Consider the following 61,482-nt stretch of genomic DNA (forward strand, 5'->3'; position numbering starts at 1 on the left):
TGGAAGTTATAGTACTGTAATTTGTTACTGCACACTATTTAAAGCTATTTCTGTTAGCATTCATTAATACTCATTGCTGTATGTTGGTATTGTCTGCGTTTGATACACAGTTGAGGTAGTAGATGTTGTTAACTGTGCTTCAGGCCCCTGTGAAAATAATGGAACATGCTATGATTTGACCACCGAATCTGAGAGGGATATGTTCTCAGGCCGGTCGTATATTTGTGTGTGTGAACCTCAGTTTTCTGGTCAACATTGTGAAAATATCTCATCCACAGGTAGGCACCTGCAATAGGATAATCTAAAAAAATATTTAGTCTTTTGAATTTTTTTGTTGTTGCATGAGATTTATTTTGTTTTGAAAAGATAAGGTAGACTTTTTCAACTCATTAAAAACCTATTGGCGTTTGTAATATCTTGTAGAAACAATTTGAAGTCCTTTCTCTTCTATCAGGCCCATCAGCAAAAAGAAAAAAATAAACAGTTATAAATATTAAGAAAATGTGAAAGTCTTAGTTGGATGATTAAAATAATTGATTTATTGTTGTGTGTGTAACTCTCAGGTGGGGAACATGTAGATGTTGTAAACTGTGCATCTAACCCCTGTCAAAATAATGCAACCTGCTTCGACTTAACAGAGGCTGAGACAGAACTCTTCTCAGGCAGGTTGTATGTCTGTGGTTGCAAACCACCATTTAGTGGCCAACACTGTGAGAATACAGGTAGATGTGAGATTTTAGTATCTTTTATACAGTAGTAACACTCATAACATAGTATTATTTTTGAACCTTTTTTGCATGGAAATTTCTGTTTTAACAACATAGGTCTGTGTTCATTTTGTCTGTATTAAAAATATGTAATGGAAGTTATAGTACTGTAATTTGTTACTGCACACTATTTAAAGCTATTTCTGTTAGCATTCATTTAATACTCATTGCTGTATGTTGGTATTGTCTGCGTTTGATACACAGTTGAGGTAGTAGATGTTGTTAACTGTGCTTCGGGCCCCTGTGAAAATAATGGAACATGCTATGATTTGACCACCGAATCTGAGAGGGATATGTTCTCAGGCCGGTCGTATATTTGTGTGTGTGAACCTCAGTTTTCTGGTCAACATTGTGAAAATATCTCATCCACAGGTAGGCACCTACAATAGGATATAAAAAAATATTTAGTCTTTTGAATTTTTTTGTTGTTGCATGAGATTTATTTTGTTTTGAAAAGATAAGGTAGACTTTTTCAACTCATTAAAAACCTATTGGCGTTTGTAATATCTTGTAGAAACAATTTTAAGTCCTTTCTCTTCTATCAGGCCCATTAGCAAAAAGAAAAAAAATAAACAGTATCAATATTAAGACAATTTGAAAGTCTTAGTTGGATGATTAAAATAATTGATTTATTGTTGTGTGTGTAACATTCAGGTGGGGAACATGTAGATGTTGTAAACTGTGCATCTAACCCCTGTCAAAATAATGCAACCTGCTTCGACTTAACGGAGGCTGAGACAGAACTCTTCTCAGGCAGGTTGTATATCTGTGGTTGCAAACCATCATTTAGTGGCCAACACTGTGAGAATACAGGTAGATGTGAGATTTTAGTATCTTTTGTGGTATCACTCATTACAATAGTATTATTTTTCAAACTTTTCTGCATGGAAATTTTTGTTTTAACAACACAGGTCTACAGTATGTTAATTGTGCCTGTATTTAAAACCTGATGGATGTATATAATTTTTCTGTGCACTATTTTAAAGCTGTAGTCTGTATGGCATTCATTAATGCTTATGGTTGTAGTATGTTGATATTGTCTGCATTTGATACACAGTTGAGGTAGTAGATGTTGTTAACTGCACTTCTGGCCCCTGTGAAAATAATGGAACATGCTATGATTTGACCACGGAATCTGAGAGGGATATGTTCTCAGGCCGGTCATATATTTGTGTGTGTGAACCTCAGTTTTCTGGTCAACATTGTGAAAATATCTCATCCACAGGTAGGCACCTACAATAGGATAATCTAAAAAATATTTAGTCGTTTGAATTTTTTTGTTGTTGCATGAGATTTACTTTGTTTTGAAAAGATAAGGTAGAATTTTCAACTCATTAAAAACCTTTTGGCCTTTGTAATGTCTTGTAGAAACTAATTTAAGTCCTTTCTGTTCTTTATCAGGCCATTCAGCAAAAAGAAAACAATAAACAGTATCAATATTAAGACAATGTGAAAGTCTTAGTTGGATGATTAAAATAATTGATTTATTGTTGTGTGTGTAACATTCAGGTGGGGAACATGTAGATGTTGTAAACTGTGCATCTAACCCCTGTCAAAATAATGCAACCTGCTTCGACTTAACAGAGGCTGAGACAGAACTCTTCTCAGGCAGGTTGTATGTCTGTGGTTGCAAACCATCATTTAGTGGCCAACACTGTGAAAATACAGGTAGATGTGAGACTTTAGTATCTTTTGTGGTGTCACTCATTACATAGTATTATTTTTCTTTTCTGCATGGAAATTTCTGTTTTAACAACACAGGTCTGTGTTTACTGTGCCTGTATTTAAAATCTGATGGATATATATCATTTTTCTGAGCACTATTTTAAAGCTATTTCTGTATGGCATTCATTAATGCTCATGGTTGTAGTACTGTATGTTGATATTGTCTGCATTTGATACACAGTTGAGATAGTAGATGTGGTTAACTGTGCTTCTGATCCCTGTGAAAATAATGGAACGTGCTATGATTTGACGGAATCTGAGAGGGATATGTTCTCAGGCCGGTCATATATTTGTGTGTGTGAACCTCAGTTTTCTGGTCAACATTGTGAAAATATCTCATCCACAGGTAGGCACCTACAATAGGATAGTCTGAAAAATATTTAGTCTTGAAATTGTTTTTTTTACACTGCCAATGAGGTTTGTGTTATTTTGAAAAGAAGGTAGACTGTTTCAACTCAAACCTATAGAATACCATAGTCGTGTCGTCACAACGCCAGGTGGCGCCCTCTGCTCCCAACCAGATGTTGGTTACCGTTTATTATGCCTGAATGACTAAGCTTTTTTGGAATAGGCATTTTAAAATCTAATATTTTACTATCAAAATATACTAAAAAAACACAAAAGCTCGCATTATATTAGTTATCAAACACGCATTTAATCATCAATTAAAATTTACAAAAAAAATCTAAGATACATACTACATCTTAATAATTACGTTAGAAATTGGGATCAGTGGTTTGTGAGTAGAGAAAATGGCATCCGGTTGAACTCATTTTGCAACGATAGCAACAGTGTAGTATCACATGGTATCGTGACGTAACACTGTAGTACTCTATTGGCCTTTGTAGTGTCTTGTACAAACTATTTCAAGTACTTTCTGTTTTTTTATCAAGTCATCTCAGCAAGAAAAAAAGCAATTATGTCAATACAGAATAATCTGCATGTTGAAATAATTGATTTATTGTTCTGGGTCTAACAATTGACAGGGAACATGTAGGTGGAACACAGGTCTGTGTTCATTATGTCTGTATTTCAAACCTGATGGGTGTACATTGTTAATGTGCACAATTTTAAAGGTATTTCAGTATGGCATTCATTAATGCACATGGTTGTAGTATGTTGATATTTTCTGTGTTTAAAACACAGTTGAGGTAGTAGATGTGGTTAACTGTGCTTCTGATCCCTGTGAAAATAATGGAACATGCTATGATTTGACCACGGAATCTGAGAGGGATATGTTCTCAGGCCGGACGTATATTTGTGTGTGTGAACCTCAGTTTTCTGGTCAACATTGTGAAAATATCTCATCCACAGGTAGGCACCTAAATAGGATAATCTAAAAAATATTTAGCCTTTTAAATTTTTTTTCTGTTGCATGCGATTTCTATTGTTTTTAAAGGAGATTTGAGAGGGATATGTTCTCAGGCCGGTCATATATATTTGTGCGTGTGTACTCCACTTTTAGCTAAAATGTGGATTGCACACCTTTTCTAAGGGTTTAAAATAATAATGTCCTAAAAGTATAAATCTGTATTTTACACTGAACACTGAATTGTAGATACCACCACCATTCGTTAGTGGAGCTGCAGATGGTGTTAGTCTTATAGACCTACAGTTCCGGGTTCAAATCCTGCATCAATCATAATGGGTTTTTTTTCTGCAACTATAAACAATTTCACTTCCAATGCTTTGCATCAGAGTTCAGTGCTCTGATTTTAATCCTTTTAAATTTTAAGGTTTGTTGATTTGACGAGAATATAATTTATTTTCACCTCATTTCACATTTCACCTCATACTGTACTTTAAGACTATCTAATGCTTTTATATTTACAATACTATTCATATTTGGATGCTGATTATCTGTGCATAATAGTTCCTACTGTATATATTCTGCATATTCAGAAATCAATTTATTGTTTGACACTTTGTATGTTTTCAGTATTTTGGCATTATGATAGGTTTTGTGAGTAATGCAGGTTGCATTTTTCCCATTGGAACCTTGATTGTTTTAATTACATTCACTTTGAGGTTGCACTTCTTGTTTTTTGTTTTTTTTAAATTCTGCATTTCATCTTCCCAATTTACCCATATGACGGTGTCCGCATGATTCATTTTGGAAAGCTTGGTTGGCAGTAACCTGTATCATATATATTTCTTACCATGTACAATAAAAAAAAATGATTTGATGACATTTGATTCCCAGATGTGGAAAACATTGAAGATACTAAAAATTGTTCATATAACCCCTGTCAAAATAATGGAACATGCCATGATTTAGTAACTGAGGAAGAGAGATACCCCTATCCAGGTCGTTCTTATGTTTGTGAATGCGTAGCAAGTTATATTGGGCAACATTGTGAGAATAAGACAGGTATTGTAGTAACTACTAAATCATTCATCCCAATCAATATATTGGCAAGTCATGATATTGTTAAGGAGAAGAGAAGATGAATGTCCATCTCAGTTTTTTTTTAATGTTTTTGTGTACATCAAGTTAAATTGAGCAGAATGTTGAGATTCATAGACAGTTAAGAACTGCACTGACACTATATAATCAATTTATACATTATTATTATTATTATTATTATTATCATTATTATTACTACTACTATAACTTTTTTTTTAAATTAATTATTTAATTTATAATGATCACCCAGTGTAACATAAATAAGTGTGATAAAGATGGATAACATTGAAACTCATTTTTATTTACCTTCGTTATTTTTTAAGTGTTATATCTTCATAATAATTCCTTGTTAGATGAAACCTTAGTGGTATATAGTATTGGTTTCTCGATCTTCAGGTTCTGAGTCTAGGATTTATAAATATCTTTCATATCTTTATATAATACCTTGCCCTTTAATATTAAATCTTATATATCTTCAAAATATTATTATGAGTTGTTTTAATTCATGTTGTGTGTTAATTAACAATACAATTAATGTGTATCAGAAATAATAAGTCAAGATGTGAATTTTGGAATCCAATCGAGTATTTCATTACAATTGTTTGCAGAATTTGATACTGATGTACAATTAATTTCAAGACATGATTTTCCCATTTGTGGAATTTCATACCATACTGTATATCTCTCATATTTTTAACTAATTTCTGTGTTTTCCTCCATAATTTCTTCCAGAATTTTCCACATGTGATGAGGGGCCATGCCAAAATGGTGGCGTTTGTGAGCCAACTAGCAGCGGTTATATTTGCTTTTGTACGGCAGGTTACACTGGCTCACATTGTGAGGTTGAGCCAGGTAAAAAGAACCATTTTCAATACGCTTGCATTCAGTGGATGTATAAAAGCTGATTCATTTAATCATAGAGTACTGATTTGGCTCTTTTTAATTTTTTGCTATTTAAAATTAATTAACTTTCTTGGATTTGTTATTCTTTTTTTAAAACTCACAAATACATATTCAAATCAGTAGCCAAAACCTGAAGTTAGTTTTATAAAAGATAAGGTATCAAATATAACAAAACAAAAACTATTGAGCAATATAAGTAAAACTACCATTGGTAATCAATAATGAATAGATTCACATTTACTTTCATAATATTTGGGAAGTATATTTTGAAAAACAATTGTACAGTCCATCACCTCAGTTTTAATATTTAAAAAAATGCTTCCCCTTCCTATGTTACAATTGTTAGATGCACCGTGGAGACCCAACGCATGTAATTTTAGAAGTGCTTCTGTTCCCTTCGTCAGACTCAATTTTTGGTTTTTGTTGCTGGTCCTAATTTATGGCATAGCATCAGTGTTTCATTTAAAAATTCAGTTTGTATACCTGTCTTTAAAAGTAAAATTTAAAAAGAATATTTATCATTGTACCATCAGTAATTAATTATGGTACCTCTTAAGATTTTTCATTTCACCTATTTCTTTCTCTTTTCGTGGGGTCGTGATGAGACACGTTCTACAGTACTTCTAATCATGATCCAAATGATGGTATAATTTTATTTTACTTACCTTTCCCTTTTTCTTTTCTGTATTGTATACCATTATTTTATTGTTTACCATCATTGAATAAATTAAATTTTGAATAAATTTGACCATCATAACTTCCTTCCCACAATGCAACAGATCATACACAAGATCCCTGCTTGTCAGACCCTTGTCAAAATGGTGGCCATTGTGATAGCCAGTACTACTACTTCCGGTGCGTATGTCCCGACGCGTACTACGGAAAAACTTGTGAAAAACCAGGTAGAGTAATGAGCGGTGCATGCCTTCATATGGAAAGGATTGGTTCATCTACTGCACTCGTTTACAAACATTAATGACAACAACTTTCAAACAGGGCAGAATCGTTTGAAATTTGGCAATGACATGAAACCACTGTTACTCTATTTACATTGTTGATGAAGGGCGTCTCAGAAATTTCAAATCATGTCATCAGTATTCTGTATTTGCTTGTTGTATGAGCTGTATAGGTCTTTTCTCCACCATGTTTACTGTAGGTACCATAGATAAATAACATGTTTTGCAAGGTCTACAAACCATTGGTTTTGTTTGAACACTAAACCACACTGACATAACTGTTATATACAGTATGTTTACAAAGCTGAATTCCATTATCCTTTTAGCATACTCTTGCATGTGGGTTTTATGAACAACATGTTTTATTACAAGGTGTTTAGAGAGGTGTTAAATCCGCAACCTTGGGATTTGTGAATGGGCACTCAACCACACCGCCACAATTGTTGTAAATCCTGAATTCCTAGTTTCTATACACTTGCATGTAGTTTCATAAGGCACACTGGACCTGCATTATCTTCCTAATAGTCTTCCCTTTTATTTTAAAATGCATGAATGAATATTGCAGTCAAGCATTATATACACTCATGCGGTCTTCAAACTCATCTTATGTACATTTTAATAATTCTACAAATAAGTGAAGCATTTTGATGCACTATCATAACATGGTTGTATTTGAATCAAAATGATCCAATACTACTGTATTATGTTTATCCGGGCTGACGATTTATGTCAACAGGTATGATTGGAGCATGAGTTTTCCCACTGTCGGTTTTAATACAGACGTTGCATATTCTTTTACTCTGTGTTGTTACTCTGGGTATACGGTACTATAATTATACATGCACCATTCACTATGAACGATTGTCAGTGCTGTGACTTGAATTGGTTATGTATATGATTTTAAAAAGTTGCAAAACAATTAACAATTAATTTTATAACCGGTTATTGTACTTTTAAATGCCTCTACTGTAGGCTTTCTTTATATTTGATTTGAGCTTCTATGATGGTAAAAGAAAAAAATTTCCCTATTTTATTAAAACAATTTTTGGTACACAATACGATAGGAAAATAATTAATTGTAAACAAATTCTCAACCGGATACTGTACTATTTAAAGTCCTGTACTGTAGGATTTCTTTGGATGTGATTTAAGCCTTTATTAGGCTAAAAAAGTCCCCATTTGTGGCTGATCTTCTTGTTTTATTTGAAAGATTTTATCATTATTCACGCTATGAGGTTTTTTACTTGTATGGTTCTTTCTATAGAATTCAATGGTGTAGTTATTGTATGGGTTGTTGAGTCAGCATCATTTGAGCATTTTTTTTTTATTTTGATCTAACAGATTTTTAATGGTATGCCATTATTGGTATGCCATTATTGGCACTTTATTGCACTATGCGTGTAGCAACATGGTAACAAGTATTTGTGCGACTTCCTGTTTTTTTTTGTTTTTTTTTGCTTCGATGAGGAGCTCTAGAAACACTCGGCCGATTGATAAATCTTTATTAGATCCCTGCCTCTATTATACTGCCCTCATGAGGCTGATTGATTAATAGTTTATTGATTAATAGATCTTTTTAGCTCTTACTGCCTCTGTTATACTGCCCTCATGATGAGCTCTAGAAACACTCGGCTAATTGATTAATAGATCTTTTTTTGTAGCTCTACTGCCTCTATTATAATGCCCTTATCAGAGCTTTCAAGATTACGAAAACTTGTGTTGTCAACCAAACCATGATGTTTCTTTCACTACAGATTTAAGGTTGCATGTTAAGATGTCAAGATGTCATATGCCTATATTGGGTGTACCTAACCTGACAGTGACATCATACTGTAATTCCCTTATATGGGCACATCACAATGTTGTAATTGTCTTTCCTTTTTTGAAATTCTATACTGTATATTTATTCCATAAACGTGATACTACTAATTTCTTCAGTTGCTACCTGCGAATCAATGCCATGCGAAAATGGTGGAACATGTTTTGACACTCCTAACAGTAATCACAGTTACGTGTGTGTCTGTGATCCATTGTATCTCGGCACCCATTGTGAAAATGAAGGTATCTATTTTCTGTGAGGTATTTATGGCACGAACCCGAGTATATAGGGCAATAGCACTGGCATGATCATAATAATAATTGTAATTATTTGATAATAATTTTTTGGTACATTTGCATTTGTTTTGGTTTTTTTTTTTTTTTTTTATTTTTTATATTTTTTTCTTCTCTTTTGTTGTTAAGTGCCTTGAGGTTGTGTCAACGTGAGGCGCTATATAAATCCAGAATTATTATTATTATACCACCTAGGCATTAGTGTCTATTTTTACTTGGCCTTTTTAGCCTGCTTGATTGGTTGGTTGGTTGGTTGGTTGGTCGATTGATTGATTGAAAATGACTGATTAGTCTGTATCCATACTGATTGACATTTATCAGTTTAATAAATTATTTGATCAGACATTAACTGATTATCAGTTGATTTATTGGAAGTTAATGTGTGATCAGTTTTGGTCATCAGCTGTGTAATAATTAATCAGTTTATTGATTATTAGCTGATTTATTATCAGTATATTTATGATCAGTTAATTGATAATTTGATAATATATTAGCAGTAGGTGCATCATCAGTTGATTGATTATCAATATCAATTGACTATTATTTGGTCAGTACTTAATTGATTATCAGCTGATCAGTAATAAATTGATTATCTGTTTATTGATTCAGTTCAATTTCAATTGATTGATTATCAGTTAATTCATATATATCAATTATCAGTTGATACAATTATGAGATGATTACTAATTGATTGATTATTAGTGGATTTATTTTCAGTTTATTGATCAATAGATCTAATCAATCAGTAGATTAATGCTCATCTGATTGAATATTATCAGTTGATTTTCTGTGTGGCAAAGACAAGTCAAACCAGTCACTCGATGCAAATCGTGTTTCAAGACATTGGCCAAAACATGCTGAAATGTCTGAATTTTCGAAATCTATTTTATCGCGTGCACTAACTTAACCTTTATATATCTCTACATCATGATATGCTGTTATTTTTGCCATTTTCAACGTTAAAACTACAATTTTGAACAATTTGTTGATGGTTTCTGCCTGAGAAATGCCTGAAATCATAAACTTTGAAAGCTGATTTCTCAAATATTCTGCAACAGCTGTATGTTTAAATGCTTGTAACTTCATAAGGAAATGTCGGATTTAAATGATTCTTTACCATTTTATAGCTCTCATTTTCATTTTTAAAACTGTATTAATAATTAAAAATTGACTTTCGCGACAAGTGACTCGTTTGGCTTGTCTTTGCCACATATATTATCAATTGATTAATAATTTATATCAATGAATAATACTATTGGTTGAGCTGAACAGAATGCAGACAGACTGAATGTCACTGTATTTGTAGCAATCACTTAATTTATTTGAATCGATTATTAGGACACAGCTATTTCTTGACTGACTTATATTTGTATGGTGTATTTTTCACCAAAATGTACCTGTACTTTGCCTGCATGACACTTGCAAACAATTGTATACAAATGAAAGAATGCAGGTTCACTCGTACACAATGAAAGTTGGTTAGGATTGTTACACAATAAATGTAAGCTTTAAAGTTGGAATGTTATCCTTCTGCTGTATTTCTTACGATCAAAAGAAAAACGAAACAAAAATGTGATTGAATACTTTAAAACTTGGAATATCTTTACTGAAAAGATGTTTATAAACTCTGAGAATATGTTCCAAACATTTTTTTATCTGATTGGGTTTTTTTTTTTATATTTCCTTGAGTGGTACTTGTAAAATATGTGTTGGATAATGATTTAAAAATTATAGAAAGACTGTGGAATTGCCAAAGGTTCATGGTATGTGCAGGTATTATGAGTGGCTGTACTACAGTACAGGCCTTGAAAAAAATATTGCAAAAATAAATATATTCTTTACAATGGTTTAATAAAAACAAAAGTTATGATAAAAGCAATGATTATGACATGTGAAGTGTATATATGGATCATGTCTGTGTTCTATTGTCTACCACTTTGTTGTCTTCATATTGTACCATATTTAACAATGTCCAGGGTAGAATATACAGGCCCCTTTTTAAAATTATTACGCCGTGCCCGGGGTTTAGTCAGAAAAACAAAATAGGCCGTCCAAAGTGGAAGGCAGTGGGCGTGGCACTCCCATTTTGTGAATCTCCACCGAATATTGGTACAAAAACAAACGTACATTCAATCAATAAATGTTGTTTTTATCAAACGTAAATTAATATTCTTTCTTTCACACAACACATGTGCCAAGGATTGCCAATAGCGAATATATATCGCTGTCCTACTTGTAGGTGACAATCCCTTTCACAAGACAAACATACGATGCTTTACACAAACTAAATCTCCATATGAGATTTAGGGAGTGGAGTTGTTTATGTCGTGAGAAAAAATTCCTGCAACTGGCAGGAATTGAACCCAGGACCTGGGATTGGAAGGCAAGCATCTTAACCACCAAGCTATTTAACTCCACTCCAAAAAGTAAATATTATTTAGCTTTAGTTTATTGTAACATTTGATAGATTTGAAGATTATAAAGAATTTGCTAATGGTAGACTAGGCCCAATTAGGCTAGGCCAAGCTGATTAGGCCAAGCCGTCACGGTTAAAGTGGCCGTCATAAATAATTGTAGGCCGTCCAAAAGACGGCCGGATGTCTCGCTGGCTAAGCCTATACGCCCTGCTCACTATCAAGCCGCATGTTTATTTCTTTCATTCGTGATTTGTGACACTGGAGTTTTTATGTATTTTTAGCTTTGTGATGGAAGGTGTTTTGATCTACAGAAGTTTTTTAATAATGGTTTAATTGATTAATTATTTCATTTGTTATTAACTATTATTTTCTTTTCTCCACTCAATTGCAATTTAAAAGTACATATTTAGAGGTGTTACTATCCTGCACAGCAATACTATATAGTCATGTCGTTTATATAACAGCACTGGAATAACAGTTTGCTTTTTTAAGAGTTCCTTATGCTCAGTATTTTGCAGAACACCCAAGGACACTGTTACTAGTATATAAGAAATGATAATGATTTAAGAAATATGTGGCAAAGACCAGCCAAACCTGTCACCCGTCGCAAAAATTGATTATTAGTTAATAATACTGTGTTAAACAGTAAAATGAGAGCTATGAAATTGTAAAAGAATTATTTAAATGCGACATATCGTTGAAGTTACAGGAGAAACTTACAGCTGTTTAAAGAACAATATTTGAGAAATCAGCCTTCAAAGTTTCTGATTTTGGGCATTTCTTAGGCAGAAACCATCACCAAATTGTTAAAAATGTTTATTTCAACATTGAAAATGGGGAAAATAACATCATATCTTGATGTATAGTTATATAAAGGTTCGTTTAGGGCAATAAAATAGATTTCCAAATTTTTACATTCCAGCATGTTTTGGCCATTATCTCCGAAACAGGATTTGCGACGAGTGACTGGTTTGGCTTGTCTTTGCCACACATAATCAAAGCTGTTCATCATTGCTTAACATGGCTTTCCCATATGTTCTGTTACTGCATTTTGGAAATATAAGCATCCTGACCAACTCATCATGTGATTGGCTGTAAAGATTAGCCACAGTTTGTTGACCCTGTGGTCTCTCCAAAAAAAATTTTTTTCAGAGATATTTCTTTCTTTTTTTAAGTCACAGAAGAAAAAAATAAAACAAAGGGCTGTCATTTTAAGTATGATAATCACACCTGAAGTTTTATTCCCATAAGATTCGCTCATTTAAAGTCATTATTTTGATTTCGTTCTAGCTTCTAACCCATGTGACTCAAATCCTTGTCTTAATGATGGGTATTGTACTGTAGAAGCAACCAGGTTCAGGTGCTACTGTGCACCAGAATTTACTGGACTGCAGTGTGAAGGTACTTGGTCTACCATTTATTCCTGTTGCTACTGGGTTTTTTGTCCTCTTTGGTTTTACCTGTTTGTGATAACTTAGCAGCTACTCTTATTTTAAAGTTTTTTAGAATTTTATTTAATATGTTTCATTTATTACTCTTCATTAATCATACCATTTCATAGAGTTGGTGAAGTACTAACATAGTACTAATAGAAATTTAAAAAACTATATAGTAAGCATTTAAACTAACAGTTCTCTTGTATAATGTATAAATACTTCATTTTGATAATAATAATATGTTAGACTTTTTATATAGCGCCTAACGCCTACAAGGCCTGTTAAAGCGCTTCACATGTCCAGGACATTGTTTGTAAATGTTGTAAAAATCTTTAAAAATTAAATTATCGCATTGAATTGCTCATTTCAAGTATATTATCAATCAGCTTCTGACACAGAACATATTTTTCACTGATTAACACATTTTTGTTTGCCAAGATTATAAATGGTACCTATTATTCATCCATTATCTGGCAAGGCAAATGATTTTTCAATTAAATGCTAATAGCTTACTTAAGTATACAAAATAAGCAACTCAAAATATCAGATTTTTATTTTTCAAGTTTGTGTAGCTTTCAAATACAGACAGTTAATTGTTGAATATCTCCAGTTTCACAATTAGATCAAAATTGCATTGATATATATATCCTGCCTAATATTTTACCCTGCCTGTTATTGTACAGTAATCGCTATTTTCATTCTAATTCACACAATGATCTATAGCCTCACCTGTAATCCAAGCTTCAGCAATTAATATTAATGCTTTCATTTTATACAAGTGACTTTTTATTTACTCATTTCTCCTATTCATTCCAGTAATGAATACTCATGAGGTGAAGTTCCATTTGATCAGATAATATTACCAAATTAAATGAAAATTAATTAAAATATTCATTTATTGTATTGTGATACTGGAATTTGAGTTCAAGGTTTCACAATTTTTTGCAACTTAGCAACTATTTACTGAATTACATTACGTGCTGTAAAATTGGTGTGGAGGTGTGTGTCTATTTTTGGTGGCTTTTTTAAATGTGGTGGCTGCATCTACCAGTGCACTGAGGGCGCCAGTACACTTATTTTTAGTAGAAATCTTTTAGGCTCTTTGTGCAGCAAAGTAGCATGCTGGCAGCGAAGATTCTTTGGAGTAATTTTTTGTTTGATATGTTATATTCATTCATAATTTTTGACAAAGTAATAATAATAATAATAATAATAGTAATAATAATAATAATAATAATAATAATAGTAATAATAATAATAATAACAATAATAATAATAGTTCATTCTTATGCAGCGCATATAAGCAAGCTCTCATTGCACTGTAAAAATACTATACAAAGATATAGGAAAAGAATTACACACTGTGTTCAAGACAGTCAGTGACATGTTAAAATAACTTTAAAGGAATCTTGTAAAAAATATAATACTTTTTAAAACAAATATCGTGATTTAATTAATTTTTCACCTACTGGAAATTGAACAGTGTGGTACAGTAAAAGCCATTTAAGGTCACTGGTAATTAATTATAAAACATACTCCAAATAGAAGCAAAACATTATTCTGTTTTCTGTTTGTATTAACTGTACAGTAATTATTTGCAAACAATGGCAAATCCAGAAATTTGAAATAGAGGGGCTTAGGGAGGGACGTTCACAGGTGGAGGATCAAGACCACTTCAGCCCCACATAGCTGGGTGTAAGGTAAAAAAGAAATTATGATGATGGCACCTCTAGATGGCCAGCAATGATACACTCACACTTAATTTTGATATAAGTATAGGTAAAATATTGAATTTCAATTAGCACTGCTTTAATTGAGGTATATTTCATTATACCAAGTATTCTTTGGTTTTTTTTTTGTTTTTTTTTGGCATTATACATGTATCATTAATATTTTGCTTTGTTTTTATTTGTTGTCCCTTTTGTTTTTATATTACAGTGTATCATTCTAATATAATTTTAATAAATTTGATATATTTGTACAAAACATTTACTAACATAATTTTACTTCCTCGTCACAAAATCCTTTTCTTTTTCCTGGATGCTAATGATACAGTAGCTGAAATCTTGTAAAGCTCTGTTCAGATTATTAAATTTTGTTTGAATAAAAACTGTTGATTACCCATATATGGTAATGATGTGCCTATATATGGTCATAATGTGACATCACCATCATGACCATATTAATTTAGGCATGTCATAGGTTATGTCAAATAAAATATGGTAGTCTTGGATGCTTTATGTTGCAGGTGTCATCATTGTGATTTGTAGGCTTCTACAGCTACAATTATTTACAATAGTGTTATAATAATGATTGATTGATTGTAGACTTTAATTACAAATATGATCTAATTCTTGGTAATTGACTAAATTATTTGAATATTAAATTCAATTAATATGAATCATTGTAGGTTTACAGTTCATTAACATATTAATGTATTCTATTATGCATGTTATTTGCTTGTACTTACAAATGATTCCTCGTTGTGTTTTCCATTTTTTATATTAGATATAATAAATGTTATATATTTATTACAATAACTTTTATCAAACATTATTATTGAAATCAAATTTTCCTTTTGTCCACTTTACCTTAGCAATTTTTTTTATACACTGTACCACTACTATATTGTATTAATTTCCTGAAATTTACTAATACGTGTGTATAAACCAGACCTTTGTATTGTTAACTGTGTTAATTTTTATCTATTCTTTCATTTCTCTATTACAGTACCTACCCCAGCTCAAGACCCATGTCTGTCATCCCCATGCATGAATGGGGGACAATGTGTCAAACCTGCGAACAACGATTACTACATTTGTTCATGTGTTACAGGCTATACTGGCTCACGCTGCGAAACACTTGGTATGTACTGTTGTCGTCAATACTTGCATTAGGGAGACCTTTGTTGTTACTTGTGAATGCGGTTATAAATCAGGAGTGGAGCCAGCCCCCCCCCCTCCACCCTGGTGCTACCCCTATTATAAATTACAATGTGGGACAGTCAATGTCCTGTTTTTTTTATATATTACTGGTATTTGACATCAAATTGAAACACTGGTTATGTGAATGTAATTTATTATAATCTGCTATATTGTTATCATTACAAAGTATTTTTTCAGGCTAAAACCTGAATTGGCCTATCCTCAATGTTAGGGTTGGAGTGTGTTGGAGTGGAGTTACTCACTAATAATCACAAAAATGCTTTGTGAATGAATAGGTATACTACCGGCTAAATAAACACTGCCTTATATCATTATACTCTGTATTGTGAATGTCATTATAAATTACAAACAAAATAAACAAATATTTATACTGCTACTGCACTACTTAATAATTCAAAGTCAGTATAACATTTAAATGTCTGAATTTTAATACCGCGGATGCTTGCTCTGTTGGGCCGTGCCAAAATGGCGGTACTTGTGTACTTGCTTAAGTGGTTTCACTGGGTCCACCTGTTCTACTACCACAGGTGTGTATTATGTATTTTTATTCTAGAACAAGTTCTTGTTATTAAAATCAGCTGAATTCACCGATGTCTTTCATCCCCATACATTTTTGGGAGATGCTTACTACATTTGTTCTTGTGGAACAGGCTCAGTCATGATGGGTGGGGCTGAGGGGGATGTGACCCATCTGTCAGGGTCCTGATACCACCACTGTATGCATGTATTGTAGATACAATGTCAGTCAATATCCTTTTGAAATTAAGTGATTAAAATTCCCTGCTACTGAATTTTTGGTGAAGTATTTACACTTTTTGATGTAAACTTGTTATCCTTAGCATTTTCAGATATTTTAGAATTTTGTTCTTGGTTAGAAGAGTTGCAACTCACCGATTTTATGATTTTTTAAAATTAATATTTAAACTATGCATTTTGTAGTATTACACCAGTTTTATGATTTAGTATTTATTATGAATGATGTAGTTGTTTTAATATATAATGGGATTAAGAAGAAGTTAGGTAGGAAAAGCCAACAATGAACACTGGTGATGTTTAAAGTGCCTTGACAATTCATTAGAATGGACCTATCTGGCTTGTAAATCATATATTAATTGACCATTAATATACACTTGTCTTTCAAAAACACGTTTTACATACATTTATGAAGTATATTTTGAAGTATAAGAACTATCAGTTGCTGCCCTGACGTGAGAAACATAACAAGATGGTACACATGCTAACCTACACAAGCAGCCCTCATATGAGAATGATGTAATTTGCTATTATAATTTTCCTAGCATGCATCCCTTATAACATTATAAGGGATGCATTATAATCCCTTTTAAGTCTCACATGAATTGGTATGTCAGTATGAGGCTTAGACATTGGAGTTAATTTTTCGTCATGAGAAAAAAAAAATCTGTTATGACAGGTTTCGAACCTAGGACACTAAGCAAGGAAGGCCAACATCTTACCACTAAGCTACAGCACCACTGAAAATGAACCCTTTGTAGTCCCAAGTGACTTTCACCAAGGTCACTGAACCCATTAAGCCCCACTGTCATCATCCGCTAAAATAAGGGTAAGTGCATCACTAACGTTGAACGATTGCTTCCGATTTGGCCATTTTGAATGCTTCCGCACGTCCAGTTGCGGCAACAATAGGGAAATCTCCTAAGCTACTCATTAAATAGAGGGCAGTAGCAGTAACAGTCAGTCCCTATATAATTCGGAGCAGGCTTCCTGCGACAGTAAATTGGTCTGTATATTATACGGACCACGACTTCAAAGAATTAAGCATAGGTTTCAAAGTGGAAATTTACTGTTTGGTGTATTTTTTTTTTGTTGTATTATTAAATGAGTTAAAATAAAATACTGTAATGATTTCAGACCCATGTGCAGTGAATGCGTGTAGCAATGGAGGGACATGCCGAGTGGATGGCACTTCCTATAAATGTGACTGCACAGAATTGTATTCTGGTTTTTATTGCCAGACACCGATTAGTAAGTGACATATTGTTTATAAACTAGATATATATAAGGTATTGTGTTATCAATAATTGTAGAGGTGATGGTCAAGGATGATGATAAAGATGTGAAGATTTTGATAAAGATTTTGATAAAGGTTTGATGAATATATTGGCAAAGATGTTAAGTAAGTGATGTCGATGAAGATGATTATAACAAGGATGATATATATAAGGTATTGTGTTATCAATAATTGTAGAGGTGATGGTCAAGGATGATGATAAAGATGTGAAGATTTTGATAAAGATTTTGATAAAGGTTTGATGAATATATTGGCAAAGATGTTAAGTAAGTGATGTCGATGAAGATGATTATAACAAGGATGATGTTAATGAAAATGAGTTGTAATGATGATGCTAATCATTTCTGTTGTGGACAGACAAGAGCAGCTGGTACCGGTTTACCGGTTAGCTCAGACATGAAGAGACACTTAGGGGAGAAGAAAGTTTTTTTTAATATTAGAGGCTCACTAAAAAATGTTTTGCCTATATATGGTCATGATGTGGCATTATGGTCTTTAGCCATGTCACATGCTTGTGTCAAATAAAATATGATAGTTTTGGATGCTTTATGTTACAGGTATCATCATTGTGATTTGTAGGCTTCTACAGCTACAATTATTTACAATAATAATAATAATGATTGATTGATTGAAGACTATGAATATGATCTAATTCTTGATATTCGACTGAATGATTTGAATATTAAATCCAATAAATTTGAATCATACAACTGTTTGAAATTGTAGGTTTACATATTAACATATTAATGTGTTCTATTATACATGTTATTTGCTTGTACTTACAACTGATTCCTCATTGTGTTTTCCATTTTTGATATTAGATAATAAATTTTATATATTGCAATAAAATTTTATCAAACATTATTGAAATCAAATTTTCCTTTTGTCCACGATTCAACAAACTTTTTTTATACTGTAGGCTACCATGTACTATTTTCCTGAAATTTACTAATAAGAGTATAAATCAAACCTTTGTATTTTTAACTGTGTTAATTTTTACCTAATCTTCCATTTCCTACACCAGCTCAACACCCTTGCCTCTCATCCCCATGTATGAATGGGGGAGAGTGTTTAAGCCCTAGTGAGAACAACGATTACTACTTTTGTGTTTGTGGAACAGGCTATACAGGTTCACGCTGCGAAATACTTGGTATGTACTGTTGTACTTGCATTAGGGAGATCCTTGTTGTTATTTGTGAATGTGGTTATAAATTAGGGGTGGTGCCAGGCCCCCCTCCCCTGCTGGCATCACCACTGTTATAAATTGCAATGACATACAAATGCTTCCCCTGCCTGTCTCCTAAGTGCAGTTCCTACTATCTAATGTTTCTCGAAAGATGGAGGCTCACCAAAAAAGATTGTGGGGCAGCCACTGTCTTGCATTTATATATTACTGGTATTTAACATCAAATACAAAGGCTATTTATGTGAATGTAATTTATTATAATCTGCTATATTTTTATCATTACAAAGTGTTTTTTTCCAGCTAAAACCTGAATTGGCCTATTCTCAATGTTAGGGTTTTAGTGTGCCCTCACTAATCATTGCAAAAATGCTTTGTGAATGAATAAACCGGCTAAATAAAACACTGCCTTATTTTATTATACTCTGTATTGTTAATGTCATTATAAACTACAAACAATAAACAAATACTTTAATTACTGCACTACTTAATAATTCAAAGTCAGTATAACATCATTTAAATGTTTGAATTTTAATACTGCAGATGCTTGCTCTGTTGGGCCGTGCCAAAATGGCGGTACTTGTAGCAACACTGGGACTTCATTTACGTGTACTTGCTTAAGTGGTTTCACTGGGTCAACCTGTTCTACCACAGGTGTGTATTATATTGTTTCATTCTTAGAACAAGCTCTTGTTATTCAGCTGAATTCAGTAGTTAAAAAAAAAATTATTGTTTATATATTCATTTTTTTTTTCTAGGTTTTTGTTCCACACAACCATGTCAGAATAGTGGCCAATGCTTAGAAGGGTCTAATAGTTACTTCTGTCTTTGTCCCACACAGTTCAAGGGTCAACAATGTCAATTTCAAGGTGAGTCCTACTCTTAGCAACAGTCATGTCTGCATCATGTACTCATGACATCTAATGTATCTTAAGTAGAGTTCAGGATGATTAAATTTCCAACAGGCATTGAAGTATAAGTGCAGGCTCACTAACAATATACCACTTGCGTATGGGATGTCACGTTTAATATTCTGACCTTCCTTTCATTTTATATATTTCATCATCACATATAAAAAAAAAAAACACTTTAACAAGGTGCAGGCAGCTGCCTACACAAACAAAAATAAAAGAGATGGATCCTATCATAATGTCAATCTGCCAAGAATACATTAGGACTAATAGGTACTGTATATTGCAGGGCAGGAATTAGGAATTGTTGTGCTATAATTATATATAAATATTTTTTTAAAGGATAATATTGAAATGAATATAAAAGTAAAAAAGTAGTTTTAGTAGATGCTTTGGTGAGCATTAATTGTCTTTGTCTCTTTAAAATTATAATAATTTGACAATTGATTTTTATGTTATTTGTTGTTATATTTTATTTTTTTAAATGTGATTGCAATTACTAATTGTTTTGAACTTATGTCAACAGATCTTTGTTTGAATAATTACTGTCAAAATGGTGGGACATGTGCGCTGGACACGACGAATGGTCAGGCCTCATGTACATGTCTACCAGGATACATTGGTGATCAGTGTGAGACATACAGTCCTAATGTTGGTAAGCCCCTTAGATTAATAACCATCAATAGCTGGATAGTTTTTTCATTAGGATAGTTTTTTATGGGAAATATTATTTGTGTATAATCATAAATTATTATGGAAAATTATAATTTATCTGAAATCATATTTTTTAAAATTAAAATAATTTTTTTTGTATGAAACATAATGTTGTATATATTGTTATTTAAAATAATTGCTTCCCTTTATCAGTAAGTTATTAGCTTTCAACTAAAATTTATATAAATAAATTTTCATCAATTAACAAAAGTTGCATTTTATTTTTTATGATTTTTCTCTATTTTATGGGGGGAAATTTCCAAATGGGGTTACCAAATAGCAGAACAAATTGCATCTTTAAACTATAAATTGATAAATTTGATAATTAAAGTTTCTAATAATATGTTTAGTGTATATTGTTTTTGTTGTATTTTCCAGACCATTGTAGTAGCAACCCGTGTGTGAATGGCGTCTGCGCATCAGACCAGTTAGGCTTCACCTGTACCTGTTCCACATACTTCACTGGAGACAGATGCCAGACATACCAGCCAGGTAATGATAATTCCACCCCTACCTGTTTTCCCAAATGTATAAGTACAGTGTCGCATTTGTCTCTACACACCTACATACACTAAAGCCAAGCACTCACCGCATCGTACGACATCGGACAACGAATCGAACCCCGTTTTCTGTATGCGCTAGACCATGCAACATTGTCTGCTGGTTGTCGGTGGCATTTTAAAACATTAAAAACAACTTGTTGCGCGTGCGTTGTTGCGCTGTGTTCTCCATAGAATCACGTCAACCGACGGCCATCGAGTGCTGCAGTGAGTGCCCCGCTTAAGACACACCCATCCAAAATGTACAACATACCTACAATTTTGAAGTATAAGAACTATCAGTTGCTGCCCTGACGTGAGAAACGTAACAAGATGGTACACATGCTAACCTACACAAGCAGCCCTCATATCAGAATGATGTAACTTGCTATTATAATTTTCCTAGCATGCATCCCTTATAACATTAAGTCTCACATGAATTGGTATGTCAGTATGAAGCTTAGAGAGTGGAGTTAATTTTTCGTCATGAAAAAAAAAAAATCTGTTATGACAGGTTTCGAACCTAGGACCCTAAGCAAGGAAGGCAAGCATCTTACCACTAAGCTACAGCACCACTGAAAATGAACCCTTTGAAGTCCCAAGTGACTTTCACCAAGGTCACTGAACCCATTAAGCCCCACTGTCATCATCCGCTAAAATAAAGGTAAGTGCATCACTGACGTTGAACGATTGCTTCCGATTTGGCCATTTTGAATGCTTCCGCACGTCCAGTTGCGGCAACAATAGGGAGATCCCCTAAGTTACTCATTAAATAGAGGGCAGCAGCACTAACAGTCAGTCCCTATCTAATTCGGAGCAAGCTTCCTGCGACAGTAAATTGGTCGTATATTATACGGACGCGACTTCAAAGAATTAAGCATAGGTTTCAAAGTGGAAATTTACTGTTTGGTGTATTTTTTTTTTGTTGTATTATTAAATGAGTTAAAATAAAATACTGTAATGATTTCAGACCCATGTGCAATGAATGCGTGTAGCAATGGAGGGACATGCAGAGTGGATGGCACTTCCTATAAATGTGACTGCACAGAATTGTATTCTGGTTTTTATTGCCAGACACCGATTAGTAAGTGACATATTGTTTATAAACTAGATATATATAAGGTATTGTGTTATCAATAATTGTAGAGGTGATGGTCAAGGATGATGATAAAGATGTGAAGATTTTGATAAAGATTTGATGAATATATTGGCAAAGATGTTAAGTAAGTGATGTCGATGAAGATGATTATAACAAGGATGATGTTATTGAAAATGAGTTGTAATGATGATGCTAATCATTTCTGTTGTGGACAGACAAGAGCAGCTGGTACCGGTTTACCGGGTAGCTCAGACATGAAGAGACACTTAGGGGAGAAGAAAGTTACTGTATGAGCTAGTCCACAGCGCTTTGAGACTCCGGTATAAAGCGCTATATAAATCGAACTACATTACATTCTTGAAATCAAATTATAATCGTGAGAATATTTAAGAATGGTAATGATTAGAATGAAAGTGATAAGAAGGTGATGATGAAAATCATGATAAAAATAATGTTGATGATGATAATTGATGGTCAGAAATTGATATTAATGATCATGACAAATTATTATGTATATTGATAACAGCAACAGTGTTTCTTACCAAACTTTATAAACATTTATATGTGATATAACAAGCCAATTTTCTCAAATTCAACTGATGTGACAATAAATTATTTTATGTCATGTCTGTGTCTATGTAGGTCCATGTGCAGCAATGCCTTGTAACACCGGTACATGCACAGCATATTCGGGTGGCACCTACATTTGTTCCTGTCAACCACCATTTTATGGCGACAATTGTGAATTAACAAGTAAGTGTAAGACAAACATTGATTTGTATAATTTCTCCTGACGCAGAATGCAATCAGAATGACATTGCAGTACATGCTGCTACTTGGCGATCAGATTCATCACTAACCACCAAGTGCAAGCTCCATGGTCTTGTGGTTAAAACACCTTAGGCTGGTTATCTTGAGGTCGTGGGTTTGATTTCCACCTGAATCACTTTTTCACAAGCATTCAGTAATGTACCCCCATCATGTAGGGCAAACATTGATTCATATTATTTCTCCTAATGCAAAATGGCATTGGAATATTAGTGAATTTAATTGAATGGGGGTGCGAAAAGGAAAAGATGCCTGTACATAATGTAACATTTTGGCAATTTATTATCAAAGTGTCAATATTAAAAACTACATTTCCATGATTGGGTGTGCTGCCATCTCTGTTTTCATGTACTAAGTACATTTGAAATTTTCATACTTTTTTTATGGCATGTTATGTATATAAATGTATGTTATGATTATATAACTATCCTATTTTTTTTTTTTTATTAATTAGTGAAAATTTTACAAACGAATAATTTTATGTATATACATTTTTTGATGTGAATGAATAAACCAGAGTATATTTAATTGTTTTAAATTAATTAATTTATTTGTTATTTATACTTGGTTACCTCTTCGAAAAATGTTACTTTCTCCTAGAGGTCCAGTATGCATAAAACATTTCAAATCACATGAATAACAATACAACATATAAAAAAAAAATTTAGGTTAGAAGGAAGATAATAAGGAACCTATATTAGCATTGAAATATTGACGTATATATTAGCATAGAAATATATTTATATCGTACAATTCATTTGCATGAAGTAAACTGTTTACATGTTCTGTTTAGTTGATTACTGTGTTAACAACCCATGCTTGAATGGAGGGGTATGTACTTCGCATCCTGACACGCTGTCTTACACATGCACCTGTGTTTCTGGCTACTTTGGAGATAATTGCGAAGCAGGTAAATAAAAAATAATGTACAGAACTACATTTTGTGTGATGTTTGTGTCTACTGCCCAAGGGGGATATTAGACACTTAATTGTCACCTGGCAGTTTTTACACTGCAAGCAAAATTCCGGACGTAACCCAGGATTTTCAAATACCCGGGTTAAAATCTCCCGAGTTGTGGTTAGTGTAAACATAAAAAAAATCCTACTCGGGTTGCAAAACTTTCCGGGAAGGACGTGCGGGACACATTCAGTGTAGGACAACCCGGGTGCATTCCGGAATTTGATTCTAGAATTAAGCCTTACCTGGCGCCTACAGCAGCTGTTGTCAGGTAGGCCTAAACTTTGCTAACAACGGGCTAGGCCTAGACACTTTTCAAATTAAACCCTCTATGCTTCAATATAGACATATCAAAACTGCTGATTTAATTCGCATAATTTAAAAACAATCTGCAGGTATTGCTTCAATATTGACAATTTATTGTGGTTTTGTGACGACGAGGAACTCGAGCGAAGTGATGATCACCATCGCAACAAAAACTGAGGGCTGTATTTGAACCCGAGTTCGTTGCCAGTGTAAAATGGGAGCAATTCGGGATCAACCCGGATTTTTCGTTCAACGTAAATGGGAAATGCACCCGGGATCAATCCGGAAGTAACCTGGGTCGATTCTGCCTTTGGCAGTGTAAAAGGGGTATAAGTTATCAACTGAGTTATCAACCCAGAAAGCTGCTAGATAAGACCTTGTCCTAGAAAGTTCATTAAAAAGTCATAACAATCTGGTATATACAGTACTTGTACAGTTGTTCTGATGAGTTGCCAACATAGAAAGCATGGATGAGTTAAAGTAGCCAAAAACAATCATATCAAGCAGTTGGAAGCCTATTTTTGTTTCTGTCATGATGCAGGGGTTTGGCCAGGAAAAAAACAATGAAGGTAGTCCAAATATTTAGTGCTAAGCAACAGTCGAAGGGTGTGGCCCTAAGTTTGTGGGGGAGTCTTCCTCTAAAGATTAAAAGAAAAGGATACCATGCCCATATCAAAACCAACAGGTCTTAAAGTCTATTTTACAAGTCCTCGTTTGACTAAAAAATGATAAATCTCTTTTGAAATTGTCCACAGCAGCTAGTGTAGTAAAAGCAGAAAGTAATAGTGTAGTCAAATGATGAACTACACTCATAAGATATGACGTAGACTTGACATAGACAGGACATGGCCAAGGACGTTCAAGATGTCTTGCTAAAGTGGCTGTCATAAATTATTCTCCAAAAGACAGCTGAACAGCTCATTGGCTAAGCCCTTACTGTCATGTGAATGGCTATTAATTTTAGTGATTCATATTTCTATATATGTTTGAAACTAGCATTATTACCATTTTGTACTTTCCAGGACAACCATGTGACACAAACCCATGCCAAAATGACGGCACATGCGTGAATAGTGGCTCAAGCTACACTTGTCAATGCGCCATTGGATTCATAGGCACAAATTGCAATTTAGTTGGTAAGTATTTAGTTTAAATATTTTAAAGTAGTTTTAAATAACACTCTAGGCATACAATTAGAAATAAAACATATAAGACATTTTATTTGTCATCTATACAAGAAGGTTGACTTGAAATTAAGGTCTTTGAATACAACATTTTAAATACTGTATGGTGAAATAGACAGCGTATAATATACAGATAACATATTTGTTTGGTAAATAATAAACATATACATACATATAAAGAAGGGTGCTACGATATATATTTCTTCCAGGTCTGGGAATGTGTCTGGATTGTAAACCGTCATAAACTTTCTGTTGGTCCTTACTCAAATTAGTATATGATTACAGTTTGCCCTAAGATTCGAGACCACCTTTGGGACCTAAAAATTTGGATTGGCCTCAGGTTTCGGTCTCCATATAGAGAGTTAGCTTATTGTTAATAGATGGAAGTTTGTTATTTGGTTCTTTGGAAAAGTGGTCTCGAATTAGAGGGATCTCGAATTGGAGGGTGCTTACACTGTACTATCCTTATCATCAGCATTGTTATTGTTATAATCTTCATAGTCATTATTATTATTATTATTATTATTATTATTATTATTGTTGTTAATATTATTATTGTTATTATTATCATTATTATTATTATCAGCATTGTTATTATAACCTTCATAGTTATTATTATTATTATTGTTATAGTTATTATTGTTATTATTATTATTATCATTATCATTATTATTATTATTATTGTCATTATTATTATTATTAATATTATTAACAGATCCAGCATGTAGCTTAAGCACAATATGCAACACTGGCACGTGTGTTCAACTTGGAGGGGGTACATTCAGGTGTGAATGCTCAGGCTATTACTCTGGAGAATACTGCCAAATATTCACAAGTAAGTAATACATTGATGCTTCATTTGGCAGAATTAATCTGATTAATTAATTAATTAATTAATTAAGACTTTTTTTATACCTTGTTTCACGAACTTATTTCTTTAAAAATCATCAGAGGAAAGTGAAAAAAAAAAACAAACTTATATAATATAGTTTTGCTTTTTATTTATGTAATTAGAAAGAAATATACATCTTATTTTTGGAGATTTCAAGGCAGCAGTGGGAATAATAAAGAAAAACTTTTATTTTTTTCTGAAATTTCCAATTTTTTGTGACAGCGGGTTACCTAATTGACCAAAAATTAAATTTTGTTTTTATTCGAAATTTTTATTAGCGGGCGACTGGTTCACTAAACAAGGTATAAAAAATGTCTTGCCTTAGTTATTTATGTCACTTTAAATATTATGAAGATAGTTTCTTGTATACTTATTGGTTTTAATTATTATATTTTATTATTTGAAGAATTATGTTAAATTGATTGATATCACATTTTACTAAATAATAATTACTTATAAATGTGAAAAATATATATTTCTAAAAAATAAAATTGTATAGTCAAAATGTATGAAATTTAAAAAAAAAACCTAATCAACATAAAGTAGTTTAAAGTTAAGTTTTTTAAAGTATTTTTTAAATACATTTTCTTTACATTACACAACATAAATGTAAAGATTCATTATTACAGTCAACAGAGACAAATTACATATGATAACACAGAATGAAATCAGTATGAAAACAAATTGGGGGAAAGGTTGTGCGTCATCATCTATATTTAATCAACTTTTTTATAGCTTGTTTAGTGAACCCACCTGCAAATAGTGATGATTTTAAACAAAAATAACATTTTATTTTTGGCCAATTTGCGTACCAGCCGCCATGAAAAAATGACAATTTCATGAAAAAAGAAATGTTTTTCTTTATTTTTATTACGCTCTCTGCTGCCTTGAAATCTCAAACGATAAGATATGTTTATTTCTTCCTAATTATATAAATTTAAAGCATTTAACCATCCTGTTACTACACTGTTCATATTTACCAATAACAATTTTTTTTTTTATTATCCATCTTGGATGATTTTGGCAAAATTCTTTGCTAAATAATAAAACTAAACTTTATATTTATATTTATATTTTTTTTTTCGCCGCCCTCTGGTGATCTTTCAAATAATAAGTTTGCGAAACAAGGAATAAAAAAGTCTTGCCTTGAGATTGAAGGAGTTATTGTGTTATTTTAATTTCTAGATCCTTGTTCGAATGATCCATGTCTTAATGGAGGCACATGTGTCCTGACATCTGAGGGGCACACATGCAACTGTGTAAGTGGATACATGGGTGATGACTGTAGCCAAATTACAGGTAATATTTCAGCTTCAGTTTTCTATTTTGTGAATATTTACCTAAATAAACTGACTATCATCATTGTTCCTTAACCAGAACACCCCTCAGAAAGATTGGAACCAGCCAACCCAGGGTACCATATTTATACTAACCACCACATGTTTGTTGTCATTATTTCATATATCTGTGTCTTACAGATGAAAGAAATATTTATTTTGAGTCAACATGTGTGGTCATAATAATGAAAATCAGTCAATGTGGTGGGGAGGGAGGTTGACCCAAGCTGTCTTTTTAGACACAAACCAAACCTCTGTCAGCCTTGACTCATTGGCAAAAATAAAGGAAAACTTTTTCCTTTTTTTTTTTTTTTGCATCGGTATTATGTCCATTCTATGGGTATAACACATTCTAAAACTTCTCAAAACAGTTTTAAAATTGACCAATTTTCTGAGGCACCAAGGCCCTTTCAGGCTTAACCTGAGCTTAGTCCGTCATAAATTGTCAGTCCTGACCAATTAACCACCACTGGTTGTGCTTTTGAGTATGTGCAGATTATTTTCCAAATTCAATTCCATTGTTGCTCTCATCTTGCTTCAGTTCCAAGGCTGAAATACAAAACGTACTACACTATTAATGGGATGCACATACTGATTTCTATTAACTCCTGTTTACATTATTATTGTATCTCCTGCAGATTCTTGTCAGCCTAGTCCATGTCTGAATGGAGGTACTTGTACAAGTACATCAGGAGGATATGCCTGTACTTGTACATCTGCTTATATAGGTGATAACTGTGATGAACTAGGTATGGTAGTCTATTCCATGAATACTTCCTTAGATAAACCATCTATTTTCATTGTTCTCTCATCTAGACCACCCTTCTGAAATAATGGAATAGTCTGACCCAGCATGCTGTATATTATTCATGCCAATGACCACATTGTCATCCTCATTCCTTTTTCACTTTGATGTGAGATCTAGCAGAAAACACCTTTTTTAAAAGCAATAAACAGATGAATTGCATATTAGGTGTCCTAATGAAAAGATCTAAGAGTATGCCAGCTTGCTCAGTTGGTAGAATAACCGAATGGTAATCAGAGGGTCTTGGGTTCGTATCTTGTTAGAGATAATACATTTTTGTTAAGTCATATCAAATAACTTTTTGAAATATCACTAATATTAGAAGGATTTGTGAGATTTGAATGTACAGATATTGGCTCTTTCATGAGTTAGATGCTATAAATTCAATTACAATTAATTGATTTTGTACTCAGTGTACATAGAAACGAAATCAAAATTTACATAATAGTCCTATTATTTTCCTCTTGCAGTGGTTTTACCTGTTTTCCTAGACTGTCCTTCTTACCCCCTGAATTTTACCCTCGTTCCCGAACAATCCTACGCCAACGTAGTTGTGACACTTTCAGCAGAAGACAATGGAACTGCAGTCACGCCATACATAGTTCAGCCCCAGGGTGCTACACTTAATGGTAATATTCAGTTTGAGGAAGCATTTAGAGATGGAAAAACGTACACGTTCCGAGCAGATGATAAAGATGATGCGACACTCTATACTGACTGTACTGTTGTTGTGCGTCTTATTGGTATGTATGTTAAAGGTCTTAGAATCATTTCTTCCATTTTCAGTAGTATGCAGAAGTATGTTCAATATAATATATTGTCAGCATTTATTGCTACAGATGTCATTTAAAAAAAATGATTTCAGTGTAAATATATCATGTTAATTTTTCAAATGTTAATTAAAGTATAATTTCCAATTATAAATGGAATAAATATAATAAATGATGCTAATTAGGTATAGTTTATATTTCGTTGTTGCATTTTTCATAATCTGGCTTCAAAATCTTGATATTTCAATTTAATTATATTTATTAATTAACAAACATATTATTTGTATATATGTTTCTTTAATTGCAGATGAAGAAAACCCAGTTTTGTATTGCTCCTCAAACATCATGCAAATAACTACGGGAGACAGCGCCATTATCTCATGGCCTGTGCCAACGATTACTGACAACCTAAAGACGAGTGATAGCCGGGGATTTGTTTACAGTCACCGGAATAATTCTGCCTTTCCTGCTACAAATACTCCGACTACTGTCACAATCCTGGGATTTGATTCGTTCGATAATGAAGGGGCCTGTAGTTTTGATGTTACAGTTTTTTCATCCGGTAATATTTTTTTGCAAAGCTATGTTTGGTATTGTTTTAATTAATTAACTAATTTATTTTATATTATACTTTTAAGATTAAAATTAAGCAAAAAAGTCTACTCCTCCTCTCCTTGGTTTCTGTTTTGGTTTTCTGGATAGTTAAAAAAAAAACTCAAAAAATAATTAAAATAAAGTAGGAAAAATATTAATAATTACTAATATAAATTATTTCTTTTTATTTAATGTTTAGACTTGTTAGCTAACTACTGTTAACACGTTGACTGCCAGACCTTTTTTTACGGTTCCTTCCTGTGTGCCAAAACAAGTTTACATGTACAAACATACTTTTTTGAAATTTTATCTAGTCATATATCATCTAAATGATGTGTCTAATAAATTGGCGGGCAAATATTAGGGGGCGAGTATACTCGTCAATGGCACTGTGATAGAACTTTTTACTGACTATGCCAAGTGCGAGTTATCTCGTCATCTTTTTGCATGGGTTGGTATATGTTCAAAGGGTGCCCCCACGTGTACCACTCGAGTGTACTACCGGCAACACAACAAACATACATATGTCATTTGTACGTTATCGTCTCGGTGTATCTTCCCCGAACTACCAGCTGTTGAGTCTGTGGTCCTACATTGTATAATAAAGAAGTTATAAACGCTAGAATGTTCCCCCGTTTTTGACGAGTATACTCGTTCCTGGCGCCCTCAGCAACACCCTGTGAACGAGTATACTCGTCGCTGGCTGCCAACGTGTTAACTTACTTCCATGTTAGCTTACTTGGTTGGTATGACACACTAGTCAGGTTTAGGTGAACAACACTTTTGTTAGAGGAGACAGTTTAATCATTATTCTATGTTCATCTGTATGTAACAGGATAGCCAGATAAGTGTTGAATTTATTGATATGACTTTTGATATACAACTAATCAGTGTGATTCTTTATTTACTAGTTACTGATTGTTCCCCATTTCCTATCATCGATAATGGTCAAGTAAGCTGTGAGGTCATCCAATCACCTCTTGAGAGACGGTGCACTGTATCTTGTAATGAAGGCTACGGTCTTGTGCCTGTCAGTGGCAACTCCAATGGTGTTTATCGCTGTATAATTGAGAATAGAGAACAGGCAGAGTGGGAGCCTAGGGAGAACCCATTTATATGTGCAGGTTTGTTTTTTCGTTTTGGAAATTTAAAGCTATGTTCACACTACCAGTTTTATGTGACAAATGTAAGTGATTTGTCCAAATATGGTTGTGATATGACATCATCATGCCTATATACACTGGTGTGTTAGAATATCACCATGCCCATAAATAGGCAAATCACACAATGTTGGTATAGTTGATAGAACTTCAAAGAGTTCTTTGCATGTGAAAACCTGGGCAGTCATAAAAACACCTGGCACAGGACAAGAATTACTGGGATGAAGCTTAGGATGTATCAAACTCCAAGGGGAAGATCCTGTGGGGGAATGTGGGTGCTCATGTTCCCCATCCCTGTTTGCGACTACATTTTTAAATTTTCAATGCATACCAATACCATGTATTGAAATAAGAAAATAATAGAATTTAAATACAAAATGTTTTAATAGGGCCTCCAATCCGTTTGTTATGCCACTGCTGCTAGTGCTCTCCACTTACTTATTCTTAAAATTGGGTGCCTCCCCCCCCCACCCCTATTTGAAAAATTCTGGATATGCCCCTGGAATAAACACTGTTTTGCAGTTTGTTGTAATTGCAAAGAATACACACTACACATTCATTTAAGTTAAAATTTCTCCAGGTTGTAAAAGATACCAGTTATTGAATGTTCCAAACTTTTTTTCACAGAACTTGTTGATCCTACAAATTACACTCAAACCATCTCGGTCCAATTCACCCTGCCATCCGATGTCTGTTCCTCTGGGGAAGATGAGGTCATTTCTGACATCCAGCAATCTCTGGGGAATGAGAACCTCTGCAATAATGGAGATGCTGATGCTTGTCAAGACATCTCTCTTGACTGTGGCAGGAACTCGGTACGGAGACGAAGAACTGCCACAGAAGACATTGATCTTGATATTGCAGTCACTAGTCCTGGCAGCAGGAATGCGAATGATGCACAGACAGATATCACCGATGCAACAAGCAATATTGCAGATCTCGTTGACCAGCATGGGCTCTCTGTAAACCTCAATGGTGAAAACTTTACAGCGAGTGGGTCGCAAACAGGAGAATTTGGTGTCATCTGCCCTTCAGGACATATTACACTATCTTATATGTGTGGTGAGTGTGGCCTTCACTAGATTTAATGTAAAATGCTTTGATGATTATAGATATACAGGTAGAGTTGTATTATGTACAAACTAGACTGCAGTTCATTAGATAAAATAGCTCTGCACAATGTTCAAGCATCTTCGCTGTCTGTACATTATTCCTAATCATGAATACAAAACATTTCAGACCAATAATTGCATTCACAATTACATAATACCATGATTCAACACGTTTAAGTGTATATGAACAAATATTTATACAATTTGTGATTTCATGGTGATCTTTTCTCTTTAGCTGCCTGTCCAGCAGGAACGTACTTCAGCAATAATGAGTGCTCATACTGTGTGAAAAACTACTACCAGGATTTATCAGCCCAAACTGAGTGTCTAGCTTGCCCATCTAAATCACCAACCACCAGGGAAGGCAGCTACAGGAAGGATCAATGCAGTAAGCTAAATTCTAAAATTTGCAAACCTGTATTCACTCGTATGTTTTTCTACATGAAATGCTTCCATCTTAATAAAAGTTGATGATAAAATTTACCTTGTAAAGTCGGGAAAACCCAAATAATTCAATAAATACATTGTGTTGCTCACAAATTTTGGCCTACCATACCATCGCAAAACCAGAATCAGTGACTTTTTTAATATATTATAGTGCATATTGTAAGACTTCAAAGTCATTTACTGGAACAAACTTGCTGTTGCCACAGTTATGAGTAAAAGTACTTGACTTCTCTGTACTGAAGTATACAATGCCGCCACAATCTTATGCTAATTACTCAGTTTAACAATTAGCGACAATTAGACTCATAATGTAACTTTCAATTTGACACATATTGATAAATTAAACAATTTACAGATTAAAATTTTCATTTATATCTAAAATTTTTTTGAATGTCGTGACTAACTAATGAAATTTTATCATTTGAAATAAACTTAACGAAAAACTATCTAATCACATAATTTTTGAAAACTTGATAAATTTATTTTATTATTGACATTTTATTTTTTATTTTTTTGCATTACCAGCCCCTGGTCCATCGGAGCTTTCTGACTCATGGTCAACAGAATTGATAGTGGTTGTTGCTATTGCATGCGGTCTGGTGTTCCTCCTTCTCATTTTCTTGCCTCTAGCTTGTTGCTGCTGCTCTAGTTGTTGCAAGGAAGATTATGAAAAAAATCATCTTTCTAGTATGGCTCATTTAAATAAGGCGTACGATGATGTGTTAGATGACGACATTGACATGTTTGATGCGCACCACAACTACAATGATATGGACCACCCGGACTATCAGAGTCTTCATTCAAACGGCCGCATGATACGCATTCCCACAATTTCAAAAGGAACAATGGAAAAAGAATACGAGTTAAACATAGCTAACGGTAATGGGCATGCATATATGGGCAACACAGACGATGATGTACCTCCAACGCCAACCGTTGCTCCACCACCACCCTGTCTCTTATACACATCTAGATGTGTATAAGAGACAGCACGTGTACCACTCGAGTGTACTACCGGCAACACAACAAACATACATATGTCATTTGTACGTTATCGTCTCGGTGTATCTTCCCCGAACTACCAGCGAAAGTTGTATCGGATAATGTCACCCGTAACATTTTTTAGAGCTGTGTATCAGTTATTTGGTATCAAAAAATTTAGTTTTATTATAAATTAGTTTGTTTTCATACCTGATTCAAAACATAACATTTTAGATCTCACATATGTTCCTTTTATTTCTTTCATATACTTCTAAAGTAGCGGCTGTGATGTTTGATCCTTTTTACTAGTTACTGAAATGATATTACAATGTTTAATGTAATACTAAGTTTGTTTTATTTTTTTTTCAAACGCCTTCCCAAAAAAATCAACAAAACATGAAAATATTAATATTAATAATTGTGTCTTGTATAGCACCAGTATCCACCAACAATGGGCAATTCCTGCAACCTTCATAGCTTCCTGAGAAGTATTCGTAATTGTGCAGCAGTCTTAGCACCAGTGGCGTAAGAAAGAATTTTAAGGCCCCCGGCTATGGTCTCTTTAGGTCCTTCTACCCTGGGTGCTCATGGAGATGTGTAAGGCCCTAGTCAGGTACAGTGCTAAGCACATATTCTCTTCAGCAGTTTTTTTTTAATGGTGTTTTTTTACATGTTCTGCTCCTTAGGGCCTCATTTGGCCGAATTGAGCCCCATTGAGATGCTTATTTATTTTTCTGGTCAATGAGGGATGTACTGTACCATTCCATCAGATTCATTTTAAACATGGTGTTGGTCTTTTCACGACAAAAGGCACTAAATGGTGACAAATGAGTAATTTTTGCTTTATAATGTATAAGTTTTTCAATAAGTTAAAACTTGCCTTAATTTAAATCTTTTTATTGAGAAAACAAATGAGAAATGATACACAAACTGAAAACTGGCACACCATTGCCAAAATCAGTGTACAGTTCGCCCTCCAATTCGAGACCCCCCATTGGGGGGCATATAGGGTGATTTGTGAGACTCAAATAGAGATTTGTAATTATCTTTTTCTTGGGAAATGTGTAGATTTTCACATCATGAAATCATGTACATATTTATATGGATATTGTGTAATCTATACTTGTCTTCCATTAGCATATAGTAGTTTTAAAGGTAGTACTACTGTAATTACTAAAGTAATAATATTTATTATTTATTTTTATTTCGTTATTTTTTTTTTTTTTTACTCTAAACATTTTTATAATGGTTGGTGCTTTTTATAATGATTGTATATCTTATTTCATTTTTCATTCAGCCAATACTGAATTAATATATTTTCAAACATAGTTTTAAAGCCTGTTTTCTGCTAGAAGAATTTATTTGTGCGAACCAAAAGCTTCGGTTTGCTTCCAGAGCTCTGATTGGTTGTGCATGTTTGCTTTGTTAAAACTCCGATAGAGATGTTAATGCCCATGCGCACGAACTGACACTTTTAATTCTCGTGAATAAATTTGCCTAGTGGAAAACAGTCATTGTGTCATAACGATATGACACAAGTCTAGCTGTGATTGAAATTTATTTATGATTCTAAATAAAAAAAACTCTTGGTTAGTATTTTTCAAAATATATTGTTTTGCACTCTATTGGTATTTTTAGGTTTGATTGACATTTTACAGCCTTGTCATCAAAGACTTTTTAACTGTACTGTTAATGTAACAACTTTTCATTGACCAATTTATTTTATCAGAATTAAGTTTTGGTTGAGCATTATGCATGTATTTTTTCTCAAATTAAGTGAAACCTTAAATTGTTTTTGTTTTTTTTCTTCTTTTTGGATTCACCCCTTCTATAAAATTGTTTTACTATGTTTCATGCACAATGATGTTATATTTATATACACCATTATGTTTTGTAGTTCTGCTTTATTATTAATTGTATAATGTAGTTTGTAAGTCATATGTACACAGGGGTGGCCCGTAACCAGAGGGTATCGGACGACCCCCACAGAAGAGGGAGTTCTGCTCTACTAGACCAACACAAAACACAACTTAGTGCGATTTATGCACTTGTCAGTGTGTGCCTTAGCCTTATAACGTGCACTGTAGTTTTTATGTGCAACTATACTCAAAAGACGTTCTGCGCAGTAAACGAAAATGATGATGATGTATATATGATCCTATCTGTAGACTTCCTACTACATTTGATCTACTAACAATATTGCATGGTATAGCCTACTGCCGATTCTTAAATATTTGCACATATCGAATCGATTCAGTTGTAATTCACGAAAATTGTATAAATTCATTTGAAAGCAGCTCAAAAACACTAGGAAGAGCATTTGGAATGGTTTTCAACATTTTTTGAGAGAACCCCTGGACCCCAAAAGTTCCACTCAGATTGAAAAAGATCTTTCCCCCCACCCCCCCCCCCCCCCAATTACCAAAGCACCAAAGCTGGTTACCGGCCTGGTAGGTTGGAGACACCTAGCCCATCAGAGAATTGCTGTAAACTTTGGGTAAAATTTATGATACTGTAATCATTTTCTAAGCCAGAGATAGCTGGCCAGGGTGCTATTTTCAGGCATCTAGAAGAGACATAATCTACATTTTGTCACTTCAGGCTCAGTCATGATGGGTGGGGCTGAGGTGGATGTGACCCATCTGTCAGGCTCCTGATGCCACCACTGTATGCATTGTATTGTAGATACAATATCAGTCAATATGCTTTTGAAATTAAGTGATTAAAATTCCCTGCCACTGAAGTATTTACAATTTTTGATGTAAACTTGTTATCCTTAGCATTTTCAGATATTTTAGAATTTTGTTCTTGGTTAGAAGAGTTACAACTCACCGATTTTATGATTTAAAAAAAAATTAATATTTAAACTATGCATTTTTATTGTAGTATTACACCAGTTTTATGATTTAGTATTTATTATGAATGATGTAGTTGTTTTATATATAATGGGATTAAGAAGAAGTTAGGTAGGAAAAGCCAACAATGAACACTGGTGATGTTTAAAGTGCCTTGACAATTCATTAGAATGGACCTATCTAGCTTGTAAATCATATATTAATTGACCATTATTATACACTTGTCTTTCAAAAACACGTTTTACATACATCTATGCTGTAGTTTTGTAAGACCCTAGCAGAAAGGCTCATTATTATTAGTAAGTAGTATTAGTAGTTTATTGTACTGTATTTATGTATAATTTCTGGGTAGTTTCTTCCAAAGTCAGTATCATGCAAATATTTAAATATTATATAAAGCAGTATGCAAATACTAGCTAGAGGCTATGTTCTCACACGGCTGCTAATGGTTAGCAGGATCCGGATCCTGCTAACCGTTAGCTGCCGTGCGTCCATACGAGAAAATCCCGATCCGGATACCAAAAATATGATGATCGAATCACTGGCCAATAAGAAACTGTAAATTGTTAACGCGTACGTGTGATTGGTTGATGATAAAAACGCTCTCAACTTGCTAGCCGATAGCGCTTGATAACTCTTAGCGGTATCCGGATACAGCTAACGGTTAGCGCTAAACGGTCAGGCGTTCTCACGCAGGTTCTAACGGTTAGCTCCCAATCTGGATACTAGGGCTCTCGTGAGAACCAGGCTACTGTACAGTTATAGTACCAGGAGTCCAGTATTTGTATGCAGCAGCCACATACGTGGGAATCACAGGTGTACAAGCTTGTTGAATTTACATACCAGGTGTTTATGTTGATGTACGCTTTTGTCTATGTAATAAGGCATTTTATAACAATAACAAGTATGGATTTATGTTTTTACTTGTCAGGTCTGTAATAACTGATTTATCTCTGCATATGGATGGCAGCTGTTGATGCTTTCTTTAAGCACATTCGCACCTGTGAATCATGGAAGTGGTTGGTTAACCGCTGGTCGGTATTATCATGCATGATTAGTTTGAAGCCATATTGAATAGAATTTAAGTAAACAATATTTCACAATGTCTTGCTATAATATCTTGCTTTAAAACCTATTTTGATTATAAACACTTGATAATTAATTGTACATACATATAATATGAGTAGACCAGATGAAGTTATTTTGTACATTACTATTTTTCTTCATAATAAAAATAATTTAATGCAATGCATATCTGGTGTTCTTTTATATTTAAAAGTTTCATTTAATAGGACTGCATTTGTTTGTATCACAAAATGATCGTCCATTGTTGTAAATGCTTTAATAAATTTTTGGGTGCAATGCATTGGAATTGTTTGAATAATTAATTTCTTGAGAAATTGATTATTTAAAAGTATCCCAATAACATAAAATAGCGTTTATTCAGCTTACTCATGAAATGAGCTTACTTATTAAAAATACAGCAGATCTAATAAACGCTAGTGTAGATTTTATCAGCGCTTTAATATTGAAACATTTACGGTGAATAATCTGGCATAATTTAACAACTGAATCCATGATACTAATAACATTAACACATTTTAATGGAACAAAAGTGCTAGAAGCAGTCTCAAGGAATACCATCTACTGTAGTCTGTTAGAGGTTTCTATTCCCTAACTTAGGCACACGATGTTGAACAAGCAAAAGCACAAGTCCTCCCTCACTTTACAGTTTTTTGTTGGCATTCCCTACTTGCATAGCAGTTATGACTGGTCTGTAAACCAATGGACAATCCCTACTCTACATACAGTGGTGGTGATTGGTCTGTAAACTGATGGGCAATTCTTACTCCTCTAGTACGGTGGCAGTGATTGGTCCATACATTGATAGAGAATCCATATTTTTCTTGAACAGTGCTGGCGATTGGTCCATAAAATCAATAGCTACTCTTCTTTCTGATAAACTTATAAAGTTGTTTAATGTGCAGCTTTTGATATTTGTATCAAATTGGTGTGGTACAGTATAAAATGTTGATACTTTTATTATTACTTGAAGCTTAAAAGACCAACAGCTTTAAAACACTTCTCATAAGATGGAGAGCAGCGATGAAACCGAACTAAGGACCCACATATATCCATCAATTTGTACTTGATTCTAACAGTTAACTAAAGTATGAGCATATTAGACTGTATGAGCATATTTGATGAATATTCGTGGATTACACATAAATGCACAATTAAGTTTAAAGGGTCTTGATGGAAGTATAAGATTAGCGTATTCTTTAATAATGGTATTAAAAGGTTATTTAATCTGGAGAAGTCCTAGTTTTAAATGTTAATTGCAAAGGTTAATTTTCCATACATATATTTTATAACTAGGTTGCTTTTTTCTTCTCCAACCCCCATTAACCTTTTTGTTCACATATGATTTTTTTTTATGTTTCTAATCATCATATGAGTGATCCAGTACTTAGTGCAAAGAAGTCTTTCTGATGATATTGCAGTCCTCTCTGAATAACTCAAGGGTGGTACTGAAAGTAGTTGCACACCATAATTTCTGCTAGATCTTCATATTTCTATTCTTCTAGTTGCTGCCGAAGTGAAGCAATGCTTCGTTCTAATTGACAGGCTTGTTCATTCCACTGTCTGTTGTATGTCTGTGCCTCAAGCACTTGCTTCTTCAGCCTTGTCATCTGGGCAACATTTCTTTTCTGTAAGATTATTTCAATGGATTTTGTGAAGTGTTTGAAATGATCATAATCAGCACTTTAGAGGACTAACTACATTGAATTCTTTCTCCATTCAATGATACAATATTTAAAATTAATAATTGTCTTGTAGGATGGAAGCCTAAATTCAAGAAAAAAAAAATCAACACAAAACAAAAACACTCAAAAAATAAAACTCGCATGTGAGGAATATCGAAACCTCAGCCCACACTATCAAATTTTATGTGACAAAAGAAAATTTAATATGCCAATATAAAATTGTTAATATTTTTACCATATTGTAGTTAAGCCCAACCTTGAGCAGTAATTCCTGGCCCGAAAACCTTGACTCAGAAGTACTGAGTCGGTGTCCGGTGGGGAATAGCTTTCCACCAAAGTTTTTACTATTGTTTATTTCATTGTATTGTGCTGTTACCTTTTTGTAAGTTGTTATTGTACAATGTTTTTGCAGGGCCATATTGTAAAACAGCGATAAGATCTCGTCTCTATATGTTATCCTGCCTAAAGATGTTTTAAATAAAAATAAAATAAAAATAAAAAATATTTGGGTGTAATATCACATCAAATTTGTCCAATAGGGGCGCTTATTCGAGAGGTTCACGCATTGGTAAAATCCCAATTGCTAAATAATAACTATAATTAAATAATTAAATAATTACCACGGCCTGCTTCCTTTGAAAGCAGTGACTTTTATGTCAGTGAATTTTTACAAAGATAAACAAAGCTCAGAGTTAATCGGATCACAATATACATAAGTAAATATTTAACAGGGCTTCCCTGGAAAGCAGTGAATAGTTATGAGGAGCTCAAATTAAATTGGATTAGATGTTAGACTCACATGCCAGACTGATATATCCTGCTTTAGCTTAGATTTTTGACCTTCACAATTCTCTATCTAAAAAAAATTACAAAAAGATATCATAGTAAATATTAAGGTGATAGAAAAGGTATTGTACATGCATCACAGCCAATTACAGAGATCATGGGCAGTAGAGAATGTTAACATTTTCAAATGGCAGCAGGGTGAATACAGGGTTACTGTATTATAAATGATTACATGAAAAAATGGGAGCAAAAATGAATGAAAGAATCAACAAAATGCACCTTTTTTAGATTCCTATCGATGTTTGCCTTTAGGTTAATCGATTTCACTTCCAATTCTTGTATTTGTTCTCTAAGATTCTGCTTACAAGTGCCCTCTAGCAGCAGTCTTGTTCTTTCTGGGTTGGCCTCAAGAATCTGCCCTAGGATTTAACAACAACCTTGTTCTTAATATGGGAATCATAATCACACCAGAACTTGGATTTTATATATCACACTTAAACTTTATTTTATAATAATAAATCTTTTACATTGTTAGGATCATATTGTTGAATGTCTATTGATACTTCATTTTCTTATTTTTTATCTTGGTTGTATTTTCTGAATCTTGTTATAAATCTATACATTTTGTATTGAAATCCTATATCTGACCAAAAGAATAAATAATTATAACAATATTATATTATTTGTTTTTTTTAAATTTATTTATTTATTTCTTTATTCTGAATACAAAAATAATATTCAAGGATAAAAACACAATAAAGCACCGAACAGGCACACTTATTTCCATTGTGGTCCAAAAATGCAGTTTAGCAGTTTAATCTTGTACTATATTCATCCATAAAAATATGTTGTGCCTTATTAGCTTTGTCATATACTGTAGGTAGCTTACTTTCATCCATGAGCATTCGGATGCTGTGTTTTGTCTCATCCAAGGCTTGGTTTGTTACAGACATCATTTCTTGATTCTCACATTGCTCCTTGTATGCAGCCATCTTGGATCTGTAGTTGCTTCGCAGTCTGTATGTTCAACATAGAAATGTGATTATTGGGTAGAATTCAATTTTTGGTTATGGGGGATGTTGCAGAAAGATGGAGTGGCACTTTGTGATCATACCTGGAGTGGTGCTTACAACACTTGTGTAACTAAAAAGAAATCTTACTTTTCAGTTCTAATTTCTTCATCCACGTATGTTTCTTTTTCTTGAATCAATTGAAGGTTGCAAGCAGAAGCAGCAAAAATTTCTAAAACAGAATACATACATTTAATAATAAATTATTAAAGGATATATTTTGATCAATTTTTATATAAATAGAAAATGCTAGGGTAGATGTAAAACAAAAACATTTTATTATTAAGTAATCCTCTAAATATTTCTTAAAGGTTAATTGCATGGCGAGTATCAATAACAAAATCGTTAAACTTTCGGTACACTATTGTAAGAATATGGTTTTTGAGGTAAAACCACTGGTTGGTTAGTTATTCTCATTAACACTAGCTAATAGATATATATGGATAGATATATAGATGGATTAATAGATAGCTAGATCAGTGGTGGTTTCAGTGGGATGGGGCTTAAGCCCCAATCAAACAGGCTAGGATCCCCTCTTATTGGCCATGATTCACTGGGCCAGTAGTTTAATTGAATAATTGCCATAAAATGATGTGATCATAGGTTCTAGAAACTCTTAGAACAGCTTAAAAATGGCCCACAATTTTAGTCTCTGAATCCATTGTCAATTCAAGGCCCCTTCTTGGATAACCCTTCAATTCTAGGGTCACCTAGAATCAAATTAAGTTATTAAATGTGTAGGTATAGGCAGTCCTAATATAATGACAGGTAAATGTATACTTTGTTACAGTACACCATAGTTCATTGTAATTTACACCTACTTTCTTGTAAGTGTACACAATTCTTTTCTATATTGCTGAGCTTATCTTCAATCTGCAAAATTTTTCTGACACGTGAATCTTTCTCACTTATAAGTTTCGAAAGTTCTGCTGATTCTAGGTTTAAAAAAATGTTTGTATTTAATTATATAAAACATAAATAAACACATCAAAAAATATTCAAGCACATTAAACATTTAGTATCCAGGCACATTAAACATTTAGTATCTGTAAAATAAATTCTTTACCTGAAATTTAGCATCAATTTTTTCCTAAGCAATTTAATTATTAATTAAACACATTAAATACTGTACCCTTTTTTTTGTGTACAAAAAATACTGACCTTGTATAAGCTCCTCCTATTAGAAAAAAAATTAAAATAACAATGATTAAAAATTGAGAATAATACAGGTAAACATGGCATATTATTAGTACAATAATTAAACACATACCAGTACAATGACATAAAAAAATATATACAAACTAAAATATTAGTTTACTGGCTTAGAACTCTTCCAGTGTCAGATGATAGCACAAATCTTATTAACATAGTGGACTATATATAATTCTGTGGGCCTACATTTATAAATTAATGCTAGTTAAAATATAAACATCCTAAGCATCTCCAGCCAGTAACTGATGTGATAGAGTCATACAGTGTGTACCCTGACTTATCATTTAGATTCTGCATCTTAAACTTTACCTGAACAATTTTGAGTTGTTCTTGATGGTTTGCAATCTTAAAAGCCTGAGTTTTTTGGGCATCTGACACACTCTTGATGACTTCAGGTAGACTGCTCTCTTCCTCCTTGACATCCACCATTGATGATGGTGTTTCCTGGTTATTGCTGGGTAGGGCTGAATAAAATAATTCTTATTATTCTTATTCTTTATTCTAAAAAAAAAACAAAGTATAATACAATGGTGGAATAGATACAGAATATAAATACCACAAATTGAATGAGTGGGCATTGACACAAAAGCATAGTTACCAACTCAACAGATTTGAAAGTGGGGGGGGGTGAGGAAGGCCCTGGACCTTCGATGATCTGAGCATTCTTAAGCTGATTTAAATCGATTTCCGGGAGGGTTTGTTGACAATACTGGGTATGGTAAATAAACAAAAACATTTTTAATAAAGCTATGTACTAATGAGGCAAAGACAAGCCAAACCAGTCACTCATCGCAAAAATGGATCTTTAGTTATTAATACAGGGTTAAACAATGAGAACTATAAAATGGTAAAAGAATCATTTAAATCCGACATTTTGTCATGAAGTTACAAGAGTGTAAACAAATGGTATTTTAAAGATGCACTGTGCCAAGTTGCAAAAAAACAAAAACAAAATCATAAAAATCATTTTTCAAATTTACTAGCCCATTTTGAAGTAACATAAAAATTATAAACTTAGTGTATGCTTACCCATAAAAACCATCATTTTACAGCGAAAAATGATAGAAACACTTCCAGCTAGTCACTGGAAGTGTTTTATTTTATTATCTTTAGTATAATAGGCCTATCTAGTTAAAAAATCGGAATTTTTTAAATTAAATATTTCTATGCTCAAGTTAATAATTTGTGTGTTACTGCAAAATGAGCAGTTAATTTAAAAATTATTTTTTATGATTTTGGTCAGTTCTTTCTCGCCTAGGGGCCTTCTACTACTTTCTCGGCGGCCGAACCGGGTTATAAAAAGTAGAGTCCGGCATATGTCTGACCAACCTACTACTAGGTTATATAGGCTAGGCCCTAGGCGCGTCCTACCTAGGCCGATCTTTTCCATTCAGGAAGCAGCAACTTTGTCAAAAGAAAGAAGCATGTAGGCGAGACGTGGTCAGCAATTGAAGCCTAGAGGCTCTAAAATCTAGTATACGGTATTAACAGAGTGTAATCCTACTCGGCCTAGAACAATCAAATATCCCTTGGCGTACGACTGTAGTAGCTAGTTATTGAAGACAAAATCGTATGCTCCTCCTCTCTCTATTTTAGATCGGGGAAGGGGCGGGGACTTCGTGATTATGAGGTACTTCCCCATTGGTCGATCGCCTTTAGAAGATTTAACCAATGAACGTCAAGAATTAAATTATACACTTGTTGCACGTACTGAGGTCCTATCTCAATCGTATTTTTCATCGTATATTGATATTATTTTGAAAGCAGCTTAATGATTGTTATGAGCCAATGGTAGAATATATTCAGATGCGCATAGGCCGGCTACTCACTATAAATACTAACCCAACAACATCGTTGCAGTTTGTACTTATATTTATACTTTACTATTTTTAATTTTGAAAAGAAAAAATAGCTTTTCTCTTTCATTTTATTAACTTACCTTGTGATTTTAATTTTTTCGATGTAATTTTATCAAATTTGTATGAATGCATGTGTTTTAGAATCAGATTTTTATTCATATTTGTAATTAAGTCTATTTTCAAAATATGCAACTTTTCAATTTTTATACTGTAATTTTGTATCACAAAACAGGACCATATGTAAAACATGTTATACTTCCTGATATACGGAAGCCCATTAGTGCCACCAGTGAATTAAAATTTCAGATCCGTTAAGTGGCGGCGGGCCGCCAGATAACTACGGGCTTCCGTACTGATATGTTATCCTGTATACAAAAAAATAAATAAATAACTTAAATAAATAAATACTGTAGGGCCAGGCATAGGCCTACTCTCTATTCAACGAACAAAATAAACATAAAAAAGGTAACAGCAAAACTGTTGGCTGTTAATTCGTTGAAACAGTGTGCTGTTAAAATTGGTTTTTCTTATACAACTATAGGCCCACATTAAAAAATATTCATTTGATGACCTCACATGTTTGCTCAATGAGGTATCAGACAAGGGATACATCAGCCTGTTGGGAATAATGAGCATTCCAACGGGGGATATAGGAAACTGATCAAAATCAGAATCAAGTTTATTTGTCCTTATCCAAACGAAAAAAATGTTAAAACCAACAAATAAAACGAGAAAAATCACATTATACGGACTATAACGGAATGAATTTACTTCCACACTCTAGGGGCGTTGGCTGGAGGCCCAAAAAAGGCAAATATGTTCCGCTGGTGTAGGCCTAAACCTATAGGCATGCCTGGCCTACTATAGTAGAATGGAAAATTTACAGGGCAGCAGTAGAACTCCATTACCAAAGAAAGTATAAAAACCTGATATGCCTAGTAGTAAAACAAAATAAAAAACTTTTTTTTTTATCCGAAATGTGAATAAAAAATACAGTAATTCGAAATAAAGTGTAGGCCTATTCTTTTCCTTCTTTTAAAGCTTGGTTAATGAAATAAAAAGCGCTTAATGAGATACATATTTTTTATTAGGGCCTATTTAAAAACTTGGGGAAAATATGGAAAAGGGGTAAATCGTTGAAATTATCAAATTTCATTGGCGTTTACCTCACTCTGTCCGAGCAAAAAAATCCTTAAACACCATTCTTCCCTCAGTAGAGAACATACGGTGCATGCAATACTGGGGAAATATATACTCGAAGCAACAGCCTAATGTGAATTAATGGGTCTTAAATGTTATCATGATTTTTAAAAATACATCAAATGACGGCGACATCATTATTTTTTCAATTACTTTTATAATTCTATGTAATCTTTTCAATAATACTAATAACACATGCAACAGTAATAATTGGAAAAAGAGTACAAACATTTTTTTGTTCTCCTTTTAACTGAACGTTTTAAACTTTATTTAATGATTGGGTGTTTTTTTTATATATAATACTGTATAATAAAAATGAAACAATGGATATTACTATAAATCACAGGCGACCAAAGTATTATTCTAATTACAATATGCCTATATACGCTTATTTTTTTTCAATTTCCGATACAAAATTAAGAACACAATTATGCCAAAAAAGAAAAAACGAATACATCATAAAACGCTACAAACACCGGAGCGCCCGGGGATTCACTCCCACACCCCCACCGAGGGGCTTTTTGACCCCTTCTTTACGCCACTTATCTGTTGTAGTTTCGAATTTCCAATTTTCGCACCCGGGAAAACTCTTACCTACGCCTCTGATTCCACTTGTGTTTTCTACGTTATTTTCGTAAATACATAATAATGGGGTATCAATCATGACCTATTTTGCTAATATAACTAAACATCAGCGAATGGTAATTGGGAGGTCTTGGTTCGAATCCCGATAGGGACAAATACGATTTTGTGAAGAAAAAATATTTTTATCATAGCCCTATACCACCGATGGAGGTCTTTTTATGTTTAAAATCATGTAATTGTATATTACAATACCTTTGAGTAACAACGTGTCGTATGTGGTAAATACAAAGGACTACAGTATACCAACTTGATCTTATCATAGCCATTGTCCGATAGGGAAATGGTAAGGGGACTGTGTGACAAATATTGTGGTATACCAACTGAGATCCAGAATAAAAATGTTTAATTATCAGAGTGACAGTCCCCTAGCCTACTAGATGACTTCTGAAAATACTGGCATGCATGCTTCCACCCAACCCCACATACAGTATATCTTTCAACGCTTTATCTCCCCTGCCGCTACCCCCGGCCCATCTCGTTGTTACGCCACTGACAATTAAATTAACATAGACTTGATTTATACTGCATCATGACGATATAAAAATAGTATACGTCTCTTATACACATCTAGATGTGTATAAGAGACAGTATATATATATATATATACAGTATTTATAATGTTATATTTCTAATTCTAGTAAATAACGCAATATAATTAAAGTCTAGGCCTAAATATCGAATGTTGTATAGTAATATAATTTCAATGATAACGTTAAAATACTGCAGTATTGTACTCCATCGTAATTTTAATGGGGTTTTTTTGTGCAGATGTTTATTTTAATAAGCCTACCTTTATACATGTTGTGTTACCAGTTTCAAAATCAAGTGTTTGTACTTCAATTTTATCATTAATGAATGGCGTCACGGTTGAGGGGAAGTAGCTTAACATCATAACGAAACATGCTTTGTTCTTCCTTTCAAATTTTGGAAAGGAAGGCACGTCTGATCATTTTGTTTGTTCATGGTTAGACCAATAGAACAGCCTGATAATAAATACAAGGCTTCATAATAGTTTTAATAATAGGGGCATATTCACATTTTATACGTCTCTCAAAGCGTGATTAAACAAAGTCTCAATTCTCATTTGCACCATAAACCTACTACGGTAAATATTTTCAATGACCCATCTTCTCTTCATTAATTAAAGCACAAAACGAATGAGACTGGAAGAGTAGTGTTTATCATATAATTCAAATTTCAATCGATTGAATTATAGATTGATTGATTGATTGATTGATTGATCGATTGACCGGGAACGGTTAAGATACAGACTTTTGAATTCGAAAAACTGCGGGAAATGCGCTTACATACCCTCGACCCTTTTCCCACAATATTACTACGGTACCGTAGTAGCAGAATCGAAACAGGAAACCCCACCGTTACAAATTAAAATAGTTTCATCTGGTTTCTGTGATGAATGGACATGGACAAATTCTACGTCACAAACAGTACGTTTACCTACAAGAATTTTTCCAGGGTCCTACCGGTACATGCAATATACAAATGCTGTACAATAACGATAATATGTAAATATTTCTTTTAGTATCTGTATGACGACGATATCGACACTAGCGGCTATAGGTATGATGCCACTGTGTTTATGGATTTACAGTAGAAGTTGGACGGATGAATCCACCGTCATCCCCTATATCAGTATCATCACCTCCCTGGCTCTCATCCTAGTTCCTGTTGTTATTGGAATGCTTATCCGCCATTATAAAGAACGGTGGACAAAAATCATTACCCTGGTGAGTTTTGGAAAGACGTTTAATGCGATGCCGTTGTATACGGCCTTCCCTTTTAAAAAGGCACTGTACAATTTTGTTTGTATTATGATTATATTTATTAGTTGTTTATATTTCTTCATCGAGAGTGCGATAATCGTAGTTGTCAAATCGAATAGAGACTGAAATTTATTACCCTGAAACTATACTGCTGTTTCAGGTTTTACCATTCACCCATCCATCTATTCCATATTTCTTCTTAGCTAATTTAGGCTGTACCGTATTTTACAAATACCAGTGATTTTCCCATAGTTGTGATATTATATGGTACCCATATAAGGGCAAATCACATAAAATTGTTCCAGAAAATAAAATAAAATAGTTTCATATTGCATTGTCATATTTCATTGTCTTAATTTTTCATTGTACTTAAAGCTCTAATAGTGTAATATAACAAGTAGTAAACAATTCAAATAGGCCTATTTAATTTATTTTCAAATTGAGTTCAGCACAAAAGGCCTATTTAATTTATTTTCAAATTGAGTTCAGCACAGGCAGTGCATATCCTATCAATGCAGGCCCAGAAATGATGACGTCAGCAAACTACAATTTTAATAATTTGATTTGTATTTTTTTACCTTGTTTTGGATTCTCATGTATATAATTTTTTAATTCTCAGGTTGGTAGCGTAATGGGTATGCTTACTATTGCAGTCAACATTATCCTCAATGGTTTAATCAACCCTAAAATGTTCCTGGCACCCTGGAATGTTTGGTTCTCAGCAGTAATAATGCCAGTGATTGCGTTTCTCCTCGGTTACATCGCCGCGTACCTGTTACGTCAGTCACGCAAAAAATGCCGCACCATTGCCTTGGAAACAGGTTGCCAGAATGTTGCCTTGGCGTTAACCATCATTTCTATCTCTTACGCTGACAGTGATGATTTTTTCGAAATCTTGATTTTTCCGTCCTTGTTTGGCCCATTTGGTCTTATTGATTCAACTCTATGTGTACTGGTTTTCAGAATTATTGAGAAGAGGATGCAACCTGAGGGTGATGATGGCGTGGAAGCTGTTACCAATCAACCAGCAAACGATACTTCTTACAACAAGGACGTTAGCTTTAAAGCGCTAAGTCAAGAACCTTGTTAAGAAAAACGCTCCGCGACTAAAATACATAGTGTTTTATTCATAAGTAGGCCTACAAAGTAGGTTTATTAAGGTATTATGCACTATCATTTTGAATTCGTATATTGTAGTTTCTTTTTACTAAATGAAATATTTAAATGCGCATAGGCCGGCTACTCACTATAAATTCGAACCAACAACATCGTTGCAGTTTTATACTTATATTTATACTTTACTATTTTTAATTTTGAAAACAAAATATAGCTTTTATCTTTCATTTTACCTTGTGATTTTAATTTTTTTCGATGTATTTTATCAAAATCGTATGAATGCATGTGTTTTAGATTCAGATTTTTATTCATATTTGTAAGTTTATTTTCAATTTTAATAATATGCAACTTTTTGATTTTTATACTGTAATTTTGTATCACAAAACAAGACCATATGTAAACAGGTTATACTTCCTGATATACGGAAGCCCGTTAGTACCACCAGTGAATTAAAACAGATCCGTTGTGGCGGCCACCAGATAATTATGTGGCGGCCGCCACTTAACGGGTCTTAAATTTTAATTCACTGGTGGCACTAACGGGCTTCCGTACTGATATGTTACCCTGTATACATCTGTTCAATAAATAAATAAATAGGGCCTACTGTAGGGCCAGGCATAGGCCTACTCTCTATTCAACGAACAAAATAAACATAAAAAGGGTAACAGCAAACTGTTGGCTGTTGATTCATTGAAACATAGTGTGTTAAAATTGGTTTTTCTTATACAACTATAGGCCCACATTAAAAAATATTCATTTGATGACGTCACATGTTTGCTCAATAAGGTATTAGACAAGGGATACATCAGCCTGTTGGGAATAATGAGCATTCCAACGGGGGATATAGGAAATGATCAAAACCAGAATCAGGTTTATTTGTCCTTATCCAAACGAAAAATGTTAAAACCAACAAATAAAACGAGAAAATCACATTAAACGGACTATAACGGAATGAATTTACTTCCACACCCAAGGGGCATTGGCTGGGGGCCCAAAAAAGGCAAATATGTTCCGCTGGTGTAGGCCAAAACCTATAGGCATGCCTAGCATAGGCCTACTAGTAGAATGGAAAATTTGCAAGGCAGCAGTAGAATTTGATTACCAAAGAAAGTATATAAACCTGATATGCCTAGTAGTAAAACAAAATAAAAACTTTTTTTTTTCATCCCAAATGTGAATTACTATAGTAATTCGAAATATAGTTTAGGCCTATTCATTTCCTTCTTTTACGTTCCGGTGCTAATGTGGCCGTCAGTTCAATACAGGAATTAACTACAAAGTTCTTTACTGTGCATGACTATGAGCAAAAATTCATGATTCGTATGGTACTATTTTGGCGGACTGCTTATAAAACGTTTTGTGCTAGCGGATTGCGACATTTAAACGAACACTGGTATCGCAGAGGAGAAAAATGTGCAATAAACACTAGAAACGTTATCACGCTCTTATTATTACTCACTTCGATGAAAAGCTTGATTTGAAAAAAAAAAGGGGGGGGGGTGGACGAAATCGTTGGAATTATCAAATTTCATTGGCGTTTACCTCAAACTATGTCCGAGCAACTACAACAAAAAATCCTTAAACAGCATTCTTCCGTACAGTACAGAACATACGGTAGCATACAATACTGGGGAAATGTATACTCGAAGCAACAGCCTAATGTGAATTAATGGGTCTTAAAATACATCAAATGACGCCGACATCATTATTTTTTCAATTGCTTTTATAATTCTGTGTAATCATTTCAATAATACCAATAACACATGCAACAGTAATAATTAGAAAAAGAGTACAAGCATTTTTTTTGTTCTCCTTTTAATTGAACGTTTTAAACTTTATTTAATGATTTGGGTTTTTTTTTATATAGGCCTAATACTGTATAATAAAAATGAAACAATGTGTAGGCCTATTACAATAAATTACAGACGAACAAAGTATTATCCTAATTACAATAGGCCTATATCACGCTTATTTTTTCAATTCCCGAAACAAAATTAAGAACACAATTGTGCCAAAAAAGAAGGAAAAAAAAAATACACCACAAAACGCCCCTGGAAATTAAATTAACATAGACTTGCATTATACTGCATCACGGTGAAAAAAAAATAGATACTATTGTATATACAGTACAGTCAGTGAACGGAAGTTAATAAAAGGCCACCAAATAGCAAATAAAAGGGCATAATAAGGGCAAGGACAAGCGATTCAACCAATCACCGCCTGATCGTGTGTTACGTTCCATACTCAAACTCGGATACTGTACCCCGCCGATACTTGGCAAGCGGTCTGTATGTGGAGATGTACATTATTGTTGATTCATGTTAGACTATAGATTTCAGCTAGTTAAAGATGTCACAACCAACAGTAACGTATTTCTTTGAAGATGATGTTAATTATACCGTATGGACGACACTGGATCCTTCAGAAGAAGGGCCTTCTTCTAAAATACAAGCCATGAAACTTGCGAACCGGGTTATTTTGACCGCTTTGCTAGCCTTCATCATGCTAGCCATGGGATGCGTTGTTACAGTGAATGATTTTAAAGTAGCGTTAAGGAGGCCTACAGGTGTAGCTATCGGATTCGTATCCCAATTTGGAATCATGCCTCTTGTTGCATTTTCTCTGGCACATATTCTTAAAGTTGATGCAGCCTATGCTATCGGAATGTTGGTTATGGGTTGCTGTCCTGGTGGAGTAACTTCACAGTTATTTACTTTCTGGAGTAACGGTGACGTATGTTTGAGGTACAGTAATAAGCAAATGAACGAAAAGAATAAATTTAAATCTGGTCGAATTTAATCAATAATAGTACCATAGGCCTATCACTTGGATAGGCCTTCTATATCTCATTTAGAACTTTTTCCCCAACCTTTTGTTGTACGTATAACTCCATGGGTCAAGCAGCTTGTGTTCTTTAATCGTTACGTTTGTTGCCGTGTTAATGATTATATATACAGTGATTTATAATGTTATATTTCTAATTCTTGTAAATAACGCAATATAATTAAGTATAGGCCTAAATATTGAATGTTGTATCAATAATGTATAAATAGATATATAATTATGAAGAACTATAAAGACATATAAACATAGCGGAAGCAAAATTAATTGATGTAAATCATAAATCATTAAAAAAAAAAAAAAAAACAAGACTGACTAAGTATTACAATAATTGTAATTTGAAAGAAGGTATTTTTTAAATTTGTATGAGAAAAGTTTACTTGTGGGGGACAATGTTATATTGTTAGGAATATTGTTAAATAATTTGGTACCGCTGTAACGGATATTGTATTGCATTTGAGTTAATACAATGATAACATTTAGCTATTGCAGTGTTGTACTCCATCGTGATTTTAATGTTTTTTTTTGTGCAGATGTTTATTATAATAGGCCTACCTTTATACATGTTGTGTTACCAGTTTCAAAATCAAGTGTGTGTATATTTCCAATTTTATCATTAATGGCTTCACGGTTGATGGGAGCTTAACAACCTGAAGAAACATGCTTTGTTCGTCCTTTCAAATTTTGAAAGGAAGACTCGTCTGATCCTTTTGTTTACATCAATAGAACAACTTGATAATAAATACAAGGCCTCATAAAAGTTTTAATAATAGGGTGTATTCACATTGTATTCGTATCTCAGAGCGTGACTAAACAAAGTCTCAATTCTCATTCGCACCATAAACCTACTAAGTGGTTGACCCATTACATCTTCTCTTCATTACTTTCAGCACAAAACGAATGAGATTGGAAGAGTAGTGTTTATCATCTAATTCAAATTTCAATCGATTGATTGATTGATTTATTGATTGATCGATTGACCTTAAACTATGTGAAAATCAACTATGTCAGTGTGACATTAGTTTTCACAACATATTACCAGTGGTACAGTATAACGACAAGTCATGGGGGGCCCGGTAGCGAAACCGTATTGGGGCTCATCAATTTCAGTATTCGCTAACCTAAGAACATAATGAATAGGCCTACCAAGGTTAAAAAGACTGAATTAAAGGCAATGTCAGTATCTTGAACGAACATAATTATATTGTGTGACTATTGCATCCAAATGTATTTTCACAAACTCTGGGGGTCCCTTTGGACTGGTGCCTTTTGGACTTGGACCCCTTTATACTGGGGACTTTTTGACTGGAGCCCATGGAGCTTCGCCCCCGAGAGCTTACTATAGGCGTTACGCCACTGCATTACTGTACCTGGCAACTCATGCAGCTACAAAATAACATTTAAGTAAATAGATTCAGTTAAAAATGAAGCTCTACAAATTTATTGTTTTATATTGTCCTCGACTATATAAACAATATTATATTGTCTTCGACAGAACATTGCATATTTCTTGAGAAGAAAATGTATTTTAGTCATAGTCGTAATAATTCGTTATTGTCTATTCATATAAAACAGAAATGTAATTTGAACTGGCACAGTTACATGAGTCGCCAAGTGTAAACTTATCATTTAGTTAAATTATTTATATATAATAAACATTTAAAACCAGGCTCCCGAGGAAAACAAATTTCTGATATGTTGCACAACAGATTTTCTAAGACACAAAAAGTTTGACAAAAATCTCGGGAACGCTTAGATACAGATTTTTGAATATCTAAAAACTGCGGGAAAAGCGCGCACATACCCATTTTCCATCCTTTTCCCAGAAAATTACTGCGGTATTAGTAGCAGAATCGAAACATGAAACCCCACCGTTAAAAGTTAAAATAGTTTCATCTGGGTTCTGTGATGAATGGACATGGAAAAACTCTACGTCACAAACAGTACGTTTACTTACAAGAATTTTTCCTCGGTCCTACCGGTACATGCAATACACAAATGCTGTACAATAATAATACAATAATGATAATAATGTAAATATTTCTTTTAGTATCTGCATGACGACGATATCGACACTAGCGGCTATAGGTATGATGCCACTGTGTTTATGGATTTACAGCAGAAGTTGGACGGATGAATCCGCCGTCATCCCCTATACCAGTATCATCACCTCCCTGGCTCTCATCCTAGTTCCTGTTGTTATTGGAATGCTTATCCGTCATTACAAAGAACGGTGGACAAAAATCATTACCCTGGTGAGTTTTTGAAAGACGTTTAATGGGATGCCGTTGTATACGGCCTTCCCTTTTAAAAGGCACTGTACAATTTTGTTTGTATTATGATTATATTTATTAGGCCTAGTTGTTGTTTATATTTCGTCATCGAGAGTGCAATAATCGTAGTTTTCAAATCGAATAGAGACTGAAATTTATTAACCGGAGACTATACAATAGCTGTCTGATGTTTTACCATTCACCCATCCATCTATTCCATCTTTCTTTTTTAGCTAATTTAGGCTGTATATTACAAATACCAGTGATTTTTCCCATAGTTGTGATATTATATGGTACCCACATAAGGTCAAATCACATAATTGTCCCAGAAAATGTGTACGTCATTGTTTCGTATTGCATTTCATTGTCATAATGTTTCATTGTAGTAAACAATTCAAATATTTAATTTGTTTTCAAATTGAGTTCAGCACAGGCAGTGCCTATCCTATTAATGCGGGCCCAGAAATGATGACGTCAGCAAACTACAATTTTAATAATTTGATTTGTATTTTTTTACCTTGTTTTGGATTCTCATGTGTATATATTTTTTTTCTCAGGTTGGTAGCATAATGGGTATGCTTACTATTGCAGTCAACATTATCCTCAATGGTTTAATCAACCCTAAAATGTTCCTGGCACCCTGGAATGTTTGGTTCTCAGCAGTAATAATGCCAGTGATTGCGTTTCTCCTCGGTTACATTGCTGCGTACCTGTTACGTCAGTCACGCAAAAAATGCCGCACCATTGCCTTGGAAACCGGTTGCCAGAATGTAGCCTTGGCGTTAACCATCATTGCTATCTCTTACGCTGACAGTGATGATTTTTTCGAAATCTTGATTTTTCCGTCCTTGTTTGGCCCATTTGTTCTTATTGATTCGACTATATGTGTACTGGTTTTCAGAATTATCGAGAAGAGGATGCAACCTGAGGGTGATGATGGCGCGGAAGCTGTTACCAATCAACCAGCAAACGATACTTCTTACAACAAGGACGTTAGCTTTAAAGCGTTAAGTCAAGAACCTTGTTAAGAAAAATCTCCGCGACTAAAATACATAGTGTTTTAATAATAAGTAGGGTACCCATTTTGAAACAAACTAACATAAATTACACACATACCGATGTGTGATGAGCTGAACATAAATAAAGCCAATTCGTAATTTGAACTGTGCATGCCCGTGTCAAGGTCAATATATGTATCGAAATTACGGAAGTGGCCTTTTGGGTTTTAAAAAGGTAGATTTCTTTCTATATTCGTTGCACATTTTTACCCATTATTTTGACAATTCTAATTAAAGAATATTTAGTAGGAAATTATCTATTAGAAAGTGACTGAAAAACCGTTAAAAACTACACATTATGGAACCAGAAAAATTCTTTAAGAATAAATTATTTTTTTTTAGTGAAAATTGATGATTTAAATGTTGTTATTTAAAAATATAATCATTCTTTATGGTGAAATACAAACCAGAACAATGAAAGCTCCTACTATTTCAAAGACCCATCGAAGCTGCTATCAAAAAGACAAATGACTATCCTTTGTGCTCAAACACTGACGCACAAACTAGGTTAGAGATCGACCAGGGTGCCACTGATTACCCCCACTAAGGGCCATAATTCAAAAACATATGCCCATCCTATAGACCACATGTATATGAACATTTCAGGTCTATTTTTGCGGTAACACATTTCATAGCTTATCGCAGACTACCAAACATTCGTGATATATTAGTAAGATCTAAATTCAAGAGGCAAGTTAACTCCTGCGACAAAATAAGTAATGAGTACCAGAATTTATCATTTTAAGCATAATACGGGGCTCTGCTTGCAGTTTGCATACTTCTAGGACAGAATAACAAACAATAAATGTGCCATTAGTAGGCCGATTCTTGTGTTTACATTTAATACTAAAATGCATTTCCGGACATCTGCAAACAAATTGATTGCTCCTCGTTACTCGAGCCAAAGTATTAATAACTAGAGCACGCTCGGAGGTTGTATACCTCCACCCACTTCATAATTCTCCCATGAGAGTCATGTTTTGTCTTCCATAAAAAGACAAACCTTGTTTTGTCTTTTACAAATACATGGTTTGTATTTCGAAAAAAACAACAAACCATGGCTTGTGTTGTGCCTGTTGTTTAATGGATATGCTACGTAGATAGATTAAGTTCGCTGATTGACATATCCTTGGCGCTCGTGCCTAAAGAAATGAAATGAAATGAAAATTGTCTTTTACAAACCATTGTTTGTCATTTACAGACCAAGGTTTGTCTTTTACAAACCAGGGTTTGTCTTTTACAAAAAAAAGGTTTGTCCTTCACAAACCATGGTTTTTAGGACAGAATGGGTAGTGTGTCAAACAAACCATGGTTTATCTTGTAATCAAAAACAAAACAAGGTTGTTTGTTACAAACCATTTGCAACCATTTTACAAACCAAGGTCTTTTAAAAACCATGGTTTGTCTTTTAAAACCAAGGTTTGTCTTTTACAAACCAAGGTTTGTCTTTTACAAACCAAGTTTTGTCTTTTAAAAACCAAGGTTTGTATTTTACAAACCTTGGTTTGTAGGACAGTGTCCCGGTAGTACAAATACCGTTTATTGCATTGGAAATTTTCTTGTATGTAATTAGAATCAAATTGTCTTGTATTTAGAATGGAGGAATTATTTAATGTCTTGTAGGCCTACGTTTAAATATTGCATACCAAGTTTAGCTTATCCGAACTGTATTAGTACTACACTGTATTACAATTTGTTTTGAATTCCATTACAATTCGTTATGAATCGGCACCAAAATTTTATAATTTCTTTCTGGGAACATTTCTGGGACGTTAGTACTTTAAATGACACCCACATCAACATCCAAATCCGGATTGTCACCAAACTTTAAACATTTTTTCCTGTGAACAGGACAAACTATTCTGAACATCATCCGATGGAGCTAGCTCGGACGTTTTGCCTATCGTTTTGTCTATTACTATCCTGCATCAGGGTCGTCAGATCTTCGGCGAGGCATCCAGAATCTCTGCATAGTTGGTCTGTGTAGGTAGTTAGTTGCTGGGCGTCCGACACGGGTGTAGCAATGGCGAGGTGTCCAGAGTAGTAGGTCACTTGCAAGGTATTGCTTTGCTCACCAACAGTGCAGGGGCGGATTTGGGGGTGGGGGGGCGGCCCGGCCCCCCCCCCCATTTTGGGAGGTAAAAAAAAGAAAAAGAAAAAAATGATAGTCCACAACACCTCAAATGTTATTTTCGGGCGTCTAGAGCACAACAATTTCGCGGGGGCATTGTCTCGATCGGCCCAAATTTCGCCCCCCACCCCTTTTTTTTGGACATCTCTGGATCCGCCCCTGCAGTGTTTAACAAAACGCATTCTGTGAAATATTTGAATATATTCAACGGCTTTGATTGAATCGCCTGTAGAAGTTTGTATGGTGCATTGATGGTTGAAACTTATGTGTTCTGTTTGGCGGCGTTGACGTATAGCCCAACATCTTTGGTGGCATTGTCAAGTGTGTTTGAAATGGTATCAGCAATGATAGTTTCTGATAAGGTGAAGCCCAGGTCGGAATGCTTATCAAGAGACATTTTCAGTATATAATCAAGAGGGATGACAAAGGGAAAAGGTGTAAGTATGTCACCCTGTAAGACTCCGGCATAGACATCAAAGTAACAGGTATCCCCACCGGAATCCCCGTCAGGGTATAAGCATCATTATAGCAGCTACTGCCTCTGTGGGGATGCCATATGCTAGAAGTATCTTTCCATTTACCACGGTGAACAGAATCAAAGGCTTTTGAGAAATCTACAAAAAGGAGAGAGGTCTGTAGGTTCTTAGCAGTGAGTTGTAGATTTTCGCTGCTATGGAAGTAGTGTAATTCCTCTCTAGTTTTTGGCCAGGCTCAGATCTCCCTTCTTTAAAAATAGAAGTATGCAACCTTCAGTCTATTTTTCTATTTCTTCTCTGTTATATACGGCCTTAGAGGTCAAGCAGAATGTCATTATAAGCCTGAGTTTTTCAAACCTCGGAGCATATGGAAACGTTTTTGCCACTTTTTATCATTTGCTAGTCCAGCTATCACGAGAGCAGCCAACTGAGGTCAAATCAACCCCGCTGTACAAGCAGTTTGGATCGACCGTTTAAAAACATTGGGTTTGTTTCATTTTCATTATGGGGTTAAATACTAACAAAAGTTTGCACAATCAATATTCTTCTGTTAAAACTTGTATTTGAACACATATGTAACAGTACACATAATACAATGTAAAGTGAACAAATGCTGAGATCTCTCTTCCCCTAGTCCACACTTTTGTGTTGGCGGGATTAGCTTAGCCCTACGGTACACCCTTACGGAAATTTTCTAACGGTCCAGACTATAAATTGCATTTTTTGCAGAAATATATAGCCCAATTGCAGCAAGTATCTTGTCTTGGGACATTTGTTTTTTTAATAAAGGTAATAAAAGCACACAAAAAATCCAACTGATAACTAAATTAGGCCAAATTACATGAAGAAAGAAGTCAAACACTGCGAACACAAGTCAAGCAAACAGAAGTATGACGTCATACCAGTGAATCGGACTATCACGCTTTAGAGATTTTTTGACCCCATGAGAGGCAATCGTGAATTGGATGGATTTTATATTTTCTTATTTTCCGATAAAACTACCCAACCAACCATACTAAGTTTTATATCAGCTTGGGCCAATTCGAACAAACAAATAGTCTGTGAGTGAGGGAGTAAGAAACGAGCTCGGAACAGCCAAAAACCTCAAATTTCTTGAAATTCCCTATAGCTGTTATAAATCGGCGTATTCCAACAAAACTGTAGGGATTTTTTAAATTTTTTCTTCACAAATTGGTAAATTAATATTTTTACAACATAATCCGCTTGGGCCATTACAAGAAAATCATAGATTTTGTACCAAAAACGTACTTTTGTGAAAAAAATCCAGTTTTCTCCAATGGTTAAGGCGACCTTGGAAAGCAAATGATACAACAATTTTATATGAATATTATCCAATCCGGCTGCCTTTTTGTTTTTGATTTTATTTAACACCTCAGTGAATTCGGAGTTCGAGAAGTTTAATAACAATTGGAAATAGTCAATTATTTGTTCAACTTCGGTGTCGTGGATACATTGGGAGCATTTCCAAGAAGATTTTGAAAGGGTCTTGCAACTTATCCAAACTTCCCTTCTGACTACAGTATTTGATGATTTTCTGACACTAATTTCATTAACAGTTTTCCCGGCGAGGGTGGATTCTAGAGAATTTAATTCACATCCATTAATCTGTATTTGAGATATTTATGTCTACTGGGACGTTAACATTTTAAATGACGCCCCAATGCATACTCGAATCTGGCTCGTCACGAAAATCTAATAATGTCTTCCTCCGTTAACTCTTCCAGAACTCTTTCCTACAGATCAGTAAATCAGTTTTTGAGAGGGGTACTTTTCTTATTGGTCCCCACATCCACACCCCAATCCGGATCGTCACTAAAATGAAATGGAACCTTCCATTCAATGTCAGAAAATCATCTGTAAATATCTAAAGTTTGTAGACCTAAACATGTAGGTGGCGCCTGCTACCAAACATACAAAGATAATCCGATGAAAATTTAACCTCATTGTGGAGGTAAATATAAAATACAAAACGCCACCTATACCATAAGAGTAGCCACGAATCGTATACTCTCTCTTCTTGGTGTCACAGTTTTGTCTCTGTGAATGAATATATAAAAGGCTTTAATTTAATTTATGATAGCCCTAATTTTTACTTGTCATTAATAGTATATACAAATTTCTTGGTTTATAACTAATACTTGATATGCTTGAATTATAGTATGTTGGCTACAATCCACCGTGCACCAGAAGTGACATCAGCTTTCGGTGAGAATATAACTTCTACACTATCATCTTGACAAGACCAGATTTATTGACAGTATATTCTTTAATGGCAGAAAGGTTGAAATTAGCAATCAGACATGTTTATCAATTCTGTTAGCTTTTATTACGTTAGCAGTTGGAGCCGTGTTTACTATGAACGACTTTAAAGTGACACCAAAAAAACCCCTATCGGATCCGTTCTTTGCATTTGCCTTGTCACATATTCTTGAAGTTGATGCATGCACATGATATAAGGATGCTTGTTATTGGTTGCAGTTCAGGTGACGTAACCTCACAGATATAATATATGTTATAATGTATATTATACTTTCTGGAGTAATGGTGATATTTGTTTAAGGTACGTTAAAGCCAGGCTACGGAGATATGTTGTTGAAATGAATGCCCTTTCTCTCAACGTCAATAGCCAACATGGAGGTAATGGTTGAGATCTGGAGTTACTATAGATATTGGTCGATTATTGTTAATACTCTCGACCTCGCAGAACAGAGAATATTGATTCCTTCATCATGTAGTTTTAGACATTGTTCTTGTAATACTTCATTGATGACCTTGCGCACTGTGCTGATGAACCTTTCCCACACCCCACCAAGGTGGGACGCGGCTAGTGGGTTGAACTTTCAACGAATTCCTTTTTGCTTCAAACACTCGGGGATTTCACTGTCATTCCAGGTGTCTCATACTCTTTCGACTCCGATGAAATTCAAGTGTCCCCACGCAGATAAATCTACGTCTGTCAGTCAAGCATGAGTCGTGTTTGCTATACGAACAATCTCCAAATGGATGGCACTTGTAGCAAGTAACCAGCAAGCCAAGCAATTAAACAGCAATCTATATTTGTTTACTCTGCAGGGAACAACCAACTGTTCCCTGGTACTTGTTTTACCTCAAATAGTCCAAACTTATCAAGACCTCACTCATCACCCGTTTAGTAGCTAATGATAACATCTTCTGTTGAGCAGTATTAACGCTGTATCTTCTGCAAACAACACATTTACTGACAACATCTTTTATCAGTGCACCAGCGTAAAGCACTTGTGACACAAGCGCATTAGTATAGCACCCCTACCCATGTGGCCAAGACCTGTATGGGATTCAAAGACGATTGACTTTACTACTTTAAACTTCTTCTCTCTTAAGGGTCTCTTTGTGTCTGAACTGGCCGGTAAACCGATACCAGCTACTCTCGTCTGTGCACAACAGGGGCTGTATGGTCCAGCACACCGGGTAACCCCCTACTTGTCTCAAAAAATGTACTGGGTTCTTCATAGTGTACAAGGGCCAATTGTGTACACTGGGCCTACGGTTTATAGTCCTTATCCGGGAATACTTGTTCAACCCCCAGAACCATATAGGCGAGCGTGCCGTTTTCGAACCAGAGCTGACAGTATGGCTGTAGGTTGCGTCACCCCTGCCTTAACCACTCGGCCATTCGACTCGCCACATCTCTAATAATCAATATACATATATAGGTCGAAGAGATCGTCGTACAGTACTCGGAATATAGCCTGGGTGCAGTAGGAAATTAGCGGGAAAAAAGTAAAGGAAAATTTATTTTTGGTTTTTCTGAATCAGTATATCATATAGTGTCTCAGAAAAAAAATCCCCATTCTTAGAGCTTGGGCAATT

General features: G+C 34.1%; 4 protein-coding genes across 8 annotated transcripts; 3 read left to right on the forward strand and 1 right to left on the reverse strand.

Annotated features, from left to right (window-relative positions):
• Positions 1 to 128: 128 nt before the first annotated feature.
• On the forward strand, positions 129 to 33,540 carry LOC117108807 (fibropellin-1-like). Its single transcript, XM_033250951.1, has 30 exons — positions 129 to 278; positions 564 to 722; positions 1,422 to 1,580; positions 1,825 to 1,992; positions 2,277 to 2,435; positions 3,639 to 3,806; positions 4,696 to 4,863; positions 5,632 to 5,751; positions 6,582 to 6,704; positions 12,578 to 12,688; positions 15,454 to 15,588; positions 17,559 to 17,672; positions 18,743 to 18,868; positions 19,445 to 19,555; positions 19,660 to 19,770; positions 20,339 to 20,467; positions 20,905 to 21,018; positions 22,036 to 22,149; positions 22,807 to 22,917; positions 23,786 to 23,902; positions 25,279 to 25,392; positions 26,156 to 26,275; positions 27,518 to 27,631; positions 28,308 to 28,418; positions 28,945 to 29,217; positions 29,552 to 29,806; positions 30,750 to 30,962; positions 31,626 to 32,060; positions 32,346 to 32,498; positions 33,083 to 33,540. Exons 1-30 carry the CDS (start codon positions 200 to 202, stop codon positions 33,538 to 33,540), a joined length of 4,842 nt encoding a protein of 1,613 aa, XP_033106842.1. The 5' UTR covers positions 129 to 199.
• A 3,419-nt stretch (positions 33,541 to 36,959) lies between these two features.
• On the reverse strand, positions 36,960 to 44,022 carry LOC117108808. 5 transcript variants are annotated; one of them, XM_033250952.1, is made up of 10 exons: positions 43,601 to 44,022; positions 43,349 to 43,352; positions 42,539 to 42,695; positions 42,179 to 42,194; positions 41,839 to 41,952; positions 41,108 to 41,189; positions 40,837 to 40,964; positions 40,227 to 40,366; positions 39,961 to 40,017; positions 36,960 to 39,104 (listed from the first exon to the last, which is right to left on the reverse strand). In XM_033250952.1, exons 1-10 carry the CDS (start codon positions 43,617 to 43,619, stop codon positions 38,970 to 38,972), a joined length of 852 nt encoding a protein of 283 aa, XP_033106843.1. In that variant the 5' UTR covers positions 43,620 to 44,022; the 3' UTR covers positions 36,960 to 38,969. The 5 variants fall into 5 exon arrangements, with proteins under 5 accessions (XP_033106843.1, XP_033106847.1, XP_033106846.1 ...); XM_033250956.1 differs by lacking the exon at positions 43,349 to 43,352 and having other exon boundaries at positions 42,539 to 42,730; positions 43,601 to 44,021; XM_033250955.1 differs by lacking the exon at positions 43,349 to 43,352 and having other exon boundaries at positions 42,539 to 42,693; positions 43,566 to 44,021.
• A 3,446-nt stretch (positions 44,023 to 47,468) lies between these two features.
• Positions 47,469 to 49,496, forward strand: LOC117108810 (ileal sodium/bile acid cotransporter-like; the record flags this gene model as incomplete). The annotated part of the gene is made up of 2 exons (XM_033250957.1): positions 47,469 to 47,681; positions 48,337 to 49,496. Coding segments are annotated over 2 exons (684 nt in total), but the record flags the coding sequence as incomplete, so codon positions are not given.
• A 1,511-nt stretch (positions 49,497 to 51,007) lies between these two features.
• On the forward strand, positions 51,008 to 55,259 carry LOC117108811 (ileal sodium/bile acid cotransporter-like). Its single transcript, XM_033250959.1, has 3 exons — positions 51,008 to 51,577; positions 53,725 to 53,929; positions 54,505 to 55,259. Exons 1-3 carry the CDS (start codon positions 51,183 to 51,185, stop codon positions 54,973 to 54,975), a joined length of 1,071 nt encoding a protein of 356 aa, XP_033106850.1. The 5' UTR covers positions 51,008 to 51,182; the 3' UTR covers positions 54,976 to 55,259.
• Positions 55,260 to 61,482: the final 6,223 nt, after the last annotated feature.

The sequence above is a fragment of the Anneissia japonica genome, unplaced genomic scaffold (assembly GCF_011630105.1).
Source record: "Anneissia japonica isolate Jap-2015-1 unplaced genomic scaffold, ASM1163010v1 scaffold288049_len69269_cov183, whole genome shotgun sequence".
NCBI lineage: Eukaryota > Metazoa > Echinodermata > Crinoidea > Comatulida > Comatulidae > Anneissia > Anneissia japonica.

Bases quoted from the DNA above. Each gene is read 5' to 3' on its own strand.
- LOC117108807 (XM_033250951.1), top strand. From the start codon at position 200: ATGTTCTCAGGCCGGTCGTATATTTGTGTGTGTGAACCTCAGTTTTCT. The intron at 1,993-2,276 runs GTAGGCACCTAC...TGTAACATTCAG, and splicing joins TGAAAATATCTCATCCACAG to GTGGGGAACATGTAGATGTT. The intron at 26,276-27,517 runs GTAAGTAATACA...TTTAATTTCTAG, and splicing joins ATACTGCCAAATATTCACAA to ATCCTTGTTCGAATGATCCA.
- LOC117108808 (XM_033250952.1), bottom strand. The intron at 40,367-40,836 runs GTAAGCTACCTA...GTTAAATCCTAG, and splicing joins CCGAATGCTCATGGATGAAA to GGCAGATTCTTGAGGCCAAC. The intron at 39,105-39,960 runs GTGAGTCTAACA...ATAATCTTACAG, and splicing joins AGGATATATCAGTCTGGCAT to AAAAGAAATGTTGCCCAGAT.
- LOC117108811 (XM_033250959.1), top strand. From the start codon at position 51,183: ATGTCACAACCAACAGTAACGTATTTCTTTGAAGATGATGTTAATTAT. The intron at 51,578-53,724 runs GTACAGTAATAA...TATTTCTTTTAG, and splicing joins AACGGTGACGTATGTTTGAG to TATCTGCATGACGACGATAT. The intron at 53,930-54,504 runs GTGAGTTTTTGA...TTTTTTTCTCAG, and splicing joins GGACAAAAATCATTACCCTG to GTTGGTAGCATAATGGGTAT.